This window comes from Zeus faber (assembly GCF_960531495.2).
Source record: "Zeus faber genome assembly, chromosome: 8".
Taxonomy (NCBI): Eukaryota; Metazoa; Chordata; class Actinopteri; order Zeiformes; family Zeidae; genus Zeus; species Zeus faber.
Window position 1 is genome coordinate 11,175,822 of NC_137195.1, and position 66,844 is coordinate 11,242,665.

Here is a 66,844-nt window from a genome sequence, read left to right on the forward strand (position 1 = left end):
GCCCGGTCTCACCGTTGAGGCTAACGCCGTGCTGTCCTGCAGCGGTGATTGCAGACGGTAAATACGACTCTTCCCGATGACAGGTGTTTGTAAAAACGACGGCTGTACTTGAACGCATTACAAAACAACAGAATGTGGACGCTTGCTTTCACCTCAGTCCCTTCTTACCTAATACAAAACCCTCATGAAACAAATGTTCATTAGTGGTGAGATAGGCGTGCTCCAGCGGTGACTTCACTCTGACTCACCTTGGAGACCAGGTGTTGTCAGTCTGACTCAGAGACAACAGGCACTATAGGCAAGTCTGGAGTTATTACACTTTCATAATTGATCCTCTCTCTCTTCAGTTTTGTAGCCCTCGAGGCAGGAGAACCAGCGCTAAATGACACCACTGCTATATAGACTTCAGCCTTTCCTTGGACGTGCCGAGCGAGCAGTTCCTAAACAAAGGACTTTTCATGTTTTTCTCCCCCTTCTTCTGTGTTTGCAGAAGTGTGTGCCAAGATTGATGTAAAATGTTGGTTAAATATCTATGTATGAAATGTAGCCCTTCCATAAATAGGTGCTGGACAGTTAGGCATCACTTGTATCTGTATCGGAATAGCATTTTTAGTCTTTTTAAATGGTCTCTGGGCTCACGCATTGGCCTGCTGTGTCCTCCGACAGTAGTCTTTCCGGGCTTAACCTCCATTGTCTTAAAACAGTCAATGCATTTCCTGTGTGACTGTGCGGCCACGCTTGTGTTTGCCGCGTGCTTCTGAAATTCTTTGTTTTCAGAGGAAGTGGCAAATGTAGAGCAAAGCCTCGTCTGCATTGTGCCGTGAGAAGGAATGTTTAGAATTCAACATTTAACACCACTTAAAGCCATCGATGACAAAAAAGTGCACAGGTTGTTGTGTTGAAGCTGGGAGTTAAAGATGAAATCAAACATAGATAACACACTTCAGATGGGATGTTTGTTTGACGGTTGAGCGTTTGTGTCACATCATGGGTAATTCTATCCCTATAAGCTGGAGGTTTTTTTTCTTCCTGAGAGCAGTGTGAGTCAGTGCAGGTTAGGTCTTGTGTTTCTGAAGTGAATAGACCCTACATTGACACAGGTATAAAGCCTTTTTCCTTCCCAGTGGCTGTCAAGGTTCACAAAGGAACCTTTTGTAAATCAGGCAACCCATCGGGGACCAGCACAGCCCCCAAGCGCCTAAGAGACTGGAAGGCCATCTCGCTGTAGGATGCTGGGATCCCTCTGGTCAGTGACAGGATCCTTTGTGACTTCATGGCCAGTCTAAACGGCTCCAACTTTTCATTGTGGGAAACCTGCTTTACAGCTTTGCAATCCCTGAAATACAATGCTTGCCGAGGTAATCTCACTGCACAACAGCCATGTGATTGACTACTGTAGAGATCTCATACAGACACCATATATTGGTGGTTTATATGTACTGTACCATTCACCCATCTGTATTTGTCTGGGGCAATGTTTTAGAGATTAAAATAAACTTTGTTATACTTAAAATCCAATCTAAATACCAGGAAGGGGTTGTGCCTCACAAAACAGCACGATTCCCTGGATGGCACTTCACATTACTGCTTTCCTGATCTACCATGTATGAACCAACACAAAGCCAAACGGAATGGCAGCAGAAAATAACACAGGTTGGTTTTCAAACCACACCTTGGTTGGATTAAAGTCCTGTTTCCAGGGTAGGGCCATACCTGTCACCAGAACATGCCAAACAACACATTTCGTGGGCCTTGAAATCCAATCTGTCACCAATGACAGCATAGTCAATTGAAAATTACAGGCCTCTACAAAGGGACTTCTTTAACCGGCTTCTTTGATCATGCTGCCTGTGGTGATTTCACACAGAAGACCAGATCACTGTTCTGAAACCGGAACAATTTTGTCTGCTGATAGAATCAGATTCAGAAATAGCCTGAAACTATTAAACAAACAATTACATTTTCACTGTCACAGTACCATTCCATAACTACTATGTAGGTTCCTTAGTTACATGTAAATATCTGTACATTTTGACATTGTAGTAGCAAGAGGTTCAATAATAGCAGATGCAGTATGAACATACCAGGCTCATCTTTGCTACTTCTCCTTTCAGAACCAGGAAAAGCAGCCTCCAGGTCCAGCTTGCCGAAGCGGAGCGCATAACCGTTCATCAACTTCTTGGGGGAAATGCTTGTGGACCCCCCTGAAGAGGAACGCTCACGGTGACCTTTAACCTGGCCGGCCTTGTTAGTCCTCTCCAGTGACTTGGAACGTCTTTCTGCCCGTCTCTCGGCACTCCGCAGCCCCCTCTGAAGGTAAAGCAGGGGTGTGCTCGGCCAGGAGTCATCTCCGCTTAGCCAGCCCCTTGTGCCCATTCTCCGGGCGACGTGTTCACTCTGTGAGGTGCGGGTGTCAGGGCTGCTGCCGGGGGTCACCATATTCTCCCTATAGCTAGTGCCTGCACTGTGCTCTGGACCCTCCTCCAGAATGGACTCAGAACTAGAGCCAAGGTTCATTGGGTTTTGCAGGGCCTCCATATAGGACTTCCTGAACAGTCTTCTGCTTTCAAAGGTGACAGAGTCCCTTGGGAGGCGGCGGCGAGGGCTAGGGTTGCTGAGGTCTGTGCTGAAGGACAGTGTCCTGGACCCTGGCCCTCTCTCTCTCCCACAGTCCTTTTCATTACCTTGTCCCATCCCATTCTCTTGAATAAGTCCTTCTGGCTTAGTGCTGTGTATAGTGGTCTTGATTGCAATAAGGCTATGGTGGCTCTCCGCTGAGTGGAGAGCAGAGTCCTGAGGTGTCTTATCGCTGCTTAGATCCATGTGGGTCCTGTTTGGGGTGGTGGGCTCAGAAAAGATTGAATCCGCTCCCTGAGAATGCAGGGACTCTCTGGAGCTGCGGTGGCTGTCCAGAGTCCCAGTGGATCCACTGGTGCTGCAGGCACTAAGATGGCCACGGAAGCCACTTCCCGTGTGACGTGATTGCTTTATGGCGTCCGCTGTGCTGCTGATAAACAGAGGATTGACCACGTTCTTCCACGGCGTCCTGTACACAGCTGTGCCAGTGGTGAGCAGACAGTTCTGTAGAGGGTGCAGGTTTCGGTCGTGTGTTACATTCTGCAAGAACTCAGTGGTGAAAACACTGCCATACATGCTCTCTGTGATAGGGATTTCTGCAATGGCCTGCCCACTGGCTGACAGGCATTTTATCACCAGTTTGGCACTCTTGTGGCCGAGAGGAACAATCTGAAGGTAGAAATCTCCTTGTTTTAAGCGCACTTTGTGTAGAGGGGCAAGCTGCAGAACCACCTTCTCATGGATACAAAGGGGCCACCCCTCATGATAGAACAACAGGCCTCGAAACCGCACCTAAAAAAGACAAGAACACGCTGTCAAAAACAGGATAACATGTCATATGTTCAACAAGGACCTATAATGCTCCTTTTCAACAAGTTAATATAAGTCTCTGAGGTCCCCAAAACATGTCTTTTAAGTTTGCTGCTGAAAATACCATTCAGATTATGCATTCTAGCCATTCTAACATGCCTCTATAACCCTCTCATTCAAAAACTGGCTGTTTTTTGTGAGTGGAGCCATCCTCTGAGGCCCAGAGTTTTGTGAGCCAATGGAGTTTGAGCACAAGTTCTGGGTTCTGTGAGCCAATGGCATTTGAGCATGGCTTCCGGGTTACATTGCATTTACACCGTCACTTTCATTGATTTTAACTTATCAGTCCACCCCAAAATCTGTTTCTGAACAAATTTGAGGGGAGAAATAAGCAATCCAGTTGCTGAATCGTCACTCATATTAGATCTACAAGGCCTCATTTAAAAGATTGTTCAGACTATCGTTGCCGTGCTAAAGGTGCTCCAAGCTTGTGAGACATGGACAGTGTACCGGGACACCGCACGCTGGGATCTTTTTTTTCATGTAAACGTCGGAAAATAGAATAAAATAAATAAAAACATCTACAATAAAAACAACATTTTTATTGATTTTGTTTGGAGAAAAGCACAGCAGATGGGATGGAACAGATGACCATATAAAGAAACCTGTGATGAGCTGACGTCAGCTCGTGCGGAGAGTAGTAAAAAACATGGGAAACCAACGATTTGTCATTAGTTTACCTCATTGTTTGACACTTTGACCACATCTAATATGAACATCAGACATTGTAACAATATATATATATGACAGAAAATAAGGAAAAGCATTATAGGTCCGCTTTAATCTGTAGAATGGCTTGCATCATTCATCTTACATCTGCACAACTGTGTTCAAACACATGTTTAACTTTAATGAAGAGGAAAGATGTTTCCATGAGACCCCATTGGATGAATCATTGTGCACCTTCTCTCAACGGGAGGAAAACCTGTCTGATCAAGCCTGGATTCTTAGCAACCAACAAATCTTCACTGTGACACTTAACAAAAACATACCGTAACGGCTAAAATACAGCGCTTGAGGGTTGGTTGTTTTTTTCCATTGAAATGAAAGTGAATGCAAGCACTGATAAGAGAGATTCTGCTGGGGTTTCTCATATTGCTTGTAATACAAAGACACTCATGCACAGCAAAGTCTTCTCATGGGATTAGTTGAAACTATGGCTGTATTGCAATCGTCACAGTGTAATCACATCGGACATGATTACAGAGGAATACAGTTTCACAGCTTTGGACATGAAGCCGACCCTAGGTACTGCAATCAAAGCTTGTGGGAATGAATAGTGAATTTCAGTTTGGACCGTGGCAACCTCTCCCATAGACCAAGGTTTCCCTTATTTTCTTATTCTGAGAAGGATAGTTACTTTTCAGATTGTTTTCTAATCAATAATACATTTTATCTCAGCCTGATACTCCCCATTCCCAAATATAAATACTATTACAAATTAATATTTGGAAATATTGGAAATGTTTTGCCTCACCACTATAAGGCCTAATCAATTTTAGACTTATTATTCCAGATCAAGAATGTTTGGGGAAGTACTGTGAATGTCTTGATGACCCCTGCTTTTTTCCCTCACTGTCTAAGAATTCTTTCCTTTGCCCTCAAATAGTATGGTACAGTATGTTGTCAAGACACTTACGCAGGTTTCTTGCTGAATAATTTGTAGGATCCTCTTGGCCGGAAGTAGAAAGTCGATTAAGCAGCGGAGTCCGTCCCCGCGGTACTGCCGTTCAACCACACTGAAGAGCTGCCACAGCACAGTGGCGGCTGTGGCGGTGAAAGGCGGGTACAGGGCCGACAGTGTGCTCTGGATACAGTTGTCTAGAGACTCAGAGTCCTAAGGGAGAGGCAGAGTGAAGATTGGTGTACAAGATTTATTTAAATTAGGACCTAGGCCATAGTCCTGTATATATAAGACTGTTGTTTCCCCCCCCAAAAATCGGAACAGTAACACCAATGCAAAGTCATCAGTAAATGTTGGCGGTTATGATATTGCCGTGTCGTGAGGATTACAATCGCAATAATGTTTGCAAGTTATAATATATAATAATATATGCTAATAATATAATAATGCAGAGAACATCCAAGAGAACAACACCGCCAACAACAGCAGCAAGGAGCTGCAGTGCTATCATGCATAATGCAATCACAAAGTTGGGAAAGTTGAATATGACAGGAAACGCTGGGGCATGATAGCCTTTCCATGAGGGAGGGGAAACACCTGGTATGAATGGCGTCACTGCGAGCGGACACAAACAACAGAAGTGGAAAGTCCAGAAGGGGCCAAAGTCGTGCTCCCTTGTGCCAGGACGTTGGATCCCTACTCCATAAAAACACACAGTGTCACTGTCGACTATCATCTGGCCCTTATTTGACACGCATTGTGATATACTAGTGTCAGACAGAATACTGTACATGACCTGTGCGACACTGTCACAGGGGACAGTTAAACCTGTCCATGAGACAACTGAAAACCGACGTCTGGGACTTGATTGTGGGTGAGTAGGACCAAGTCTTGCAGTCATCTACACAGTACAGGCTGTGGCCTTCACCATGGCTTAAGACCTCGCTGCCGTCTGCCTTTACCGAATGGAACATAACATTGGAAAAGAGACATCTTTCTCGAAAGATAACTGCACAAAGAGATAGCACTGCCAGGGGGAATTCCAACACAGAGACAAGAATGTACCCAAATGGGTAAAGTGGGAGTAGAGGATGCAGTGTTTTGTTGTTCTCTCTAATGGCAAAGCCAAATAATTGTTTACAATTGAAATATCTGTAGGAAGGACGGACTGACAAGGCCCGGTTCGAGGCTGAGGACGTTAAATATTGCCAGTCAGATGTCTCAGACATGGTGAGATCTATCTTGTTGTTCTGTCCTTTTCTGCACCATCAATTAGAGGAGAGTGACTGAAGTGCACTGTATTGGTTCACATGCCACAGCGCTACTACAAGGCACCTATTGTGCACTCCGCCTCTCTAAATGCTATGTACTGTACACTGTTGGTGCCTTGAAAGAAAACGCCCACCTCCATTAGCAGTCAGCCTCTTAGTGAAACAAGAATGTCTCTGGGCATTAGTCACTGTTGCGCCAGGGAGGCAAAGAATAACAGGGGATTTTATTGGAGGAAAGCTAACAATAGGAGGAAAGCCCATCACTTCATGGTTTTTGGACAGCCCAAAGAGTCTTTCCTCGGGTTCCCAAGGCAGAGAGCACAGTGGTCGCGACAAAGTAAAAAAAAAAAAGACTTAATCTGCATAGCGGAGACTTTAAATCAACTGCTTATTCAAATTGTCTCACCGGGGAGTCCTGTCCCAAATTGGGACATTAAAAAAGCTAATAATGCCCTGCTTAAGCAATGAAAACATTCAAAGTAGTAGCCATTTATTTGTGTAATAATAGCCTAAAGGCAAGGTAAAACCTAAGGTTAGAAAACCTTTGCTGTGGACCGTTTGAACCTATTCAGGAAGGTGTGTGACCCGGCAGGTGGTAGACATACCTGCATGTCTCAGCAAACCTGCTTGAGCCGAGCTTTCCATCCATTTCAAGCCCGGAAGGAATGCATAGCATGGTGTGTGTCTGTCTACCCTCAACCAGGACAGTAGTACGCTGGGACGTCCTACGCTAGCTGATGCCAGGTATTTATAACCGGCTGTCTGTGTGAGGTTGTGGCAGAGACCTGGCTTCTAATTAATAGCTTGGAGAGCCGGTTGGGACAGCAAAGACACTGTTGTCTTTGCTGTCAGTAAAACAGCTGTGCCGGCTAGGAAGGACAATACAACTGTAGCAGCTGGGTCAAATAAGAGAATATTCCACCAAGAGGTGGATGAAAGGCATGCACTAACTCACATTTAAGTTGAAATAGCTTATTTCTAATATACTGAAAACTGGTGGAAAACACGGATTTGGGGATATCCAACTGTTCGATGAAATATGCTAATAAAGTTGTCTGATAGATCAAATTGATAGTACATTACAGATGTGTAATATATATTACGTACTCCAAGTGTACTCAGATTTACTCTACAACAGCTCCTCCAAAATACACTTTTTTTTAAATTGCATCTTCTAAATATGGGTGTCAGAAGGCACAGTGGTAAAAACCAATGGGAGAAGCTGAAAGAGTGGGTGTCACTGAGGAAAAAAGAAAGCGAGACAGAGCGAGAGAGAGATGGTCAGAGACACATTTTGTGGGTCAGAGACACAAAAGGAGCTGCCTGCCAGGCCTCCAGTGGAGCATGAAGCCACCAGGGGAGTGTAACAGGAGAGCCCAGGAGCCCCATGCAGCCAGCTCACAGAGCAGCCTCCTTCCTGCCAACCCTCCAGCACCACAGCCCCACAAAGGCCACAGGTTGCTCAGACCCGAAACGCCGCCAGGTGCCAACAGGCAAACAAAGCCTGGCGAGTCTTACCCTCAAACCTGTTGTTTGATTCTGCTTTTGATCTAGACCCATAGAAATCTGATCGTATGAGAAGAGGCTTGGCTAAGATAGGCAACAGCAGAGCGAGGCAGTGTTTTGGCCAAACAATGTGGGAGGTCTATGGGGCTGAGAACACTAAATGGCAAAGTTAAAGGAAATAAAGCAAAATGCCTCAACATACATCAGCCAAAATTGTGATAGCAGTTGGGGAAGTCACTTCAATAACACACTATTACTACCTCATTAACTTAACTAAGGGTGAACGACTTCAACAGACACCACAAACACTTGTAGCCGGCTACTGCATGATGGAGTGTGGTTCAAAAAGATGCCGTTATCAAGGTTATCTCAGCTGATAAACTAAAGGCGTATAAGGCAGTTCCATTTTTGCTAGCAACCCAATTAGACCAGATAGAAGTTGGCTGACAGAAAGAAATGAACAATGATGGATGATTAACATCCCGTAAATGACAATATTTATCCCACTTATCCCATGCTCACAATAAATATGATGGTCTCCAAACATTTTGTGCAGATTCCCACGTCGGTTCTCAGAGTGACTTCCTGTCATCACCAGGCGACTAATGACCTTGTACAAAAGGATGCAAACAACATTGGACAGGACATTGTTTCAGAGCAGCCATTGGGAAACCCTGCTGACCCAAGATGGAAAGTTACGTCATGGTGCATTGTGTACATACACCAACACACCACACCAGAGCACATGTATAAACACACAAACCCACACTCCATGGGGCGTGCAGAGAATACCAAGGGGTAAAATAAGTGAATGGCGCTGTTAACTTCTCTGGGCAGAGATGGGAAGCTACAGACCGACGAGAAGCAATGGTGTCTTTGCACGCAGGTCACCCTATGGTTTACTCAAACAAGAAGGTGATAAGTTTGGTCAGAAGGAAAATAAAGACCCAAACAAAGTGTACTGCGGTGGCCTCTCATTGTTTTGTTGAGGGGTATTCATTTCCAACAAATAAACACACTCTGTAGCATTCACAGTACAAGAGACACAGATAAGATAGTTAACAAAACAAGTTGGAGCAAAGATTGTCAAAGTGTAACAATGAAAAGGCACATGGGCCATATCAAATTGTACAAATACAGAGAAAAAATAAAAATAAATAAAATGATACATTTTAGCAGGCAAAAGTTCCATGTCAGTTTGACAGTGTTTTTCCAGATCCTTCTGCATAAATCTAGCTCCATGCATTGTTTGGGCTCCATGGCCAGACATAATATCAGGACTGCTGGGAAGAGAAGGACACCTACGTATCCCAGAAAACACCACACGGTGCAAACACCACCCAAAGATAATTCAAAAAGTAAAAGTACCTCTTTTTAACATGACTCAAATAAAAACCGGAATAAAAATATAAATCTGAAAATGAAAAAAAATAAAGAATGAATATAAACACCTGCATACACACGCCAACAACAAATCGTTCCACAAAATCAGAGCACATCTATATGTTACTGTTAAATAAGGTCACAGGTTAGGTGTCAAAGAAGTAAACAATCCAACGCTTACCTTAATGCTCAGGTAGTTGTCGCAACTCCGGGATTTGGCTCTGGAGTGCATTTTGCCCAGAGAGAACATTTAGCTGGTTTGCCAGAAAAAAAGTCCCTAAAGCTTCATAAATAGATCAGCAACATCACAACCCCCACAGATGTTAAATCCGCCGTGAAATCCACTCTGTACGTGCTGTGTGTCATTGCTGTGGCATCAAACATGTGTGGTGGAGTCCAGTCCCTGGCTGGCTCTCTCTCTCTCAGTCTCTCTCTCTCTCTCTCTCTCTCTCTCTCTGTGTCCTGGAGTGCAGGGAAGCTGGAGCAGACAAACTAGCACTGGAGCGTGAGAGAGGCAGCGCTCTGGGTTCCCCGTCCACCCCCCTGCCCCCTCCACCCCTCCACCCCCAACAACAAAACCTCCCCCGCTCCGCCGCCCTGCAACTGAAGCCTCTCCCAGCTGGATAATGCATACTGATGCAACTTCCCCGAGCCATTCAGAAACCACACACACTACCTGACCCGCGCACGCACAATAACACCCGTCCTAACCCCCATTCCAATCCACTCCACCCAGCAAGGGGTAGGACCCCGCTCCACCTCCACTCCCCCAATGACCCTTTGCACCCCCACCCACCCCCCTCCTCATCCCTCAATGGTCTTTCTTTTGTCCCGACAATACAAATGGACTAGGGTTTCAGCTTATTCTGCTGCTTTTTTAAAAGGAAAAGCTTGAAAAAAAAAAAGAGAAAAGAAGACATCAGCACAGGATTGGTTGGTTGGTTGGGGTCAGCCGCCACAATGGTGCCCCCTTAAAAATTCTCAGGGGAATACCCAATCAGAGCACTGACAATATGTAGGACGTCTTATTGTTAAGGAAGACAGATGTGACGTGTTTAAAAAAAATAGGTTGGATTTATCAAGAAAGACAAGAAAGTCATGTCACCTATGTATGGGGGTGGATGACTTCAAATATCTCACCGACATTCCTCGAGAACCACATCAATAGACGTCATGGGGCATGTTGTGAATTCTGGATCAACACCAGAAAACAAAAACTCTCTGGAGTGTCAAAAAACATCGTCGGGGCATGTTTTTACACTTCAATTTGACAGGTGGCAGATTTTTGTTTCAGAGGTGCACATTAGGCCTGTCCTCGGAACCGGTCATTGAAAGAACGAATGCATTGCAAGAATAGTGTGAAAAGGTGAAGATCATGTTAGCCGCTGCAGACAGAGAAGGCAGTGATCCTTCATAATTAGGTTGGGTTAAATATAGGGAGAGAGCCACTGCACTCTTCTTGTACGGCGATAGTCCCAGATAGCCCATTGACCTCACGCAGACCCAAAAAACAGAAGGCTTATCCTTGACAAGAGCAGTTATCTGTCACACACATATAACCCATGGGCTGTTATTACCTATAGACTCCACAAACACTCCGCACGCACTCCCCAGCTGGGAGAATTTGAATGTTAAAACTGTCTAGTCTACAGTACAATGTTTTTGGAAACTTATTTTTGTAATTTAGGATGGCGGGGTGCGGTTGATATTTTTGTCGTATTTTCAATGCAAAAACACAAATGTTCTCATTTTGTCATTAAATCTCTCAATGATATCTCTACTGTATGATTTGTGGGGTTAGGAATAAGAGCGCCGAGTCCTTTCCCCTGGTAAAGAACTCCCATGTGGGACTCCAGGCTCCCGTGTCACTGGAGGAGGCATCCGTCTGTATTTAGATTTTTGCTGATTTAGATCAGTGCTATGACCCACTGTATGGGAAGATGCACAAAACTGCACAAGGTTTTATTTTTTTATCAATATTTAAGATATTCCCTCTAACAAAATACAGCCTGCGTGTTATAAATTGACTTTTGCAGCATTGTTTTAAATACCAAACCAAAATACACCCTCAAAATCTTTGTAATTAACGAAGGAAGGGGAAATGTTCTGGACAGTATGGTTCTGGCTGATCTACAGAACGCAGCCTTTTTTTTTTTGGCACAAAGTATTAAACTTTTCCGGTTGTTTTTCCACAAGCTGTCCAAGGGTTTAAAATAGCCCCCATTTGCGCAGGCTTCTGGTAAACAATATTTATGTGATCTGAGAAAACAGATACGCCGTCCCAGCGGGGGGGGGGGGGGGCACTTGCAATCTGACAAGCCTATCAAGGGTATAAATTAGGCAGATGACACAAGGGCTGCAGTTTCATCATTTTTATAATCATAACTTACACGATTAAACAGATGGAAACATCACACAACTGAGACGACGAATGGAAAAATCTTTCAACTTTGATTTTTTTTTATGGACACATGCACGCACACACACACAGTAAAGGATACATTTAAAAGACAGAAATAGCCACTGCATTAAACGGTTGCTTGAAAGTGTGTATTTGATTTGAGCAAACCTAAATTATCCAGAATGTCCGTGTAAGTATACATTACTGGGTGGTCAGTTGTCATGCACTGACACCACCGACATACACATACACACACACACACACACACACACACACACACCAAACTGTGGAATGTGACACCTCGGTCCCACCTCAGTCAGTACCAGCCTCACAGTGCCACACAGGCCACCCAGCCGCCATTGTTTTCAAGAACTCCACTTTCAACCTCACCCCTTTCTTTTTCCAAGGGGAGCGGGTTCCTTCAAGCTGTTGAACTTACCAAAGTAAATCCAGTAGTAATGTGTGTACTGATGCCTATGCAAGTGCCTTTTAACAGCGCAACGGAACATTTGGTATGCTTTGTCACTTTTTACCACAGTATCTACATTGGATAGATTTCACCGTTGTGTTTTCAAATTCCAAATAACGCAACACGACAAATGGTATATACTTTATCTGAGGTTTTCCACAAGACACGGCAAAGGAAATTACTCAGCAGACCGACAAGAAGCATGAGTAGTCACATCTTGATAACAAAAAAAAACAGCACATAGAACAAATTAAATGAGTAAGGGTAAAGTGATGACTAATATCTCATATCGTACTCATATTGTGTACTTACAATTGAAGTTTGGCAATATAGATCCTTAGGGAAGAAAAACTCCCAATACAACACAATGGTTGAATGAGTTATCACGGCACCACTCCCACTGTGGAATCGCTTCACGTGGACTCGAGAACACACCTTGCACCATCATCCAAACCAGCGACAGAACGGTAGTCCTGAATTTCCCCACGGCCATTAATAGTCTTATCTTATCTAATCTTAACCTTCCCATCCCTAAAGAAAGACCTCCGGTGCAGTGGCTCTATTTCGGATTGTGCAGCTTGTGGCTCTGGGATCTCCAGGTTGATGAGTGCGTACACAGCTATACAAACACAAACAGCTATACACACACACAAACACACAAACACCCCCGAACCCCCACCAACTCACAGCCTCCAAACCCTGAGACATGTACAGTATACTGTATGTGCAGACATGTAGATTCAAATGTTAGAAATGTTTTTTATCTTGCTTTGACCATACAGTATATGTACAGTTTTTATTTTATATATGGATATATGACAATTTGCATTTTTTTAAATTGTTATTGTATATTGTCAATTTTAGGACTATTGCCAATGTATTTTTGTTTTCATTCTATTACTTTATTATCATTGTCTATTGTTTTGATATATGTCTGTCTGTCTGTCTGTCTATCTATCTATCTATCTATCTATCTATCTATCTATCTATCTATCTATCTATCTATCTATCTATCTATCTATCTATCTAAAGCTCAAATATATTTAAAACAATTATTTTTTTAAATGTATGCACCCATATCATTCTACGTTTTTCCGTCAACTCTGTTCGGAAGGACTTAACTCGACCGTCAGCACCCGTGACTCCTCCAGCCAGTCAGGGCGATAGAAAGCAGCTGCTCAACAAACAGCCGCGCCATAGCCGTACGCTGTAATGTGGGGAAGCACCGGCTGAGCGTGCCACCTGTCACGACCCCCACCCCCGTGCACCTAGGCCCCCCGCCGGGTGGACGTCTCACTCCGACACAAAAGAAACTGTCTTCCCATCGCGGGCCAGCACAGGTGGCTGGAGGAGGCAAGGTCAGGTTACAGAAACAACCGCTCCCCCTCAGAGTCAAGGAGAGGACACTCACAGGCCCAGATTTGGGTGATTAGTATAAAATGAGAAAATATGTGTCTGTCTGTGTGTGTGTGTGTGTGTGTGTGTGTGTGTGTGTGTGTCCTTGCTGAAGACCATCCTGACCCGAGGACATGAAACGTCTCGCTTATCGAATCTGATAAAAACAATTACACTGAGCAGAATAACTAGAAAATAAACCAGCCTCATATTAAACAAACTGACATGTATATTCAATTTGCCATCTTTGTACAGACTTGCCTGGGTTCTAACGCACGACCAAATCTATTTCAAGAGGAATTTCATAAATGATATCGATAATGGGCATAATGTGACGAAGCATCCAAGCAGCTCTTCCTGCACCATGATCGAATCTGTTTTTTTTGTAGAAATCAAACATAACTGTCTTCTGTGTTACTTAAACATATTTGTTTTCTACTTCAAATACTTAAAATCCTTGCTTTTGGGGTTGTTTAATAAGTAATGCCATGTCTCAACACCTGCTTCACTCTTGAATTCAACAGCTGCGATTAATGGTCCGTTCATTCTCAACACAAACGCACAGACAGACCTCAGAGTGCCGACACCAGGAATGAACCTCACTGACAAATCAGACTCAACTCAACCAAAAAAATACATTTTCTTAGTCAACGCAATTTAACCAAAGCAGCTCAAATAAAAAAAACTTTTTTTTTTTTTTTTTTCTGAATCATCACTTACCTTGCACTGCTATGTGGCTTTGATGTCTCGTCCTAAAACAATATATCGGGGGAGCCATTAGCTCCCTGGTCTCCAGTGACCTGACAGCTGTCTAACCAGGGAGGACCGGCCCCAAAACGTCCCACAGAAAGCTGACATGTTTCATCAGACACTCAGCTCTGTTGACTGAGGAGAATCACAATATTAAGCCCGGCCAGGCAAAAGAGAAGTTTCCCAGCCCCTCCAGGCATCCCAATTCCTCGGCGGGGCGTAACCCAACCGTCTTATCTGCACCCATCTCCCCCTGTGTGTACACTGCGAGGGGAGCCCGGAGCCGTGCATCACCGCAAAGTCCACACCACTGCACTTTGACTTTTCTCTGGATCCTGTGTAAAGTTGGATTGAACGAACGCATTCCTTTTGAATCTGCACATGCTTGGCGACCTGCAATTAAAAGCCATTATGCTGTTGTTGTTGTTGTCCCCCCCACCCCGGCACCAATTACCGATCGCGGAACAGCTTAAAGTAACATGCCTGGCGAATGTCACAATGTGATCAATCGCATGGAAACATAAAAGACATCCTCATCTTAATCTGCAGAGACAATGCGGAGCCTGTCAGAATGCAAACTGCCCCGAGTACTTTTGATTGCACCAGATGTCAGCTAGCATTGTTATGTGGATTACTTGAGCCACTCGGCAAACACCTCCAGGTGTGCATTCCACACCAGGCAGGGGAAGGTGGAAGCCCCTCCTCTGAATCAATAAAAAGTCTCTCTCCTTCAACCCCAATAGGAAATATTGGTAAAAAAAAATGTAATTGGTACTGGATTATGTGTGGTTTTCTGACTGTCAATGGAGAGTTAAGATCGGAAAAACCCAACTGCCAACGACTTTTACAGCTTGACAGGGGCAGAATATGGGGCAGGATGGCAGGTGAGGCCCTTTATGGAAGCCTGAGATTTAGGGGGCCCGGGACAAGCGTCAGATCTCTGGGCTGAGCTGTACACCTGGTCTCGGCAGGCTCTCTAATCTTGGGAGGAAGGACCAGAAATTAGAGGTCGTCGCTCAGATCGCTCACGCTGGAGTGACTAGTACAGGGTGTGCAAACACTTGAGCAGAGGGCAGCAGAAGGGCAAGGTGAGCTTGATCTTGGAAGCCAAGGTTCACGGATCTCACATGAAATGAGACAGACTAACAGTTGGAAATGAGCACAGGTTTGCCACTTTCTAGTTAACAATTTTATTATCTGAGGTTCATCTCTTTATTTAAGGGTGTGATGGCAGGAATTTAGACTTAAGAGTAGTTTAGAGTGGCATTTAGAGTTGCTTCCTATCAAGAAGGGGAGATTCTGCAAGCTAAAGCACACTAAAAGTCCAGTGCATATTTAGAAAAGTGTCTTTCGGGGCAGTGTAATTCAAGTCAGAAAATGATGAACTGATATAAAAAAAAGTAAACCCAAGTAAACAGACGATTACAATTAAAGAAAAAAATAATAATTAGTCCACCTTCTCCCTCCTCATTTCCAATAAAGCCAAAACGCGGCCCAGGAGAGCGGCTCCCCAGGGCCCATTAGAGACACTGAGGAGACTAGAAATGAAATGATGGGGAGCACTGGGGCTGAGAGAACAAGGAAGAAGCGAGAGAAAGAGAGCAAAGACAGATAGAGGGAGGGAGGTTCGGGCAATGGGTGAGGGGAAAAGATAGCGAGGGCGAGGTGTTTCCTGTTTTCATGTCTCTAATTATACCCCTCTCTCTGCTGAGGACGGGGGCAGAGATCACCACCTTCACCATAAACGCTCAGGTTCTGCGTTTGATCGTATCCACGTCCACACAGCTCGCTTGTACCTGGATCATCACATAAACCCCGAAAAACCAAAAATGTTGTTTTATTGTTTTGCTTTTATGCGTCCGACGAGAATGGGACGCGACGCTCCGCGCGTGTCGCTGTTTGTCCTTATCTTATTTATCAGAGTGACGAGTGAAGTTCAATGGGTTTAAACGCTTCACACTTGGCTGCTTAAATGACAACACTTAGTCTAATTAATAATGATAAAACACTATGAGTCATATGAGAAGTCTAAAAATAACAACGCTATATTCGCAATTTATATTTGACCGTTGCATGATATTTAATACCTCAGTAGTGAATGCATGACACTTGTTTTCAAATTTAAGAGCGTCTGGTCCGCTGTAAACGAAACGATTTGTCAGGACAATAATTCCTTCCTGTTTACAGATGCAGAGGAGATAATATTCCTGGAATTATTTGGGTCTTTCAGAGATTGAGGCAAGGCTCCCCGGTGTATTCTTCAAAACATTTACAAGAAAATGTGACGTCCTCTGCAGCTGCCACCTGATGCAGGTCTAAGATTACATTGGGAATCACTAAGAATCGCGATTATTTGTTTTCCAGTTCCTCTCTCTGTTGTTTGAAGAAATATTTGAACTTGTTGTTGTTCAACAAATTAAATAAAAAATCATATCTATTCATTATCACATTTATTATAACTTTTTTTTAAATTTTGCTTTGTTGTTTGTTTTGTATTTAGTTGTTTCTTTGTACATGTTTCTTCCCTATTTGATGCTGAACTGAACTGTAACTTGTAATATAATTTAATTTCTTCTTATTAACTATCTTTGACAAAGGTTGTAATCTCACAAGCCCTAAGGTGTTTTTTTTCAATGGCCGATGCATATTGGACACATTTTTAGTAATTATGCTCCATCCATCATTTTATATATTTGTTTTGCACAAACAAATTAAAATAAACGAAACTGAAATCACCTCTGTTGATTATATGTCAGTATTGCAATAGTGTAATAAAGTAAAGTAATATCAGTATTGCATCTCATTTTGTTGTATTGTATCTTAATGTACATTGACCTGTTTCTGAAGTGATAACAACTGGCAATGGCAGTAAATGCATTATTAAATATACAGTATGTAGACACTAGTTTCTTGCCACCCCTGTCTCACACAAGTAGAAACACAGCTTGACATTTTGGGAGCCTGATAAGACAGGGGAAGGCCTTCCTCTAGTGGCCAACCCAGGAATCTAAGAACAATATAGTATATATATATAAAATATTTCCACCAACAACAAATAACACAATTACATTTATTTCAAAGTAACTGAATCGCTCCAGGAAACACTCAAAAGAGGCATATCGGTGCATTGTTAAGATGCAAATTATAAATAAATAAATAAAGGACATAATAAACTCCGAGACAGTTCCCAGACTTTGGACCCAGTGGGTATCTTGAAGTACAGGATATTAATAATCGTTTTGACAACCTTGGTTTGTAATCAGCTTTTAGTGCCGCCATTAGTATGCAGGGAAAGACAGGCACGCTGGGACGGGAGGCGGGGGGTGGAGGACGGAGGCTTGGACGGGAAGGAGCCATCTCTCCTACTAAGCATCCTTCATCAATGAGCGCACGTTGCCGTGGCAACCGCACTACCAGCCACACCACCAGCCACATGCACAGTGGCCTGGCGATTGTTTACGGTACACATCCCACTTTGTACACTCAGATAAACTACCAATTCATGGCAAATACAGGGAAAGAAAGAAAAAAAAAAAAGGTAGAACGTGGAATGCGTCTTCCGTGGCAGCGTTTGGGGTGAGTTCATCTGTGATAGAGATTTGAAACGTAAAACATAACAAGGGTCACAAAGGTCACAAAGCTCCACTTGAATGGGAGTTGCGGACGCTTTGTAGTCTCCTGTAACTCCCCCGTCATAAACAACATAGGTGGCATTCGCACCAAGCACCAAGCAAATTGTGTTCACTTCTAAATAAAAAATAATCGTCCATTAATCCTTATTGTTTCGGCACAAGTGCTGCCAAGCTCAGATCTATAGGACCTCTAACCTCGATCTCATGGGGATAATGGCAAACTTTGGTCGCTATTTATTGGTAAGAAAATAGTAAAGAAGCCCTTGTTGACTGTTATTACCTATATCGGAGGCCGCTCTTCATTTGTTGATGCGAGAATGCGCCATAAGCAGCCTCCGCCGCCTGAGATGCACCTCTAGGACAGATGCTCGTCTGCCCCCCTCGGAATAATCAATCGGGACCGGGATACGCGAGTTAAAAGCGCACAACAGGCCCCGGCGGCACTGTTCCCACTCGCTCTCCCTCGCTCCTATAAAACCGGCACGTCCGTCGGTCCGCCGGGGGGAACCAACTTCACCCAGCGGCCGGCAAGGAGAAGAAGTCCGATTTTTTTTAAATTTTTTTTTGCGAGAGGGAGTCTTGGAATTAGTGAACCATTTTCCCTCCAGATTGTGTTCTAAAGCTCGGGGCTTAATCAAGTGGAAATTGGGAATAGGGGTGTGGGGGTGGCCACGGGTCAGGGTATAGGGTAGAATGGACCAATTGTTCAGATAAAGGCCTCATGTTGAGCGAGCTTTGATGTCCCTCGGAGGGGGGATAATGTTGTGCTGGGGTTTTACAGTACCATTTCACCACAAAATACTCGGCGTTCGCTCTCCGGAGGCGACATTTTTGGGGGAATGTGTAGAATCTGGCTGCTAAAGGAAGGAGGTGCTCCACATGGAATGCAGATCTAAAGAGTGCATTTAGAAATAAGTGGTAAACAAATAAGGCATTTTAGACGCAGCAACAACAAATCAAACTCTTATCAGTGGGCGATTTGTCATTTTAGATTTTATTTATTTTATTCCATGTCCTCTATCGCTCTGGTGAAACAGTCTTTGGGAGGAGATTGAAGTGAAATTCCTCCTGTTTTGGACCCTCTCTCCCTCCCACGGCAGCAGACCGAGCTAAGCCCCCACTGCTCCATTGTGCTGCGGGGCCTTTCTCATGCATCATGTCCGCAGGGAGGCTGGACTAGCGCTGAAGTCCGAGCACTAGCACGTTTATGCCAAATCTGGCTCAAACAGCAACTTAATTAGACGGAAAGGTGTCTCGAAGCGACATAGAAGCTCGGATATGGGTGTTTAATGGAAGTTAAAGTTGTTGTTGTTGCTGGTTAAAAGATAGGTCAATACATAATAGATTACCCAGAAAAACAGATTGTTGTAAAGAGTACAGATACATGTATTTAACTTTTAGCTTGTACTTGATATATCTATATCTCTATGTGTGTGTGTGTGTGTGTGTGTGTGTGTGTGTATATATATATATATATATATATATATATATACATATATATATTTGTGTGTGTGTGTAGAGAGAGAGAGAGACAGTATATTGAGTATTTTCTGACCAGATTACTTGGTTCTGTTGTCGTTGTTGTTGTTTAAAAGATAGGCCCATACATGTAAATAACCCAGAAACACAGATTGTTGTAAAGACTGCGTACACACGTATTTAACTTTTAGCTTGTACTTAATATATCTTTTTATATACATACAGTATTTGGAGTCCTTTCTTACCGGGTTCCTTGGTGGTGCAGCAGGTGCACACTGTGTGATGCTACTTGTTGTCACCACTTGTCACAGCGCGACGAGCAAACTTTAAAAGTTGACTTTAACTCTCCGACTTTTTTTTTTTAAAGCAACTCGCCCCCCGAACACGGAGACGTGCGAGGCCGTAAGGCGTCCTCGAAAACCCTCTATATCGCCCACTTTCTGGGACACCGCTTGTTGTCAGTGTGGGTGTGTGTGGAGCGGAGGAGGCTCGGGGCTCCCACGGCGGGTGTTTGCGTTAACCCTTCCCTCCCCTCGCTCCGCGGAGCGGCCATTGTTCGTCCCAGTGGGACCCTGCTCCCAAATCCCTGTTGGGAATGTGTTGGACACAAATTCAAATACACTCAAGTCACTTTTATGTAAGCATTCACATGGGATATTCAATACATTAATCAAATATTTCACAGTAAATAATAATAATAACCAATTGATTATTATTATTATTATTATTATTATTATTATTATTATTATTATTATTATTATTATTGTTATTATTATTATTGTTGTTGTTGTTATTATTATAATTATATTATTATTATTATTCTTGTTGTTGTTGTTGTTGTTGTTTCAAAACAATGGAAATGAATCAATTCAAAATAATTAATGATAAAAATAACAATTAATAACTCTTTACTGAAGTAAATGTACAACTACCCTGAAACAAAATACTGTAAACACTTTTCATAGACATTTTTTTTCCTGCAGATCAGTGTTCATGCAGATCCTAATTAAGAAGACTATATTTACTTGGATATACTTTGCCGTAGTTACTTATATACTTTTTATAAATAAGTGTAAATCCTGTTTTTGTTTTTTTACTTAAGTAGAGATATTTGCTATTTGTTCATTTCATTACTGCTGACAATATAACATAGCCAACTAACTTTGCTTGGATGAGTATTCACATACGATATTATATATATATAAATCAAATATTAAGAACATTACTTTTCATTTCAGCAAGTATTATGACAACCGGAATGTTGTCACACCATAGTAATTCAGATTTTGTACATTCAAAATGTAACCAGGTCGATTACAAATAAGGTTTTAAAATGGGAGTAAAAATACATAAATAATTAATAATAATAAATACATGTGTTTATAGTTATTTATTTTGTGAACAAAAACATTTGTTGAAATGAATTTAGTTGAAAGATTTCCTTTGTTTGATTTCAGAGATCCTTATAGGAACAATACAAAAAAGTCAGGCAGTGCAACTGTAAATAAATAGTTATTAATATACTCAAATACTCATACCGCTATACTAAAGACTTGTATGTGTTTTCACTGTTGTGTCTAAAACACATTCACCCAAAAAGATTGATTTAAATGAATCTAGTTAATAACATTTTTCATTACTTATATAGAAATGCATGTACTCGTACTCCTGACATGTGTGTGACAATGTTATAGTCTCCGAGGTAGAATAACAAAAGAAAATGCCATGGGCAATTATGTGAATGAACTATATAATGTTTATTAAAATATATAAAAGACAAAATACATATATGCATAATTATACCCATGATGAAATATGCATATACAGTTTAATAATTATACAGTAAAATGTGTTTACATATATAGATTTTTATACATATAACAAGTTATTTTTGCATTTAAACTGGCAGTGGTGATTTCATTTTTCTCCCCGGACAGGAAACCCCTAAATCCACAGCAGGGCACCCGGAGGAAGAAACTTTTTGAAAAGCTTAAGAACAGCAGCACCTTAACACCTGAGATCCACGGTTTATAAAGGTCTCACACGTAGTAACACCCCCCATTTGGACACATAGCTTTTAAGGACAAGGACATGGAGGTAATGTAATGACCTCCCATCCTTATTGGCCCTTTATTACAAAAGTAATGTGCAGAGCAGTCCAGAAAAATAAACTATTAAGAACTTCCATAACAGACCTTTGAAGAAACATCCTACAATCCAATAATCCTCAGCAGCCACACTATATAATTCCTCAGTATGAAATCATTTCAGCATATTACTGGATAGCTTGCAAAAGGAGGAGATTCTGGACAGAAGTGTAGACATTCCATTTAAAGGTGAGTCTCTTTCAGACTGGCTTGGTGGTTGGTCCTTTGCGGCTCCAGCGTGCGGTCTCCGGACGTGGTCATGTCTGATGGTAATGGTGGTAGTGGTGGTGGTGGTGGTGTTCATGGTGATGGTGGTGTTCATGGCGCTGGACCAGAGGAACCACAAACCCAGGGCTGCCAGGCGGGCCAGACACCTGCTCCCTCTCCAGGACCGAGGGCACCTGGGGCTGATGCTGCTGCTGCTGCTGCTGCTGCTGCTGCTGGGCGTAGGAGGCAGGGGACAGGGGGGTCTTGGTGGGGGAAAGGGCCTCTCTGGCCTTGGCCCTCAGACGTTTGCTGTGGCTGTACTGCAAGGGGTGCTGGTGGTGGCCCGAGGCCTGGACCTGGGCCTGGTGCGGGAGGTGATACACATCCTGGCCGCCGTGGCCCGACAAGTTGCCTCCGTGCAGCATGGCGTGGTAGCCGTGGCATTTACTGGATTTACCGCCTCCGCCTCCCTTATATGTTCCTTTGGGCGACTTGAGGAACTGGGCGCCCTTGCCTCGGGATTCTGTGGGGTTGTAGCTATCGCCGATGACCTGCGAGCGGCGCTGGTGGGCCATGTGGGCTTCCGGTTCATGGGAGCGTGAGCGGCTCTGGGACTGGGAGCTCCGGCCCTGAGCCTCTGGAGGCGGAACGGGAGTCGTGGTGCCTGGAGGACAGGAGAGAGAGACACTCGGTTACGCCCCCCCCTGCTGGCCAACAACACTCGCGCATGAAAAACACAACCCGATGGCGACACCAAAATGATGAGGTGTAGCGCTCACCATCGAATCGTGAGGTGTAGTTCTCGATCCCGGCCAGGTCCAGGTAGTGATTCCGTCTCTCGGTGTTCTCATCAACACAGTAATGCTGGCCCTCCGTCGCCGGCGCCTCAGCGCTCTGCCCTCTGCAAATAATAATGAAACAAAAGATTGCACGGTGAAAATAAAGAGAGCCGAAGAGCCATCGAGTCTTGAGGCATGGTAACTTTGAGTTGGTGAGCACTCACTTTATGTGAGTGGAGTGCCGTTTGTCGGCCGAGCGACCCTCTTCCTGGTGATAGCGACCTGGCTCTCGGTCTGAGGGGGCAGCAGGGGCAAGAGCTCAATGGGCCAGTTGGGAAACGCGCGACAACGTCTAAAAATAGTGATTCGTTCTTTTTACCTGTTACTGTGTTTCTCCTATGTGACCGGGGCTCCGGGGTAACAGTCAGCCTGACACGTAACGTCTTGCTCTTATTGTGGCACTGAGAGTGATTCACAGACGCATCCACCACATCGTAGATGGTGTGCATCAGGCTGGACATGTCCTGAAATGATGAGGGTACAAAATGGGGTCGACGAGACTTGTTTTTAGGTGAGACGTTTTGTAATAAGAGCTCAATGTGTTTTGGATTGTGAAGCGAAGATATCAAATACAGGACTCAAGTACCTCCTTTGTCACTTTTCCGCTGTTGTCAAAGTCGTAGAGCGTGAAGATCCACTCTTGTCGGTTGTCGTCCTCCACCGACACATCACATTCCAAGTCCTGATATTACATGAAAGTTTTTTTTATAGTTCATACAAGGTGCTCTAACTGCAAAACAAGCCATGGCATAACTGCTCCTGCGAGAGAAAGGTGCAGCACACACAAGACCACTCGGGGCAGCAAAGGGCAGCAAATTCCTTCACCGAACTGCCGTCAAGGTAATTTCAAGTCACTACTATCTCACTTTACTGCATCCATTACTACATTTGGTTTCTTCAGCACCTTAGAATCGTGACGGTCTACAGGTTCCTTCTGCTCATGTCGCATAATTTTCCACTTTTTACATTTTTCTAGGAATCATAGTTCTCTGTCACAACTCTCTGGCACAACCAGTACAATATGGATGTATCTAGTAACATGACTGCAAGTGACAAAATAAATGAATTTACTAGGTAGGTGGAAAAGCTGATAATCTATAATTTCACCATCTGATGCCATTGTAACTGAAGGAATTGGGATGGGATGGGCGTGATGGGTCTCTTACATCCAGACTGATGCGCTTCTTTCCCGGAGCTTTGCTCGCATCCCGGAGAACATCCCGCTGCCCCTCCTCTGAGTGCAGGTACTGCAGATAGCTCTCACAGCCCTCCGCCTTCTCTGGAGGGAGCACCACTGTGAGATGAACAACACAGGTCAGTCAGCTGCACACACGTGACTTCAAAAGCCACTTGGAATGATAAATGTATACAGCTGAAACGTATGTGATACATTCCAATTAATCATATCTATGTAGATAGATAGATAGATAGATAGATAGATAGATAGATAGATAGATAGATAGATAGATAGATAGATAGAGATAGATGGATAGATACTACGGACAAACAGACAGACAGATGGACAGAAAGACAGATGGATAGATAGATAGACAGACAGACAGACAGACACTAATGTAATAAAGTAATTAAAAAATATTTTAAAAAGGGAAATAATTTCTCCCCATAAAAAAAATAAAATGTAAAAATGATGTCACAATTTCTAAGTCTAAAATAGAAAAAAGAAATGCAATATCAAATACACAAAAGCCTAAAACTGAAAAAACAATGGCGGGATATAGGATAAGCACTCTGCAATAGTTTCAAACCCACCCTCTAGGGGACAGTGATGGTCTACGAAGCGGCCGTCCTTCAGTCCGCCGCTTGGAAACTCCTGGGACAGGGAGAGGGGGATAGAGGAAAGGAGGGTGGGAGGGTAAGTAGACCTTCGGCTCCACGACCACAGACGCAGAGAAAACAAACAGTGTGAGCCGTAGCATTTCCTACTGCGATGAGAGGACGACGGCCGACGGCTCCATCGCAGCCAAACACTTTGAACATCTGCACGCTCATCCCGTTTCAAGCCCTCGGGCCGCTCCAACCCCCTCACATCCATCACAAAAGAATTTGTTACTAACGCATGACTTATGGACACCACAATGAGCTCCTAGCAACACGCGTGCATTTATTTTGAATGGAGTAGAAATTGCCTGATGGAAAAATTCTGGAGGGACCGTTTGGAGCTGAAAGAGGGAGGTGGAAAGGGTTGAGGAAACCAAGGGAAAAATGTGAAAGAACTGCTGTCACATGTAAATAATTTTCATCCTGCATAAAACAAACCACAATGAATTCATAAATTCCTCCTTTTAAAGCACACACAGGCACACACACGCAGACACGCACACACACACACACACACACACAGAACAAACACGCACCCACACACATGCAGACAGGCACACACACACAGACACACACGCACACACACACAGACAAACACACACGCACACACACGCACCCACACACATGCAGACAGGCACACACACACAGACACACACGCACACACACACACACACACACACGCATGCACGCACACACACACACACGCGCACACACAAGCACACACTCACACGCACACACACATGCAGGGGCAGAAACACACAGATAAGACTTGCACGTGGACAAACGCACTTAAAACCGTTCCCTAATTACAATTGCATTGTGGAAACAATGAAAATTAGGTGCAGAGCAGACCCTCAAACCACAACTATTCAAACAACAAATGATTCATCTCATTTACGTCATTCCCGCGCCACTTCGCCGCGGCGCTCCCTTTGAAATAAAATCTCTCCGGATTGAATTAAGGAAGCGTATGGAAATGAGACAAATAAAAAGCAGATAGAGTCGAGGAAAACAAAAGAACTCCATGTACCTTCAACGGGGGCCGGGATTCAACTGGAATCCGCACATCTGTATGCATTTATGTGAATGACCCCCCCCAGCCCCCCCTTCCCCCCTCCCCTCCACAGTGTAATGACAGCGCCAGGGCCTTTGGTGCTATTTAACAATCTCTGAGCCTGTGACTATTCCTCACTTCAGAGGATGATACCTCGGCCTGTAATCTGCCCCTGACCTTCGCCGGGGTTCGGGTGGAGTTGGGGGCGGGGTGCCTGTCGGTCAGGGTCAAGGCCCGGACACCCGGCAAATCGGCCGACGGAGACGCCGAGGAAAGACGGGGAAAGTACGCGCGCCATAGGAGGAGAGGGAGGGAGGGGGTGAGGGGATAGCAAAAGCCAGAAGGGAAGGGGAAGGGGAGAGAGAGACAGGAAGGACAATTAAGGAGAAGGACAGAGGGTCCACAACCAGGATAAATAGATAGAGAGGGGTGAAGTTGGGAGAACAGAGGGGCCGGAGAGATAAGAGCGCGGCGGAGGAGACAGATTGTCGGCGGCGGGAGATAGCGCCTATCGCCCGCCGCTTCCAGTCCCCGAGTGCTCGGGCGGGAGAGGTGGAGGTGGAGGTTTCTAACCGACTCTGGGAGAGGTGGAGGCAAAGCGTACCTCTCCCTGGGCCCCAAACAAGCAGCTGTCTTTAATCAGGACTCACATGCACACACACACACACACATACCGACACACACACACACATACACACACACACACACACACACACACACACACACACACATATATATATATACACAATCACATGAAGAGAAAAAAAAAAACACAATTTCACACACGCTCAAGCTTACTGGCATGTGTGGGCACATCTAAACACACACACACACACACACACACACACCCACACACACACATACACACACACACACACACACACACACACACACACACACACACACACACACACACACATACATACACACACGCACACGCTCAAGCTTACTGGCATGTGTGGGCGCATCTAAACACAGACACACACTCATAAACACACACACACACACACACACACACACACACACACACACACACACACACACACACACACACACAGTTTCCATCTCTTTATGGTTTTTGCAGCAGAGTTGTTGTTTCCTCTCGGCGCTGGGCGCTTTTATCCCCGCTCTTTGTAGCGCAGTCCCCTAATGAAGGGCAGCGTGGAAGGGAGAGGCAGTTCACACAGACACGCTGTTCTGCCGCTCAGAGAAACATCAGAGGAAAAAAAACATTGATTCCCCCCAGCCCTCCATTCCACAGGGGGGGGGGGGGGGGGGGGGGGCGGGGGAATCAGCGAGACAGCACCGCGCTGAGAGACAGGATTCACAATTGGAACCAACGAAAAGCCATCGATCACGGCGACGGCAGCGGTCAAGCCCGGGCTCTAATTAAGATTCGGTTAACACGGGGACGTCGCGTCTCGTGGGAGCAGAGGGGAAAATGCCCCCCCCCCCCTCTTTGAAAACACGTGTGAATCAAGTCAGCCCCCCCCCCCGTGCGCTCATTACGTCTGAGAGTTGCGCTAATGAGAGAGCGGGCCGGGTCCGACCGCAGTCTGTAGTTTAATGTCTAAACACATGGCATCTCCATCCCCATCACCCACGGTGTCAGGGCCCAATCCGCACGCCACATGTGGAGTGAGCTGCTCGCGGCTCTCGTTCCTCTACGTGCGGACGGGGCCACGGCGTCGTCCGAGCCTTGTGGACTCGCACGGTTCCTGTCACGTTCAATTAAAATTCAGGGTGTAAAAAAAACAAAACACCGCATACCTCGTCACCACCGCCTCCGCGGCGATTTCGGGAGGCGAACGGAGCGACGCGGGGGTGGTGAGGGGGGTGGGGTGGGGCGGGGGACGGGGCAAAGAGGGATCGCGTTTCCGCCGGTCCGTCTTCAACCGCGCGCGGGGCTCGAACGGGATGACGGCGCCGGCGGTGAACCCAATCCGCTCTCGGAGACACCTCTGCATAATAGGCAGACGGAGAGGAGAGGCGCTGGGTGTTTGTTCCCGTCCTGACGCGGCGGCTCTGCCAAGCCTCCCCGCAGCCCCGGCGCTGCTGCCAGACCTTTATGTGGGATAGAGTAACGCGGCTAAGCTTTCATAGCTCCCTACCAGGTGACATCAGACGTCCCTCAGCAGTCTCTGCGCCTGCCTGCCTACCACCCATCCTCCCACTGGAAAACACTGCATACCTTTGTTCTCATAACCCCCCCTCCAACACACACACACGCACACACACACACACACGCACACACACACGCACACACAAACGCACACACACCGAACGGCACCCCCCAACCCTCTTACACAAACCCTAAATTTAAGTGTGCGCCGTTTTATTGCGCAGTCTACCCTTCGAACCGTATCACGCACAACTTGTTTAAAAAAAATATATATTTTTTTTATATACACTAAATATAAATGGGGGAAAGCCTAACATATAGTTTGTAGACACAGTTTCCCCCCCGAGCCTCTGGATATAAAATATGGCAACTTGATCAGATGACTGGATGTGTGTCCAAGTCCAAACATGTGCTGGAGAAAATAAGAAATCAGGAGGCTTTTTGGATGCGTAGTCATATAATTTAAAATCTATGTGGGTTTTTGACTTAGTGGATAGCTTATTTTTACAAAAAAAATATATAATTAGTTTAGAAACAACGACTTGAGTGGGCACAGCTACATTAAATATCCATTTGGACCTGTTTTTCAAACCTGACCACTTTATATTACCCGTTGCCTTTCCCCAAACTGCAGCGTACTGCAATTCTCAGCTATTTTCTATCAGTACAGTGGGCCGAGAGTGGGAGTTCTCCCACAAGAAAATAGTTCGACAAAGTCACCGTACTGATACTGATGCAGGGAAGCCTTTATCTCCATCCATTTTATTTACGGTTTATTAAGCCAAGAAGGTCCCGCTGAGATACAGTATCTAGTTTTTCAGGGAGTCTCAGCCACGGTGGCACGAGAGAAAAAAAAAACAAAAACGCAAAAGCAAAAGCGCCCACCTCAAGTCCAAACCAGGTCAGCGCCGCGTGAGCCGCGAGCGGACCGTTCAAAAAACTATCGCCGCTCGACACAAGACGAGGGATCGCGCGGGGAGTAGTATTATTATAATGAACGGAACGTCACTCCGTAAACAAACTGCGTACTCATTAACACGGGATGAAACCGGAGAGGGAGCGGGGGTCATTGAGAAATAAAAGACCCCTCCCCATTCCAGAAGAAACCGACCTGGCCTTGACTCAAAACCAGATGTGGGCTGTGCTATTGAAGCCGGGGGAAAGGGGAGTGAGGAGGAGGGGAGGAGGAATAGAAATAGGGGAAAGGGGGCTTGCGGCTGAAATTATAGGGGGCAAGAAGCCAGTTGCACAACTCCTGTCTCTTCTGTTGCGCGAGAGAAAGACCACAACAGTGTCGTGGTCGTCTGGTAAGAAGGGCCGCCGTCCCCCCCAGTGATCGGTGGACCCGGCCGGGGCCAAGACTTAGGACGGCGCTGGGGACCGCCGCACCGCGACGCGACCAACAATGCGTTGTTATATAAAAAGAAAAACAATACAGTGCATACCCCCAAAAACATTTACTCAAGACACCACCACAGCCCAAGCCTACGTGCGCGCAAAATGTTTCCACATTTCCGGCGAAAGAATTGCCCTTGGAAGCCCGCACCACGTGTAATACACTGCACCCGCACTCATTTTAAGACCCTCTTTGTCGTGCGATTGTCATTTAGTAGAAACAATAATCAAACTAAGCGTGATTATCATTTGGTTACGGTAACATCGCAGGGCCCGGCCTCTGGGATCCTAATCTCACCTCTTTGGATTCTCAACGTCGCCGGACAGCTGGGAATTTGGCTTCGTCCGTGAACTGAGCTCATCCATCTATCTGCAGCGCCGCTGCTCGGTGACATTTCCCTCTGTGAACGGCAACGAGATAAGAGCAAAATGCCACCGTGGACGCAGGCGGCCTCCAGCGCCGCCCCTTCCAGAGTCTCCAGACCCCCCCCCCCCCCCCCGAGGTCAAGGGAAAGCGGGAGGGAGGATCTCTCTCTGTTGGCGGGACATGAAGCGTCCGCGCCGAGCCTCGTCCCACAGCTGCGGTCGGAGATAAGCGAGCTGGTCCGCCCGCCCTGGAGAAAGCCCACCAGCCACTGGAAGTGACCCGTGCCCCTTTCAATCAGGAGAGAACGCGTCGTGTGGGCTTCAGCGCTGCCCTCCCAATCCCAAAACGACTCCTTGCCCTCTTCTCTGATCTCGCTCGCTTTGATTATGACCTGATGGATGTTATAAACAAAAGATTAGTATCGCCCGCTGACCACCCGCCATCTGTCGTCAGCGCCGCAATTAGCTCGGCTTCATTAAGTCCGACGGAGGGGTTTTTTTGCCCTCCGCTCAGCTGTCGCACGGGAGCCGTTTGGCACGTTGTATTTTTGGTTTTTTTTTTCCAAGATGGTATATTTTCTAAAATGTTTGATACACTTTATCACGGGTCCAAAATACACACGGTGACGAAGCTTGAATTTCTGGCCGCGAGAATAAAATAACAGTCTGAGCTGCCGGTGGAGTAAGGGTCTCCAGTACAGCGGTGCGGGTGTTTTGCAAGGAGCATTATAACCTAATTCAGTGGTTTCAGGTGATTCTCTCTGGGCAGACTGGGTGTGGCCTTGCCTTGCAGAGTGGATGCTAATATGTGCAAAGTAATACCCCCAGATGATGTCTTCATCTGGTATGCATCCAACTTCTGCTTTCACCTTTTAATGGACGGTTGGAAGATGATCAAATCTCCTTCCTCTCAGCTTCATTTTAAATTTTCTTGGGCACAGAGAAGAATCGCACGCACGCACGGACACACGCACACACGGTGAACAAGGAGGGTGTGGTATTAAAAGTAATGGGGTTTTCTTTCTGCCGTCGCTCACTTCTTCACCTCCACCACATGAAAAGCTCTTCTTAAAAGGCCCCATTGAATGTTTAATTACCATGTACAAAATCCTGATGAACTGCTCCTCGAACATGAAAGTCTTATCAGACCTTGTGCGGGTGCGCACATGCACGCGCGCGCGCACACACACACACACACACACACACACACACACACACACACACACACACACACACACACCGCTCATACACACCCTGGTGAATGAGAGCCAAGAGACAGCAGTGAGCGTTGGCATATCAAAGCCTTTGTGGGACAGGCGGTTAGACTCAAACAGGATGTTCCTCTGTTTCTGGCCTCCATGCGAAATTCTGTAAGCTCCCGCGCAGAACGCCGGCTCAAAGCTCGGCCAATAGGGAGAGCGCCCAGGGCCAATAAAGCTGAGGGGGATTTGTTCCACATTCCACAGGCATTTTAAACAACACAGTGGATCCCAGAATGCAGGGCTGTGGGTCAGGTGCTCAGAACACCGATGCCATTATGGTCCGGGGACAACTCCGCCGCCCTTACAGTGAGGGCGATATGCTGCCTGTGAGTCGTGTTGGTCGACTTCATGTTTTGCGTAAAGTTTGCTTAATTCGGGTGTAGTATTATATGTTTACTAAGACTCGAACGAGGTACAATGGGCTTTCCTCCTTGCTTCAATTCTAGAGTTGGGTTCCTGTTTGGCGAGCACTATTTAAAAACACAGCGCCTATCCTTAATAGGTCTGTGTAATGACTGCTTGTTTTGTCAATTGTCTGTTTGAAGTATCATCTACCATCACATGGGACAACTACTGTACCACCGGTGCAACTGATCAAACCCGTCTTTTTTTCTTTTTTTCTTTTGCACAAACAGACCGAGGTCGCAGCTTCCCGCGGTTGATAGCTCACAGTTGCTAGACTCTGCGGTCGGGGGCCGGTGGAGCTCTGGCCGTTACAGAGCTCCTGCGGGTGACTGAGAAATGTAAACAAACGATGTGGGGAAGGAGGGCCGTGCAGCAGCGCCAGCACGGAAGATTAGCAGCATGCCTCCAGCCGCACATGTTACGGCACACACGCAGGACGTTGTCTCTCTAATCCTCGCCCCCTTTCATATGTCCACATCTAAATCTGTGGCATGCCCACTGTTCCAAGGCCACGGCACGGGCTTGTTGGAGGGGCTGCCTGTTGGCAGCAGGCATGAGCCCCGACCGAACCCTGAAGTCAAGGTCCGACTGTTTTCCCAGTCCGATCCAGCGCTGCTGCTCCCTGTGGGTCACTAAGACCGTAGAGAAGCAGTAGATCCACATGACCGCCGACGATAAGGGCCGCTTTTGCAGCCGTGACCAATCAGCCGGTAATGTAGCGTGAACTCCCCACACATCCATCTGGTATATTGGCCCAAAAGAGAAGTACGAGTTCTTGTGCTTTACTAATATAGCATTCAATGCCCAAGAGGCATCGCAGTGGCCGGGCAAATTCAAAAGCGGAATACAGAACAGTAGGTCACAATGACGATCCAAGGCAGGCAAGAATGCACATTACCACAGCATTCCTTCTTTCTATATTTGGTACGTATACATACATACATACGAAAATACATACATAAATACATACAGTACATAAATACATACATACATACATACTGTACATACATACATACATACATACATACTGTACATACATACATACATACATACATACATACATACATACATACATACATACATACATACTGTACATACACACACACACACACACACACACACACACACACACACACACACACACACACACACACACACACACACACACACACCTGACTCAATCATGCCAAGTATGTAAAATAATGAAAATATTGTTCAGCTCGACGACAGTCCCGATTGTCTTCATGAGCGTCTCCTCTATCTTCCCTGGGTTTCGATCCACAATCAAATCGCTCAAGATGCAAGTCAATACAACGTGTGAAGACGGCTATAGGGTGGAATACTTAAAATACGAGTTTAGTTTCAGACACATCAATCTTCCTCTCCCCGCGTCCCCCTCTCTGTCTCGCCGGGGCCTGCAGGTACCGCCAGCCTCGGAGACCGCGGGAATTCTTGACACCAGTGCAAGAACAGGCTTAATTCCAAGCTGTGAAGTTCCTCACGGGCCCGGAGCTGGACAGGGGGTCGTCCCAGGGTCAACACCAAGTGTTTTCCCGAGGATTCCTTAGAATACATTCCTGCTGGGCAGAGGAAGCCGGGGAGACTCCAGACTCCTCCAGACGACTTGACCGTGGAGCCTGGATGCACCAAATGGAGCGGTGCCAGCGGGACGTCGGCGGTAACGCCGCGGCGTCCGTTGCGCAACTTCCCCTGATATCAAGTGGCAGCGTGAAGACGCGGAGGGGGGGGGGGGGGGTAAACGAGCTCTGTGGATCATTGTTCGGACAATTATTCTGAGAGGCGCTCGAAACGGGGAGGGGTAAAAAGTAAAGTAAATGAATCACACGTTTCGATCCCAGCTACAAGAATTCCAAACCCCCCTGATGTAAAACATGAAACAGAATCGTTCCTTTCTTTCTTTTAACAACTGTGGTTTGGTCTCACTGAAACCGCAGTCTGCGATGCTAGTGTTGCCTTTACTCCTCTGGTTCCTCCTGCGTTTTGGACCCTTTTTTTTTTTTTTTTTTTTTTTTTTTTTTCGGAATACCACGTGTGCGCCCCGCTGACCTGAGAGACTACCTGTGTGTGTTCCACACACTGTTACCCAGTGTGAAATTCTGTAACGTAATTCATCCATGGCACAAGCGGAGATCAAAAAGCCCCCCCACCCCCCTCACCCCACAGCTTGGGGTATTTGCTGTCGAGCGTGCACACACACACACACACACACACACAAAGTGCTGCAGCTTTCACCACCATAATTACTGGAAACACGGTCTTTGAAAGAGTCCGCACTTAAATCATTGGCTGCAGTCCATTAAGAGTGCTCACTTCCACTATATTAGCAAACGTCTTCCCAAACATGTATACTTTATCTTATCTCAGGGAAACGAAGGTTCAAGCCCTCGTGGCAACAGAGCTTCTCCGCGCATCACAGCGTGGAATGAGGGTTGAGGTTAAGTCTGAGGGAATGGGCCCTCTTGAAAGCACTTAGTGTGACACTCCACGTTTGATAAAAAGGGTTTTGAAAGCGGGGTGGGGGCTGTGCTTGACAAAGTGGAGGGTGCTGATGGCGTAACAGCGCCGTGAAACCTGAGAGATAATCCAGTGTCGTCAGCACGGAGCGGCTCTAAAAAAGCCGAGAGCGCATGACGGCGAGGGGTAAAAGTTCAGATGTTGTGATACACTGGCGTTCTGGAGCTGATAGGATCGGTCAGGCCCGTATCAACACGGAGGGGAAGGTAAGGCTCCTGCTGAGGACGACTGAATGACAACATTTTGGGGTTTTTTTTTGTGTGTGTGTGTGTGTGTGTCTGGATTACAGACCCAGCCCCATTCATGGCTCAGCTGCAAAGTTGGACAAAGTGGTCAACTCTTAATGCAGTTCACTCGCAATACAACTGATCAACTGCACAAATTGACTTTGTACAGCCGACTTCTTTTTTATAACTTTCTTAACTCTCTTAATGTCAATTTGATAACCCTGCAAAACCACTCCGTTAATGATACATGAACTGTGTTATGGTATCCGAAAATAAAAGTACGATTCAAGAAAAAACGTTTTTCTCTTGAAAGTGACTCATACACACACACACACACACACACACACACACGCACACACACACGAGACACAGCCAGCGTCTCTCTGAAAGGCCCTCAGTAGCAGGGTGAAGGCATCTTGGGGAGAGCTGCTGTTTATTTGAAATAAGCTTTTAGGTAAACATGTTCCATGGCACACAGGGCCAGGTCAGCTTTTGAAGTGGACCAAGTCAGGAAAGAACTGGGCGGGTGGAGGGGGAGGAGGCCGCCTTCAGAGGAAATGAGAACAGTGGCCTCTTTCAGCACTTTTCAAAGCTCTCGCTCCTTTTTTTGTCACATAGAGAAAAAAGTACAAAAGACATATGACGAATATGTCCACGCCGAATGGAGGAAGCTGAACAGATTATTCCGCCGAAAGAATGGACAGATTTGATGTGACCAAGACGGAGCCACCGGCACCAAGACCTGTGATTCTGTAGAACAGAATCACAGGTCTTCCGTTGGTTGGTAGGTTGTCAACTGAAATTCCAACCGAAGTAACGCCTGAAGAAATGAAACAAACTGCTTTTTCTTTCTTCGGAGCCGTCTCCCGTCTTAATGAGAGCAGCAGGTTTGTGTAACAAAAAGGAGTTAGCAGCCATTCCCCATCAGGGAGGAATGTGATGTGCAGAAGGAGGGCCAGGCCTTAACTGTCTGCAGAGCCCGGGCCCGGAGCTTTGAAGCTGCTTGTGTGTTTCAGCAGCTAACCACTTTCAGATGGGACTATGGCGTTTTACGAGCTGAATAATAGCGATACCTGCACATGTGCAGACATGGGGTCCAGAAGAGGGGAAAGTCTACACTGCAGGCAGGGGGGAAGGATGCTTAATTCTGCTTAGGCCGGGGCTTCGATTTGTTCAATAAATCCCAGGCTCCTAAAGCCTTTAAATGAAACTCGAGTAAAGTTTCAGGTTCACGGTGCTGCAGGGGAACATCACTAAAGCTCTTTGGCAACACACTTGCTCTTTTTTTTTTAGGTTATCTCCATGATCAAATTATCTTTGGAAACACGGATCAAGGTATTGGTTCTTTTAGGGGAAATCGAGAATCCACAATTAACACGTGACCTCTGAAACTCAAAGGGCTTGCGGCCCCTTTATCAATGAGGAAAAGTGTTTTGTCGAGAGGTGTAAAATTTCATCCCCCCCCCGGGGCCGCCCGTTTCCAAAAGTGCTCTAAAGCAGCACTGCTTCAAAAAAAAAAAAAAAAAAAGGCCAAACAGCTTCATGTGTCCTCAACCGGGCCATTGAACCTGTGTTTTCTGAGCGTAGGGGAAGCCAAAAAGTTTGGGTGAGTGAGTGGGGCTTTTACTCTCCAGCTCCACGACCGAGCAGGGTGTCGGGGTTTGGAATGTGGAGCGGGGATGAGGTTTCTAGAGCGCTCGGCAGTAACTCTGGAACCTTTTCAAACAAGATCAACACAGCGACTGGTGGTAAGACAGTATAAGGAGGGATGCCTATTACTGGAGCCAGAATATCCCACGGTGTTGCAGAGCAGCATGACAACACATACTTGAACCATCAACTTAAACATAAATATACCAGGACGGCGTTTCCCCAGCGCGCTCCGCAGGGATGCCCGGTCCGTCACGCCCGGCCTGCATGCTCCCGGTCCTCCCAGATGCTCCATGTTTTAGCTCCAACTCTGCTCCCGGGTGATTCAATTAAGGGCGACGAGACGCATGGCCCAAAATTGGATCAGCTATGCAAGAGCCCGGTTGGAGCAAAAACACGGGAGTTATTCACAGGAAACACTGGATTAGGATGTTTAGTCTGTATGTGCTGTCACAAGTTTTCCCCAGTTCGGTCGTGGATTATGAATCAAGTCAGCTCCCACAGGCCTCACCGGTACGGAGACTCTCAAGTTTCGATCCAGACTAAATTAAAACAAATCGTGCGTCGTGTCACGCGCTCTTGCTCCTAAAATCTGCTTATGTGCAGGACAAAACGTACGACGTATAGGTGCCGTTGGAGATAAACACGTGAGGTGGTTTACTCCATCGTGGCTGAGCTCATCCCATGCGCCAACCACGCCGACACCCTGATCAAAACACGGTATTCGATTAACAGCGGTCCACAAAGACGGCCCATCACAACCGCAACCGAAAAAAACCCATAATATTCCCCTGGCCGCGCTAAGGCTTGCGAAACAAAGTCCGCTTGGAAACCAACTAAAGTTTTCTCAGAGAGAACAGGGGTTTATGTGGAAACATACCTTACACACTAAAATGTAGTAACCTTTGAGTCCCCCAGTGTTTTACTTGGCCGGGAGAAGCACGAGATCAAACGGCGTCTTGGACAGAGCGGACTCCGCCAAAAATGTCAGCGCTAAGCACCGTGCGCCAGCTCCGGGTGTTTTCTTTCCTCTGGCAAGGGGGGAGTGGGGCCGCGGGGGGGCGGGGTGAGACAGACCAGCTACCCCTCCCCCGGGGTGAACCCCGCCACCAGAACGCTGCTCCACGCACCACCTGGAGGAAATGAGGTCTCCCCGCTCGGCGACCGCTCGCGTGTCTGGGTGGGCGACACTTTTATCCGAGTCCGGCCGAGGGGAAAAAGGGGAGATTGAGTCTTTCTGTGCGACTTGGGCGCCCCGGGCCGCCCCAGCGGCGACCACGGTACCGTGAACGGAGAGCGTACACAATTTCTTTTGGGCACGTCTCTTTAAAGGGAGGATGGCGAGGAGAGCCCGAGGTCGCTCCGGCAGATGAGGAGGCTTCGTCAACCCGGCGGCTCCAGATCTGAACAGACTTTAACGGAAGCCGGGAGACGCTAGTTTGCTTTTGTCTTCACTGACATGATCCTCTCTTAAGTTGTTTTTTTTTATTCTATGGGGCTTCTTTTTTTAAGGAATCGTCGTGAATCATTTTTTCCCCTCGATAGCGTTTTCAACCCAGGAAAGATCTGCAGAGTCAATAGTAAATTCCGTTCAAATGTCAAAGAGAGCAAAATGTCTGGAGTTTTCATTTCCAAATCTAGCTGGGCGGTATATTACAGGTTTTGTTTATATGTACTGTATGCATCATGCTATAAATAAATTGTTGCATCCCGTCCAACTAAGGATAGCGGATAATGGATCGCTCATTGGTTCCTTCCTTGCGTCTTCTCACTCACACAGTCAGGCTCGGTGGCCTGGTTCATGGTCGCGGCAGCCGTCGTGTCGTTGAGTGCGGGCGCCGTAAATGAGGTCATAGCGGCGCTCGCACCTCCCAATTGTTTTTGAGCTCATGGTAATTCAAGGGGGACGTCGTCCGAAGGAAGGTTCTGCGAAGAGGTCCGCAGGTACAGTCTGTACCATCCATCTGTGCACGACCACAAAAATAACCAGATGGCGTTGAACTTATGGAAGGAGATAGCGCCGTCTGTCCAAAGATTTGGACTATTTTAGCACCCCGGGACTTTTTCCTAATGTTTACACCGACAATTTGCACAAACTCACAAACCTGCACCGACTACAAAAAACATACATTTAACACTTTGTATTTTAATTTCACTGCTCTTCTCAATTTTTATGATCCTTCCCTCAGGACTTGTTTGTAATGTTTACAGCAGTTCTTTCCACTTTCTCCCCAGCGGTTTGCTCACAGCGCCCCCTGTCTTACAGGAGAATATCGCCACGGCAACGCGCAACTACGTACCGTACGCGCGGGCTCTCAGGCAGTACGCGCGCCATGAGCCGCCCGTCTCGCATTCGGCGACTCTAACAGAGCCTTTAAAGTGTGCGAGCGGCTTCAAAGCGCCTAAGACATTATAAATATCCGCGGATAAATAAACGCTCCATCTGCCAGCAGCATTCTAATGGCTTTTTTTTCCTTTTTCCACAAAACATAGCTCAGACAAGAATCACTTTCACTTTTGCCATTCATCATCTGGGGAGGGAGGGAGGGAGGGAGAGGGAGAGAGAGAGAGAGAGAGAGAGGGAGAGAGAGAGAGAGAGAGAGAGAGAGGGAGGAGGCCCCGCCCTCTGACCCGCAGGTTGTACAATGAGGGGATGGACACCTCTTGGTAAAGGAAGCGTCCACATCACACTCGTGACAAGTGTCTCCGCGAACCGGACCAGGTGGCGATTTTTGAAAAGCCAGTGTTTGCTTTGGACAAATGGCAGCCGAGACGCTCAAACAAGCTCCCGCTGGAGCCGTGTGACTTGTTTAGAGGCTGTTAAGAGTCAACAGCGAGGGCACACACATCAATGCTTCCACAAACAATGCCGTAGAAGGGAAGAGGGGCGGAAGCCGCTCTCTCTCCCCTATTTCCCTTCCCCCTTCGACCCTCAGAACCCCCTCAATATCTCCCCAGGAAAAAGAAACACCCCCGACCCCTCGTCCCCCCGACCCCTCGTCCCCCCTCCCCGCCGCTCCTCCTTGTCCTCCACCTCCTCGCGCCGATCCCCCCCCTTTCCCCCTTTCCCACCACAGCCCCTCTCCCCCGCTCCAGGATTTTTGCTGTACAAACCAGGAACAGATGTCTGCCGGGGCTGTGCTGAAAGACCCCGCTGTTCTGGACGCCAGCCACATGCTTTTCATTCAGAGATGAAGGCTCACAGTTTGCCTTCTTCTGAAGCCAATTTTAAAAAAGAGGAGGAGGAGGAAAAAACCCCCCGAAAAACTCTCCAAATGTCTTCAAGTCCCTTCAAAACCCAATACATATACAAGCACACCTCCTTCTCCTTCTTCTTCTTTTTCTTCTTCTTCTTCTTCGTCTCCTCTCTGCCTCCGCCGGTTTAAAGGGCTCAGGGTTTACACCTGAGAAGGTGACGTGAAAAGCCACGGGATGCGACGGACACTGTGCACAGCCCTCCCAATGCAACGGCTCGGTCATTCACCCTTGGAAGAAAACCCAAATCGAATACTGCTGGCTCCAAATCGAAACGTCGGGCACAAGGTGCAATCACGGTTCGAAGGCAAATTGGTTTCGAACGAGGCAAGAAATCGTCCTTTTGGAGGAAAAGACCCTTGTTTTGTTTATGTAAAGAACACCTTCATCCACGCAGATCATTTTAAAATGACTGTAAATACAGTCTGAGTGTCCTCAGACCTCGGCCCTCCAAACCTCATTCTCTGCTGAATAGTTAAAGCTTCATAGCTCTCTGCAAAGTCAAAATATAATTATCCCTTTAAGCTCTTTGCACATCTCGACATTCGAATGAATCCCTGGCCGGGGCCTTCCTGTAAGTGTGATATTATCAGCTTTTCAAAGCAAGTAATAATGGCCTTTGTTGTGGGCTTCAAAATGTTGACACACCACCTCGTTACTGGCTCCAACTCTGGGATGTTTTGAGACAAAGACGGCGTTGAAAGGTTGTATTAGCCTGTCATTATATGGGCACCCGAGCGTGTGTGTGTGTGTGTGTGTGTGTGTGTGTGTGTGTGTGTGTGTGTGTGCGTGTGTGTGTGTGTAATGGCAAAATGCACTGAGGTGAAGCAGAGTCAGAACCCCACACACAGGAGTGTATAACCACAGGGTCAAAAAGAGTTCCGTGTTCTGTTTTCATCATGGACACACACACACACACACACACACACACACACACACACACACACACACACACACACACACACACACACACACACACACACACGCACACACACACACGCACACACACACACACACACACACACAGATTTGACACCTCAAATTTGGCCGTCACCTTGATCCTGCCTCTCCTGCATGGCACCAGGTGCTCAAACAGGTACGGCTTGTCTTCCACACCTACGCCTAGGTGTCAAAATGTCACTGACTTTTCACAAGTCGGGGCCGGGTCATCTCGCTGAATCACTCTTTTTTTTTTCCCCAAAAATCCCCAAAAGGTCCCAAGGAGTCTCCCCGAGTCGATTTTGTGGGAGGCATTCCAGCTCCAAGTTATTCAATCTTAACTTAATGTCAAGAATTTCAACCTCATTCAACATTCATGAACGTGATGGGCTTGCAACCCTTTGGCCCGTGATGCTAAACATCCCATTTGTTGGTGATATTGTCGGGTGAAAGAAAAAAAAAGGCCTCCGCTGTTCATTCCCTCCTGCAGCCCTCCCCCTCCCCCCACCAGGACAGGGGCGATGGAGGGCCGAGGGTTTGGAGCCTCCGCTGATATCAGAGCCCTTTTATAACTCCCAGCTCCGCTCTTTGAAGTCCCGGCCAGACGGCTCAGGAATCCCACTCAACTGTTTTACAATGAGGAGGGGGATGGTGCCGGCACATCTCCGCCCGATATGAAATCATACGCACATTTAACTGTCCCGGCGTCTTTGGCGGGACCTAAAATAGGGAAATGAGCATGTGGCGAGCGCTATGAAATAAACAAACCCGTTTGTCGGGAGATAACGGAGCGGCGCGTAGGGCGGCACACTTTTAATTGAAACGGAATTGGACAGGACAATGGAACTCTGTCCAAATCCGACGCTCGTAATTGTATAATGAAACACTACATGCTTACAAATCCATTATACCCTTTTTATTTTAGGAGGAGAAAATCACGGGACATCTAAATCATAATTACTCCTTTAAGTGGGTTATGGCGTGATAAATGTATTCCGATGAAAGACAACCCGAGGGGTCTCGTGTAGTTTCCCTGTCACAGCAGGTACATCCCAAACTGCGTGGAGAACGCGGTTTTTCAGTCCGCTTATCTATTACGGCATTAAATCATAGGAAGAGGGCCGATGCCGTTGGATGTTTTGAACTTCAACATTAATTGGAGTTATTACAGCAAGGTAGCATCTGGAACACGTCGCGTGGATTCTACGCATTCTACAGTGTTCCTCCTGTGAGTTTGACCCGTTCATTAAATATCATTGTTGATCTGTTATTTTGTATTTCAGCCCCTCAATTTAATCCAATTTAAGCATTAGTGTTTAATTCCAAAAGGATCGCGGCCTCCACTGGCAACGGACTGACAGGAAATCCATCTGGCAAAGTTTTGCAAACCATGTAATAATCTAATTATGTAAAATGGAAAATATGATTGAACCGGATTCATCGGAAACGTTACGAGGGGATGTGATATTAACGGCTAACAGCCCCGACTTTAATTTGCCCCCCTCCGGCAATACTTAAACTTATATACAAGTTATTTGACATGTCGTTTTCGAAGTGAGGCAGAAGACGGACACTAAATGGTCTGGTCTGGAGTGTGAATAAACCACTAATATTCCTACTAATGATGCATAATAAATCATCGGGGAGGGGAGCTGGGTCGATCTGACAGTGGGAGCCACCTACTCATAAAACCCCCGTGAGCTTGGGTCCGTGTCGGCTTCCCCTCGGAGGGAAGAAGGGAAGGGGGGGGGGGTGTGATCTCCAACTCCCCTCTGGAGTCAGCGGGTAAGTTACGACACCGCGCCGACACCTCGGTGTTAACTTTTCGGAGTTCCTGCGCGGTGTGGGGGGCGCGGCGCTCGAGTGGAAGTGATGTCACGTTGTGATGCCGGGGGAGAGATGAGCCCACCGGGAGCCCGGGAGAACCGGCATCGCGGACCAGCGTTCCCCCGTCCCACGGTCTGAGCAGCAGCTGCCTCTCCGTTCCTCCATTCTTTCGTCCATCCTTCCATCCATCAAACCTTCCATCCATCAATTCATACATTCATACATTCACCCATCCATCATTCCATTTGTCCGTTTATCCGTCCTTCCGTCCATCCTTTCATCTATCCTCCCTTCCTTCCTTTTATCCATCCATCCTTCCATCCATCCCCTGTCCATCCATCCGTCCCTCCGTCCATCCATCAACCTATCCTCCCTGCCTCCCTTTTGTCCACCCATCCATCCATCCACCCATGCCCTATCCATCCTTCTGTCTAATCCATCAACCTATCCTCCCTGCCTTCCACCCATCCATCCAGCCTTGGGAAGTAAGAAAGTCTACTGTATGTGTGTGTGTGTGTGTGTGTGTGTGTGTGTGTGTGTGTGTGTGTGTGTGTGTGTGTGTGTGTGTGTGTGTGTGTGTGTGTGTGTGAGAGTGCGTGCGCGCCCGCTTGCTTGTGTGCGTAAGAGAGAGAGCGAGCGCAAGAGAGAGAGAGCGCGACTCTTTAACTCCTCATGGGTCATGGCTGTCATAATCCATCCAGTGAGCAGGCGAGGGGGGAATAACCGCCACGCCGCCGCGCGACTGCCAGGAACGACAGAAAGAGCAACAACAACAACCCACGACTTGGCTCACACTCCGGGCAGGTCTCTGGTGAATTCCATTTGTTTGTTTTTATCCCCGAATGTAAAGCGTAGTCGGCACCGTCTCATCTTTCAGACAAACATTCAAGTGCTTGACACAACTCCTAGGTCCTATAATAGAATGGAAACACCAACCCCGCCCCCCAACTCCGCCTGGAGTTGTTGTTTTTGTAGTTTTTCTATAAGGTATTTTGTTGCTGCATTACGAAACAGACTGTTAGTAAACACTAACACACACACACACACACACACATTACAAAACAGACAGTTAGTAAACACTAACACACACACGCGCACACACGAGCACTAGAATGATCCCATGATCCCAGAGCACTAGAATGACCGGGAAGTTATAATTAAAACCATATAACTCTGATTACTGTTCAAAGTCTTTCTTTACACACATTAACCAGGACGTCACGTCCTTTCAAGTCCTTTCCTTGTGACTTTATATGTCTCAAGAATGCTTTGTGTTTAGAATATCTCAGTTTCTGATGCGACTCTCAACTATCAGTAAACTGTCAACATGAAGCCATACTATCCAGAAGTGACCAGGAAGAAAGAAACCAGAGAGTAAACCAATATTAATATGAATAATGAAGATGAATCCTACCTGGATGTTTTTCGGCTTGTGATCCGACGCACTGTACCTCTCACACTCCTCCACCCCTCTCCTGAGGAAGGCATTCACTACAAAACTGTCTCCTAGGAATTGGAGGTTAAAAACCAAAGCAAAAATAAAAACAATCAAATAATGATCAATGAAAAGAAGAGAAAGGCGTGTTACACGTTTTGAAAGCGTAATGAGCAGAAACCATCAGCTTTCTACACCTCGGATCATTCTCACCTTCGGGGTTCTCTCTGCGTTTACACACTAGATCCCAGTGACACATGGACGGCGGCGACGGGGGCGAACGGACGGAGAAGACACGGGCGTTATTCTCAACATCAGCCTTAAAATCACAACGAAATAATCCCCTCTTTATATATATATATATATATATATATATATATATATATATATATATATATATATATATATATATAATAACTCCAGTTCGTTTACCCGCTTACCGTGTTTGGACTGAAGTTTCCCCATCCCGATTGATCCGACCTCCCTTTATCGATACAGGTTCCTCTCACAGCCGCGCACTTCACGCCGTCACATCGTGGTTGTTGTTGTTGTTGTTGTTGTTGTTGCTGCTGCTGCTGTTGCTGTTGTTTTGCGATAAAACTCCAACTTCATCCAGGGGCAGACCATCAAATCGGGCGGTCATTGAACAAAACAATACATATAAAAACACAAAAAATAAAATAAAAATAAAAATTGAAACGAACAGGTGTTACATGCAGAGGCCGGGCGATCGCTTCGCGGACGCCGCGTCGGTGGAAGGGGGAGACCGCGGGCGCTGCACCTCTCTCCCCGGGCTCCGAGCCGGACTGAACCCGCCCGGTGGAGGCTGCGGATGCGGGCTGCGGTGCGCTCCGACGGTGCGCCCCCCGTCGGTCGGGTTCGGAGCCGCAGCGCGCACGGGACGAGGCTCCTCCTGGAACGACCTGACAGGGCCGGCAAGAGGAAAGTAACGGAGTACAAGTACTTAAGGGAGCGTCCCTGAGCAGATTGGGGTTTTTTTTTCAAGTATCCCCTACTTCAGTTCTGAAAGCTATCGTTTTTTTAAGCTCTTTCACAGTCAGTGAAACTTAATAACTGAACTTACTTTATCGTTAAAATAAATCAAGTTTGAAAAAAAGTTGATCAAAAGTTTATAAGTAACTACATCTAAGAATATGTTATTATGTATGTATGTATGAATATGTTATAATATCGTTTTTTTAAATCAGGATATACATAAGCACTAATCTGCAGGATAAAAAGGGGACAGTAGCACTTTATGGTGAATTTTAGGCTTTGTTGTACCAGGGCACTGGATATGACAAGTACTTTTACTTTTAGCGCTTAATACTTAAATACTTTTAATACGTATTTGTACTTTTAGAAAAGGGTAAAGGTTCCACATCAATCAATATAATCAATATAATACAATAAAATAAAAAAATACAATTATATTATTATATATTTATATATATATTAAATAAATAATTAAATAATTTGAAATAAATATGAAGTAAATGTATATTATGTATATATACATATATCTAAATTTAATTTCGTTTGTGATTAGTCATGAACTCTTAATATAGAAAGAAAAGCAGGAAGAGCATTACACTCTTTACAATACACAAGAGCAGCTCTTTGAAGCTCAACTGTTTATTTTAGAAAGGTGTAAAAAGGCCAGCTGCTGCATATAGGACAAATGGTAATCTTGTAAAAATGTACCCACAGCTGTAAGAGTCTGTTTTGGAAAAAAGGGCGCTATAAATGTTATGTTTCAAAAAATATGTCTCCTTTGTGTCTGACGCCATGATGTACAGGCTCATATACACAAACAAATCTGATTAAATGTTACCTGACTCACTTGACCTTCTCATCGCCCTTCTGTGCGATCCCCATTTACATAAGTGGTGGTAAAAGAAGTAGCCTACTTGATCTTTTACTTAAGAATAAGGGCACAAGAGAGTGACTGAGAAAGTATCCCCCTGATGCACCGGGCTTGTTGTTGTTGTTGTTGTTGTTGTTGTTCATTTCATTTTATTAGGAAACGGACAAAAAATAAATACATCAACCATAGTTCATTCAATTGTAAATTCTTCACTAAAATGCTGCAAGAAATTGAAATGCGTATGACGTTTTGTTCTCTATCAAGACATGCAAAAACTGGTACAACTATCGCTCATGTTGTCCATTAATTCTTGAGCCTCCTGCGGTTTTGATGAGTTCTTAAACCGTCAAACCTCAAATTATTTCACAATCTTTAGCGAATAAAAATATATATAATATACATCAGGGTTCCATGTTTTTTAGTTTGGAAGTGGGACCATAAATAAATAGCTTGTGTTTGTCTGCTGACTTGTGATCCTAGTGAGTGCTTTTCATTTTCTGCTGCCCTCCTCAACAAAGTAGTAGCTTTGTGTTTTTCCCATTCACTCCACTCAGAAAAGAAAAGTGTAAGACAATGTGGAACAAAGGAATCCTTTCACTCCCCCCGTCCAATTTAAAGCCATTTGTCTCAAGTGCTCCTCTGCACAACAAGCCTCCTCCAATCACAATATCTCGTCTTGAAGACCGATAAAGACGTGGGATACAGTGGACTGATTCAATCTACACAAGTGTGATGGTTTGGACGAGACTGAAAAGCATGTGCAGATAATAAAAAATACACTCTGAGGGAGCAATGTCTTTTTGTCCACAAGTCATCCACCTTAGTAATTTCATTCAGAAAAACCGATGAACCGGTAAATAGTGGAAAGTGTTTTATTACACCTAGGCCACTTATCTATTAGGTAGCCTTTATTACGGTGGGTACAAAGTGGATCTCCAGAGACAGACCTGACTTGATGACAGCATGCTTAGCCCTCTGGCAGTACATTGCACAGTTGACTGCTTTAACTATAAAATGACCCATTTTTAACTGCATCTATTTATGGCAACAAGACACTGCACCGTGGGGACATTTCGGCCATTCTCGAGAAGGAGGATCAGCCAGTAGACAACGCACATTTTTTTTTTCACTCCGGCGGTTCACACTTAGTTTGGCAGATGGTCTTGGCCACGTACAGCCAGACGACAACAATGTTAACAAAGTGATGCGGTGGTGTGCTGAACTGAAGCCTACGACCCCATCCAGCCCCGGTGGTAAGTGGGCATGCACAGATCCCATCTGCTTTCCGTCCACAGCAGTGCACTGGCGAGGCAGCTGCTCCGGAATTCAACACCGTCGGCCAATCAGACTGAAGCTGCACAACGACCAAAAGCTTCGTAAGTGGGCTCCCCCTCCTGCTGGCAGCACCCCGTCTCACATACATGGATTCCACTCAAGCTGCTTCCATGTTCTGCCCCAAGCTGACTCGACTCAGAGAAAACATCCCATCAACATTCTGACCCTTGTTATTGGTGTAAACACAATGTTTTCATCACCCCCAGCTTCCACCACCACCACCACCATCACCACCACCTCCACTCTGAGGCAAATACCAACATTTTGCCAAACACCGCACTATAGAAAGAGTAAGCATACTGTACATAAGCCACACAGGTTTATGTTCTCCACACCGATTAAAGCAGCCAAATAGAGGAACAAGGCAGCTTCAAGAAAGCTCAGTGCTATTCATACGTTGTTACTGTTATTGTTTATTGCTGCACCCACCGCAGATGATGCTCATGCAAATCCTGATTACAATTTACAATAAAAAATAATATATATATGGTGATGACGTAGCAATTAATTAACAAATATAAATCTTGTTTAATAACTCAAGTTACACATGTTAGAAATGAAGTTGAGTAAAAAGTATAGATATTTGCATTGAAATGTGAAGTAAGAGTCAAAAGTCTTACATTTCTTTGAATAAGTATACTCACTGAGTACTTTATTAGGAACACTGTAATATTACTGGGTAGGGCCTCCCTTTGCACTATAAACAGCCTCAATTCTTTTTGGCATGAATTCCTCAAGACGTTGGAAATATTCCTTTGAGATTGTTCCATGTTGACATGATTGCATCACGCAGTTCCTGCCGATTTGTCAGCTGTGTTCCATCCCATCCCAAAGGTGTTCTGTGGGATTCAGATCCAGTGACTGGGAAGGAAACCGAAGAAGAGTGAACTCATGGTCATGTTCATGAAACCACTTTGAGACGACTTTTTCTTCGCGACATGGTGCATTATCATGCTGGAAGGGGCCATTAGGAGGTGTGTAAACTGTGGCCATGAAGGGATGCAGATGGTCAGCAACAATACTCAGATAGGCTGTGGCATTCAAGCGATTATTGATTGGTATTAATGGCCCAAAGTGTGCAAAGAAAAAACTCCCCACACCACGTCACCAGCCTGAACTGTTGACACGAGGCAGGCTGGGTCCATGGATTCATGCTGTTGGTGCCTAATTCTGACCCTACCATCTGTGTGCCTCAGCAGAAATGGAGATTCATCGGACCAGGCTACGTTTTTCCAGTCTTCAACAGTCCAGTTTTGGTGAGCCTGTGCCCATTGCAGCCTCAGCTTTCTGTTCTTGTCTGACGAAGTGGAACCCGATGTGGTCTCCTACTGTTGTAGTCCATCCGTCTCAATGATCCACGTGTTGTTTCATTCTGAGATGTTTTTCTGCTCACCACACTTGTACAGAGTGGTTATCTGAGTGTACCGTTCTGTATCTACCGTAGCCGTTCTGTCAGCTCCAACCAGTCTGGCCATTCTCCGTTCACCTCTCTCATCAATAAGACGTTTCCGTTCGAGGCACTGCCGCTCACTGGATGTTTTTTGCACCCTTCTTCTGAGTGAACTCTAGAGACTGTTGTGCATGATATTCCCAGGAGATCAACAGCTACAGAAATACTCAAACCAGTCCGTCTGGCACCAACGATGATGCCACGGTCGAAAACACTGAGATGACATATCTTCCCCCATTCTGACGGCTGATGTGAACATTGACTGAAGCTACTGACCCGTATCTGCATGATGCTATGCATTGCACTGCTGTCACACGATTGTCTGATTAGATAACTGCACAAATAAGAAGGTGCACAGGTATTCCTAATAAAGTACGCAGGGGGTTTATTCCCAGTCATGACTCACAATGTGTCTGTATGCATATTTGACAAACAAAGCTCCTTTTTGTTTAACCCATCAAAGGATAGTTTTCCATATGGAACAGGTAGGACATGATTGCCTTTGGGTAATGGAACCTCTCATACAGGCAGATTACATTTCTACACGTGGGACTGAAAATGTAGAACGCAGAAAGATTTCCCTGTCAATTTGTCTGTCATTTTACAACCCCTCCTCCCTCGTTCTCTCCCTCGGATGTCTCTGGTTGACAGGAGCACATTTGCATAGCTCATTGATGGCAGTCTTCTTTGATCCTACTTGCTGTGCCTAATTATCAGCATGTCTTTATGCAGCCTGGATCCAGGCTCCTCTCGAGGTGTCTCTGCTCTCATGCTGTCTCCCACTCACATCAAACACCACCAACACTTTCAATGGTTGAAAAACAGAACATAAGCGCAAAAAAAAAAAAGAACTGTTCCTACATCTTTCGTGGGTGGCTAAAAATAATGCAGTTGTCTTTTCAAATGTGCATTTTTCATAAGTCAAGGTTTTTTTCAAATCCAAAGTTGTAGATTTAAAATAAATGACAAAACCAAGTATACAGTAATTTGTTTTGAGGTTGAAGACTAAATTGATGTACTTTTCTTCTATGCTTCAAGACTCATCAAGAATACTTATGCTTATTTCTCAGTAAGAAAACATAATAGAAACTAAGATCAGGATCTCAGAAGTGCCATGAGATTATGAGAGCTGCATCGTCATAAGAATCCAAAATATTAAAACAAACAGAAATCAAGCTTGATGCAAAAACTATTGCGCAATATCACGCATTCCCATTTCCCGGCAGCAAAGACTTTATTTGTTTGAATTTCAAAGATGTTTAACATGTTGTTCATTAAATACTGTAGGTGACAGCCATGGTGAAATAAGAGTTTAATGAGAATAAAAATGAACAATATTTACTATCATTCCACACCCAAACATAAAAAGCTAGCGGCTTGCACCTTTGAAGTGGAGTGTGAAAGCTGCTGGCCAACTCCAAACAAAGACCACATTGTCTGCAGTCAACATGCCAAGAAGTGCAGGATTCACAGAACACAAACATGTTCATAGGAGGAACATCCCTATTGTTCCGAGAATGTAAACATTTATAATACCAACATTACAAAAAAAAACAGAAAAAAAAAACAACCCAAAACAAACAAACAAATAACACCAAAAACATAACTTTTGATGTGCAACTTGCTGTAGAATATGGTCTGAATTATGGTAAAATATGCACTGTTGAATTCTCACAGAACAACTTTTTTTCCCGTTGGCTTAAAGATGTTTTGCTGCATTGTTTCTGCACCTCAAAGCAGAAATATGAAACAGGATGTAATCAGAAGGTAAAACGCAAATCTCTTAACTATTTCAAGCATGTTGCTTCATCTCGTCAGAGGAGTGCACCCCTGCACCACCAAGTGGCCGCCACACGCCCTGGAATTCGAGAGGCATCTGCTTTGCAGCAATGTTAAGCACAGAACAGACACAAAATAAACAGAAGAATCTTGAGAGTTTCAAGAGACATCCTACAGGTATAAATATGCATCTTTCAAAATAGTAAACAAATGGATGAACTGACATTTAGGTTTCGGTTTCTCTCAAACCAGAGTCAAAGAGAAACTCAACAAAGTAAAGAAAAGAGATGTACATGTTAAAACTCGTGAATCAAAGGAGGAAAAACAAGTTAGGGATTATTTTTTGTTTGTTTGTTTGTTTGTTTTTTAAGAGAAAAAACATTTTCAGAGTTTTGAATCTTGAAGAAACAGGTGAGATTATTATGCATGTGACCGACCTAGAAACCAAATGCTGCACACTGGCACTTTGGGGCTTGGTCTTGGAAGGTGGTGACTGAACAAGAGCCACCAGACCGCCGGTTCCACATACAATATAACTGTTTGAAATTATAAGAATTGATAAAAGATGGTCAGGGCGGAGTTTTCATAAACCACAAACCCACACGCCATTGAAAATGCAAATAAACATTTGCGTTGGCCTCAGGGATAGCAGTATCAACAACTGTTATCGAGGCAAGCTTTCTCCTTCTTCACTTTGGCGACTGCTTGGCCCAAAGCATCCAGGAAGATACTGAGAGTCACCGTGGGGGTCTACAGACAGAAAAACAAAAAAATCCTTTAATGAATATAAATACCAATCCATTCCCCGATTTTTAATTATGTAAAAATAAACTTTAAATTTTACCTTTACAAATAGTGCATGGGCCAAAAATGGTAACTTTCTAAGAGTTCTTCCGCTCAAGCCTTTGCTATTTCTAAGAATACGGGGGGAACACATTACCTCATTAAAATCCCAACTTTTTCTGTTATGAATGAAGCTTACGGAATTTTTGAAACTTTGAATTTTAAGAATGACATTTACATACAGAGCAATGTTCCTCAGAATCAGACTGTGCTGTGACACTTCACTCTCTGCAAAGCCCATGGTCTCCAGCTCAAACATGTCAAAGAGCTGACAGCGGGGGTAGATGATCTGGCACTGCAGTGTGTACACAAGTCACAAGTCAATGCATAAGCAATGGAACTTTAAAAACACACACACACACCACACACACACACACACACACACTTTAAATGTTATGAACTGCAGCTCTTGTGCTCCCACCTTCATGAGCTCCTCCAGGCAAGAGAGGTAGATGTTGTAGATGCCTTTCTCAGACGGTGGACCAATGTACTGCTTAATGTCCGCTCTGTCCACGAACGCCAGGTCGATTTTTTCCGTCACATTGGAGGTCGTCAGGATGACCACGTTGGAATGTCTAAAAAGGTGAGCACCAAATACAGCACACGTAAAAATGTGGATCACCGTAGAATGACAAAGTGAAAGGCTTGAGGCGCTTCTTAATATTTAGCTTTTATACAAAAGGTATCTTTCTGACCGCTTGATCTGGTCCAGTTGTGTGAGGACAGAGTTCACCACTCGGATGGCGTCGGAGGGCTCCGTCCCGGCCTGGCAGGCGTTCCTTGCAGCCGTGAGACTCTCAACCTGTAACACAAGACATCCGGCTTTGCGGTTGCTGAATAATCCAGGCCCCGCGTGGGCTCAAAACCCTCAAATCAGAGACAGTATTAGGATAGCAGAGAAATGCCAAATCTGATGACCATGAATAAGTTTGAACTGTTCTAATACAGTTGTACAATTGTTCCAATAAAGGGAGGGACCAACTCTTTCCAACGCCTCGCTCCTTTGCCATTCGCCTCTTGAAATTAACATTAATTATCATCATTAAATGTTAATCTTGTCCATTATAATTAACCATCCACCCACAGAGGTTTAATTTCATTCAGCACCATGACCAACTGATTATTTAATGGTGTGAATGTCAATTAAAAAGCCAATTTGAGCTAGTTAAACTCAAAAGGGGAGACAACATATAACATTTAATATCCATGTACACAGCCCCCCCAACATTTAAGAAAAAAAAAAAAAAAAAGATTTATGTATTTACCTCATCAATTAGAACAAATACAATAGCGTCTTTGTCATCGATCAGTTGCTGGATCTTCTGGAACATTTTGGTAACCAACTTCCCGCTCTGTGTTAAAGAGGCACAGATATGGGGCATGAAAATAACACTAAACATAATCATAATAATAATAATAAACTCCTCAAAATCGTTCCTGAAAAGAGCAGAAGACGCCAGATGTACCTCTGAGAACCACTTGGAGAACAAGCTGTGGCTGTTTATCTCAACAAATTGCCCGTAGGAATATCTGCAGGGAGAGGAGCGTGTGCTAGAAATGAAAAAGGAGCAGGATCAGACTTACTGAAACTGGTTTAATCTGACTGGAGCATCACTCACCGGTTTGAGAGTCTGATTGACAACTTCTGGGCGAGTGCTTTGCACAGAGACGTCTTCCCTGTCCCCGGGGGTCCTGAATGTGCACCAATCAGTTTAATTCAGAGTCATCAATTTGATTGCTCTAGGTAATTATATTATCTCAGACACATGACATCTTTAGCACATTACCGTGAAGCAGCACAACGCGGTTCCATGCAATTAAGTTGCTGTCAACGTTTTTGTCTGAGAAGTAAATTGTTGTCGTTACATAATCCAAAAGCTGGAGGGAGGAGGGGTAAACAATTAGAATAAGTTTAGTGAGATTGAATGGTGGCACGCAGCTATTCACCAACCAGTGTTCCCTTACCTGAGTTTTGACTCCATCCTCATATACCAGACTCTCCCAAATCCCATGAAATTCAGCTGTTAAAAGAAAACACGTCAATACATACAGTCTACACGTGATTTGCGGCCTTCCATTTAGTTACAGCACGGATAGATAGAGTTTGCATGCTTATGCAAGGCTTCTCCTGGTTTGAAATAAATATAGTATATTATTGTTCTTCTCCCATATTGTGTCATATCCACAAACTTGTCAGTGTCTTACCCGCAGGCAGGAGCCAGTGATTGGCTGCCGAGAGCTCCTCATCCTCTTCCAGGCTGAGTGTGCTTGGCCCGTCGTGGTTGAGAATAAACACGTGGATGGAGAGAGCACAGCTCTTCAGGTCAGTGAGCTGGATGGAAAAAAACATTTAAATTATTCAGCGGGTCTTCTTTTAAATGCCTCGAGGATACACCTTATTACAAAATATAGTGTGCCTCACCGTTTTTTCTGTATCCACAAGGGCAACAGATTGCACATTTTTCTTGAGGAAGTCTTCGTCAAACTCTGTCCATGTGAAGTTTCCAAAAACTGTGCTGTGACGGTTCAGTAGAGCCAGAACGTGCTTGTGAACCTCGGACCGTTTTGCTGTGCTGGGTTTGGCAGACATAAAAAAGAGGCGACATATTATGCCTAGTATAGACCAAAGAACTTGAGCTTGGATTTTTGAGCGGCAGACAGATTTTCAAGAGAATCACAAGGGTTGTTAAGAGCACGCATCCATCGCTGGCAGTCGTTCGATCTGGGATGGTCAGAACCTGTTCCTCAAAACTCTCTGAAGTCTTAAGCCTTGGCTCCTGTGTGAGCTAAAATCCCAAGATGCTTGACGCCCTGTGATCACCGTCCTTGCTAAATCCTACAGTGTGTGCACTAACGATATGTAAAAACTGTCGACTAGTCTAAATAAACCCTGACTACGATCTAGATTTACCACACACAAATGTAAACACAAACCATCCAACTCGCCCACCTGTGGGATTTGACATGCACCTCCACATTGATGGCTTGGCTCTGGTTACAAACCTCCATTCGGCTGCCCTCCATCTCTGTAGAAATGACCAGAATTATTACCCTTAAACAACATTCTGCTTGAAAATATCCAAATGGATCAGACATCGACTAAACGTAATATCACTGTGAGTGAAGCTAAACCAGCAACACCATGTCCAGTTGCTAACGGTGTTGATGATAGCTTTCCCAGACCCGTTTACTCGCTAACTAGCTAGTTAAGCCAGCGCACTTTGAACACCGTACCACCACCACCTTTTCACCTGTATCGCCACGTTTCCGACTCTTTCCTTCTTCCCGCCCGACGATGTGTTACAGCAGCCAAATCACACCTGGTTAGCCCGTCCGGTCATTCGAAATCAAATCTACGCGCGTCTGCATTTTGCTCAACCGGAGGTGCTTGGTTTGTTATTGGGGGATTACTTCCGGTTCACGGCTTTCTTCACTTGTGTTCCTCCTCCAATGCTGGGAGCTAGCTAGATCATTTAAATAAAACACAACCTGCTGGATATTAAATACACGACGAAATGGGGAAAAAGCACAAGAAACATAAACCGGAGTGGAGAACAGTTGATGGTAGAAGACTGGTTGTCACACCGGCTTTTTGTTACATTTTTTTCTTTAGCATGTTTAGGTTTAGGTTTAGCATTAGCATCAGCCTCAGACTAGCTGACTCGGACCAGATAGCCATTATTAGTAAACACTCAATTCAAGCATGATGGTTGTACTATGAACACTTATAATCGTTTAATAAAATAGGTCAACTCTGTCTAAGTAATTTAAGAGCATTTCATGTTCCATTTTAGGTGGAAATAGATGCTTTACCACACCCATTAGTATATTATTTCATTGTAACTTGAAGTCAAGTCCTGCATGAGCACTCATCTGCAGAAAAAAAAAACCGATTCACTTTATGCCGTGTTATAGGTTCTGTTGTATTAGGGCACTGATTGTGGCTAGCCCTTTTAATTTTAACACTTAAAATACATTTAGGCGAGTACATAGATAGATAGACAGATAGAAATGTTTGTTTTTCATGTGCACTGTAAAATACAATGTACATTAAAATGCACAGTAAACACAATAGATACAGTAAAAAAAGAAATAAACACAGTAAAAACAATACTGAAAACAACAAAGGTGGACAACTCCACAGCCATCTAGTTATTGTACATGCGTGCTACTCTTTAAAAGTCTTAACTGCCTGCGGGAAGAAACTGTCCCTGTAGCAGCTGGTACGAATACAATTTGCGACTAACGACACAACAATGAACACACAGAGAGAGGCTCATAGCGTGTCGGCATCTTACTAGACTACTATATTTTGAGTACTTGTGTGTCAGGCCATTTGTACTGAGGTAAACGTTCTGAATACTTATTCTACCACTGCTCAAGGAATTATAATTGAGTCTAAATCACTTCCATCAGGGAAATACAATTGTGGTTTCACCAGCGACTTTGTGTCTCGATTATTTTCTGTCCATAGACTACGAGGACAAGCCTCTGGAGAAACCTTTAAAGCTTGTGCTCAAAGTTGGCGGGAGCGAGGTGACGGAGCTCTCCGGATCGGGGCACGACTCCAGTTACTATGACGACCGATCAGACCATGAACGGGAACGTCATAAAGACAAAAAGAAGAAGAAGAAGAAAAAGTCTGAGAAAGATAAAGACAAACATGTAGATGACGACGAGAGGAGACGACGTAAGGTAAGTGTCTGTTTAGAAATAATTAAATGTGTAGTTATCCAAAAGATGGATGGCCAGATTCTCTTTAAAGTTCAAGTTCACGTTCAAGAGATTATTTGTCACATACATATACATACGGTCATACATATACTGTATGCAGTGAAATGTCATGACACCCAGTGACTACAAATCAAACTAATGCAATTTTTTTACTTGACCTCTTTGACCCAGGAGGAGAAGAGAAAGAGGAGAGAACGAGAGCAGAATGAGTCAGAGGCGGCGACGGCGGCAGCAGCTGCTGCTTCAGCTTCTGCTTCTGCTTCTGCTTCCACTTCGAGTGCTGGTGTCGCTGTCGAACCCTTCACTTTGCCAAAACCGATAAGTATCAGCCTGGAGGTGAGCGCTTATTGTTATAGCCTTCACCATAGCAAGGGTTGGTGATCATTCTGACGATGGATTTTGATCATTGAGTGTGTATTCCAACAGCCAGAGGAGAAGAAGAGAAAGAAGGAGAGGTTTGATATAGATGCTGAGGTAGAGGACTTTCACCCGAACCTGAGCCTGAACCTGAATCTGAACCTGAAGATGGACCCGGATCAGGCTGGAGACCGACCAGTGAGAGCATGCAGGACACAACAAGGTGACAGAGTCTGTCCATTCACACTCGATCCGTCAAACATTGGTTGGGACTCAAATGCGGAGCCAGCATTTTAATAAGGACTCTTGCCTTATTAAAATGTTGGTTCCCACCATTTATTATTATTATTATTATTATTATTATTATTATTAATAATACTTTTTATTCTTTTTTTTCTTTAGGGATTCAAGCCTATAGGGCTGAAACCCTACTGTTCTTGTTATTATTTTTATTACCATTATTACTAATATCATCATGAGTACCATTAGTTGTTATTATTAGGAATTCTGTTATTATTGAAATGCTACATTTTTTCCACTGTTTTACAGCTATCTGACTATACTATAGATAAATATACTTATACAATATGGCTTTACACATATTAACTGTACCAGCTTATTACCACTATCATTGCATATTGCTAAACACACTGCTGCTATTACTACTTAGGATCAGTAGTTAACATAGTGCTTCTCCCTGTTAACTTCTGTTTATGGATGTGTGTGTGTGTGTGTGTGTGTGTGTGTGTGTGTGTGTGTGTGTGTGTGTGTGTGTGTGTGTGTATATATATAACTTTTTTTTAAACTTTATTAATTTTATTTAAAATGTCAATCTTAACACAGAGAGTGAATCCACTCCTCGTCAGCAACTCCTGGAACACTTTCTGCGCCAGCTCCAGAGGTGAGGAATGTTGACCAAATTGAATAAATTCAGACTTCTTTCCAACTGTAAAACCACACTATTGATTGTGTCACCGAAAGTCTTATGATGATACATTGATAGAAAGGCCCAATGAATAAAACGTGTTATCTTTGTCGTACCAGGAAAGATCCACATGGGTTCTTTGCCTTTCCAGTGACTGATGCGATCGCCCCCGGATACTCAGTGATCATCAAACACCCGATGGACTTTAGCACCATGAAAGACAAGATCACAACCAACGAGTACAACACTGTCACCGAGTTCAAAGTAAGGATGCTGTTCATCATCCTGAGTGTATCATGCTGTGTCAGAAAGCATTGCATCCAACCCTCTTCGGATGTAACAACTTACTTCCCATTTGACTCATGCTGATGTTCTTCTTCCAATAGGCCGACTTTAAACTGATGTGCGACAACGCCATGGTGTACAACCGCCCAGAGACGGTCTACTACAAGGCTGCCAAGAAGCTGCTCCACACAGGCTTCAAGATGATGAGCAAAGTAATTTACCTATACAGAGGGCATTCGTAGATTTTAGACTTTAAGGAGCATTACAGTATTTTATTCAGTCAATCCCAGTGCTTTGCATCAGTCTTTTAGAATCTATAGCAGTCGGTGGAAGCTGTTCCATCAATACTGGATCAATTAAAAATATTCAGATCAATTAAAAAGAGAACATACATCTTAGGTTAAAAAAAGACCAGAGTTTTCCTTTCATCAAATTTTCCTTGAAGTCTGGCATTCTTATTTTCTCTATTAAACCTTATTCTCTTTCGTATTGAGCTCAGTCTGCCCTCACTGAACTTTGATATTAAGCATTTTATTTACACAGCTGTGGTAGCAGCGAAATCCCTTTTTGTTTTAGCTTTTGATCTTTCAACAGTTTGTTTTTCCATCGAAATGTAACTATCTTTATGCAGTTTGGCCATATCTCGATGAATTAAAGTTCCGCCATGTTTGATTATCTTTGCTCTGTTTGCAGGAGCGCCTGTTGGCTCTGAAACGCAGCATGTCTTTCATGCAAGAAATGGATTTCACTCAGCAGGCGGCCATTTTGGGAGACGAGGACGTGGCGGCTGAATTACCTTTGCCAGAGATAATCCCCCTTCCCGTGGAATCTGCCAAGAAGTCTAAAAAACAGCCTGCCAAAGACACAGAAGTTATAAAGTACATCCCTTTGTTTTCAGTGTATTTTCAGGAATAAACTCAGTAACATTTCAAAGAAAATGTTAAATTGATTTCTAAAGGCAGACAGAAAGGTTGTGACCCTCGCTTAGGATTGGATGTGATAATGCTGTGTTCTGTGCTCTCAGCTTCCTGTACGAACCAGAGGGAAACGCCTGCAGTTTGACGGACAGCACGGCAGAGGAGCATGTCCTGGCCTTGGTAGAACACGCTGCCGATGAAGCCCGCGACCGCATCAACCGCTACATGCCTCACTCCAAGGTTCCCCACGTTTCTTATTTCACGTTAGGTTTGCATTTGGGAAAACCAGTTGTAGAAATTTGCCGCTCTAGTCCATTGCCTTGTTGTAAACAAAGTCGCTCTACGGAGAAATCCTGTTTCACTGGATTTCACTTGAATCCCTGAGTTCATTTCAAACAAGCTTAACTTCTAAACGCTAACAACTTCTAACAACTTTTGATAGAAGTTTCTGATCCTTCATTTTGACTATGTTATCTACCTTTGTGTTTGAGTTGCTGTAGGCGGTCTTTGTTACGTTCTATCTCTGTCTCTTTTTCCAGATGGGTCACTTGCGCAAAGAGACAGACGGCTCTTTACTGTACACAGTTGTGAACCAGCTTGACCCTGATGCAGAAGGTTTGGCATGACTTTTTCATTTTATTTCAAACGCTTTTACAATACGTTCAGTCTGCTGCGCTGTTTATATTCCCAATATATATACCAGATCCATTGCTCTGTTCCATTGCATCATGGATACTATGTCCTGCTCTGCAGATGAGGAGACCCACGCTGTCGACCTCAGCTCCCTCTCAAACAAGCTGCTGCCTGGATTGACAACGTTAGGTTTTAAAGATGACAGAAGACACAAGGGTATGCCATTTCATTTGTACGGCAAAGTGTCCTCGCTATCGTAATTGAGTTATTTGATGAAATTACGTCAATTACCCATAGCTATAAATAGACAAGTGTGTTTGATATGGATTATGCGCCGTTCTTTCCCCGTGTAGTGACCTTTCTGACCAGTGCCTACAACACTCAAAGCCTTCAACAAAACTCCATCTTTCCGGACCTTCTCCCAGACGAGATGGACACGCTGTACTCTGCCTACGGAGACGACACGGGAGTGCAATGTGCTCTGAGGTGAGGGGCTTTCCCTTTCGGAGACAAAGGTGTTCATGAAGTAAACGCGCACTGCAACCAGTCACACAACTGAAGTGGTTAGAAACTCACGCCCCTCATTTATTTATTTATTTTTCCTGTCTCTTTTGATTCTCAGTCTACAAGAGTTTGTCAAGGGCTGTGGAAGTGTCACCAAGCGCTTGGTGGACGGGCTTCTCGATAAGATGACCGCAGGGGACCACACGAAAGCAGTTGGTCAGATCCGACAGGTGCTTACCATGCCCTTATACATCACCTACAGCTACATTATGTGCATTAGCTCTCTAAAAAAAAAAAAAATCAGACTTAGCGTGGTGTTCAAGGCTTCTTAGACCATTTCTATCAATGTTCAAACGTTTGTGGTTATTGCGTATTAATGCTTATTTATTTGTACAGAAAAGGAATATGGCCCTAAAACCTGACGAAACCAAGGCCAACATTTGTGACATGCAGGTATGGTATTGTATTGCTAGTGAAACACAACACAGATCTTGAAAGGTTTCATCCATATTTTTCTGATCCCCGAACGTGTGTGTGTGTGTGTGTGTGTGTGTGTGTGTGTGTGTGTGTGTGTGTGTGTGTGTGTGTGTGTGTGTGTGTGTGTGTGTGTGTGTGTGTGCGTGCGTGCGTGCGTGCGTGCGTGCGTGCGTGCGTGCGTGCGTGCGTGCGCGCGCGCGCGCGCGCATGTTCAGATTGCAGACGGAACCAGTTTGGGAGAGAGTGGCTCAGTGCTGGACTTCATGTCCATGAAAAGCTACCCGGATATGTCTCTAGATATATCCATGCTCAACTCATTAGGTGAACCTTTTCGCAGTGCTCTGGGATCACCATTTCTGGCTTTAGTATTTCCGCGACCGTTCCAGGTGTGTTCATGGCCGGCCTTTTTCCTCGTCAGGTAAAACTGTGAAGAAGGAGCCGGGCCACGAGGAGGGCCAGCAGCACTTTGACGAGGCAGACAAGCTGCTGCAGGAGTTCCAGGAAGGTCAGGTAGACCGAGTCGGTTCCAGACCTTCTTCTAACTTGTCCTCGCTCTCCAACGCCTCCGAAAGGGACCAGCAACACCTTGGTAAAACCTCATGTATTTCCTTTTATGTCGCTCCATTTCCTCACTATGCCAATAGGTACCAATGCATATATATATAGCGCAGATGATTGGTGTCTCTGATCATATTTGAACAAACAGTTGACATATAGATAATTATATATTTATAAATTGGGTTTTTTTGTTTGTTTTTTTGTAATGAAAGCAGTAGAAACATGGTTCTATCTAAAAAGGTGGTGTTTTTGTTGTCCTCAGGGAGTCCGTCACACCTAGGTGTTGGTGACCAGTCTGAGATGGTTCATGATCCCTACGAGTTCCTGCAGTCGCCAGAGCCAGGCTCCACAGCCAACAGCTGATCTCACACACACACACACACACACACACACACTTTTCACTTAAATATTAGTGTGAATGACAATTCTGGCATTGTGCTGGCTTCTGTTTAAGTGCTTTGGAGAGAGTGGGAACTTCTGTGCTGTTTTCACAGCTGATAGTCATTGTACAGACTGTATTTGATGTTACTACTTTGTTATTACTGTTGTTTTTTAATGTGAGCAGTTGCTAAAAAAATAAATGGTGGCTGTTTTTTTTTTTTTTTGTAAATGTCTCGCCGTGCTTGCTTCATTCAGTGTAGCCCTAAATAAGCATTCACATGGAGTTGGTCAAAAGAATGTCAGCTACAACAGGCTTGAGTCCCACTATCTATTATAAAACTTGTCCTGCGTTTATTGGCCACCTTAGGAGAGACAATAAAAAGAGCAAGCATAGAGGATAAAGATGGCTGCACATAATTTCATTACATCTTACATATGCTTTGCAAATGCAAAGTTGTGTGAACATGTGAGGCTATTTTGTCAAGATTGACAGTATACAATGATAATGAATCGTGGAACTAGATAATTGGCTGCAGAATTATTTTTTTAATTTCATTTAACAGATTCAACTAAAGACCAAAAATAAAGATGAAAGCAGTTTTTTTTTAAGATGAATATTAGTCTGAAGTAGGTGCAAAATATATATTTTCATAAGTGTTGTTCAAGGGTCAACGTCTATCCGCCCGATTGCATCAACCTGATGCTTGGTTTGGACTGTGACGCTATTACAGCGCCGGCTCTGTGACCGAGTGGGTTCGGTCGGAGCGGACACACGGAGCGGATCGTGGAGCGCATTCTCCCTCGCGAGCATACCTGGACGCGACGCGACGCGACGCGGCCACGGCAACGGCGCCTCCGCCTTCGACCGCTTCTGACGCCGTCGCGCTTGCGGGTTTTTTTTTTTTCTGGTTTCGAACGTCGTCCGCAACGCCGAGAGGCCGCTCCGGCCCGGGATCCGGTCCGACCGACACCCCCCCCCTCGACCCCCCCCCCCCAGGTGAGCGTCCAGTCCAGCCGTCGCTCCCACCCCCCCTCCACTCCGCGAGGCTCACGGGACGCGGGCGCAGACGCGCGGCGACCCACAGCGAAAATTGCGCCGCTATAAGTTGTAAGACGATCGACTTCAGAGATCCATGTCGGAATAAAAGTTTGATCGCCTGTAAATGATGCTGCAGGTGTTTGCTGAACGCTTTGCACGGCACAGGTAATACGAACGTTTGTATTCACGGATGGAGAGATGTTTATTTTTGGGTTTAATTTCGGGGGTGTGTTTTTTACGTGTTGATTCATATTTTGTATATTTGTATCTGTATTTATTGTGTTTTTATATATATATATATATATATATATATATATATATATATTGGTGTATTGTGACAAATTTCATTTCACAGAAATGAAACATCCGTTTTATTGTAATATACTAGTAAACAGTGTTTATCGAGGACACCCGTTGCCCAACCTCCGTTTACAAGCACCGGACTCCAGAACCTCCAAGGTAAGGGATTTATTTATTTTTCGCTCATCATTCCCAATCATTGTTTTTGTTTATCGGGAGACGGAGCAGCGTGAAGGCTTCGTTAACGAGGCGGTGCCGGCTCGTTACGGGTCACTATGGCTACGTTATTTGTTAAGCAAAAAAAAAAAGAAAAAGCGAGGAGGTCGCAGAGGCGTCTGTCAGGAGGGTCGAGGGTGGAGGGCGGGGAGGTGTCACTCTCCACCCACTGATCCACGCAGTCTTAACCGACCTCAACGCCTCATCGTCCTCTAAAACAGCCTCTTCAGGCCGGGGGAGGAACCGGTCTGTGTGCAACATGCAAACAAACAAACAAACAAACAATGTGTGATGTCTGGTTTAAGCTGCATTTCAACAGTAGGGAATTTCAATGTTTTGTCAATTTTCCCCCGTAGGAAAACTGAAACAAATGTCATTGCCGTCATTATCGTTGAGAATGTGTTGCCAACCATGACAGAACTGCACTTTTTGGTTAGTAACGTCAAGGGACCTGGCATTCTGAGGCAAGTTCTTTTGAAGCCACCTGGTGGTGTACACGCACGACACACATTAAAACTCACATTTCATATTTCGATATTCATGAAATGATATTCGAGTTAGTTTGCTGCCGACATCCATTACAAATGTTCAAATATTCTTTCCATCATCTTCTGAAAATAATAATAATAATAGCTGGAACCTTCTCTGCAGATGAGATACAGTGACCACTAGCATTACAGTGCCATGTAGATTGCATTAGTTTGATATACCACATGTTTTAAAAACTTGGGTCTTTTTGTCATTAAAATACAAAGGGAAAGATCAAAACTCTGGCCTTGGGACAAGGCCAAAATAGTGAATCTAAGGGATAAAAAGATTTTCCCAATGGACTGAATTCTAAATTGATATATATACAATGTTATATCTTGATATTGACATATCTATTTTAGTTAGCACATTTATTATTAATAATATATTGTAAATAATTAATAACACATTGATAGAAGGCAGTCTAATAGCAGTAATAAAAAGCAAACAAGCGATTGTGTTGCATAGTAATATGTAATGTATGCAAAATTTCAGTTTTATCTATATTCTAGTCAATATCATATCGATTGAAGTTAAACTACACTACACTGGAGGAGCTAATCTTATAGAATTATGTATGGGTCATTAACAGTCAAATAACAGTGTATTGTTTGTTGGGTGTGTGTCCTCCAGATGAAATGCTTTGGACAGGGGCTGAGGCAGACGGTTCCTGTGCCCATCAGCAGTGCTATGGAGCTGGCTGTCTCCAAGCCCCCCAAGGTGAACGGATGGTGCTGGCCTCCTAAAGCCCACCAGGTGCTCTGCTGGCTGGGGGTCGGCTTCCTGGCCGTGGTGGGCTTTGGTATTTATATACCGCTCCTGCCTCCACCCTGGATTTACGCCGCTTACTCTGTATCCTTCCCCTCGACAATAGATCCCGGGGGTAGATTAGGGCGTCTTCTTTAAACATCATCCTTCTGTGCAGCTTGGGTTTGGTTGTTGTAAAGGACTTAAGAACCGAACAAGTGATTTGTTGTTTGCTGGCTCTCTGTATTGGCTGTAGCCACGGCACACATGACACGTCTTTGTCCCGAGCCCCGTTCTCTTCCTGGAGCCCACAGGAGGCTATGACTGTCCTGCTTGTCACGAGTTCTGTGCTGGATGACATCAGCAGGGCTTGAGCCCAGCTGAGTCAGGCTACTCGCGAGAATAAGCGTTTATTCCCACGCGCTACGTTTATTCCCCTCTCCCTTCTGATATGTGCGTGCGTGCGCTTTGTTCATTCGTTTATCCGATGATGTGCCGTGCGATATCCCCCTTCCCAGCACACGCGCCATATTAGTCCTTGACCCCCGCCGTGTTCAGCTGACCGGGATACACTTTGTGATACACATTGTTACACACATCGCTACGGTGACGTTAGACCCAGCGCACGCCGTTGCCAGGCGGAAATACAACTTCTACCAGCCGAAACCTGCTTTTGACAGGACAAAGCAAGCGCATGTCATCCAAAACCTGCACTGCAACGTGTGCGACATCGAAGTGTATGTATCCTACTTCCTCTGCGTCCTCCAGCGTGAATCTGATTCATGATTTATTTCTTGTAATGTCACATGTTTTTTGTTTGTTTTTTTCGTTTTTGAATGTGTTCATGCAACCCCCGACCTCTGTGCAGCGGCCCCAAAGTAAAGCACTGTCGCCTTTGCAACAAATGCGTGGACAACTTTGACCACCATTGCATTTGGCTGAACAACTGCGTGGGCGGCAGGAATTACTGGTGAGAGGAAGTGTGGATGGGGCTCAGTACATTTTTTTTAAATTATATGTAGTTATGTTCCATTACGATGTGACTTCACGTCTCCTTGGTTTCTCTCTTGCGTACCAGGTACTTCTTCGCATCCCTGTTATCCGCTCTGCTGGGCGTCGTCCTGCTCCTTGCCACCATCTTGTTTGTATTCATTCAGCACTACCTGGATCCGAGCAGCCTACGGACGGCGCCGCAGTTTAACGGTGAAAACCCCACGCCATCGGATTTTATTTCGGCGGCGGCCCGGATCACTCCGGCCTTTTCTGATGGCGTGTCTCTCACCGCCCCCCTGCTCTTGTCGATTGCAGTCTCCCTCGACAACGCCACCTGGCTGATGTTCCTCCCGCTGGCGCCCGTGCAGAGCACCGCCAACAGCCTGCAGGTGTTGGCCTTCATCAGCTCCATGGTCTGCCTCTGCTGCCTGCTGCTGTTTGGACACCTACTCAGCTTCCACTTGTACCTCTGTGAGTTCCAACGTGTGCAGTCCCATCAAAGCGCCTGAACTGGGCGGGTGTTATGTTCACACATTTCTTTCTCGTTTTTTTTGTTTTTTTTTCAGTCTATAAAGGCCTCAGCACATACGAATATATCAAAATGAAAAGAGAGAGAGAGAGTCGAGACAGTGAATCAGCGAACACCCAGGTGAGAGCAGCGTTCTGTGCCGGTTTCACCCCGGTGTGCACTTCAACCAGAATGGTGTTTTTTTTATTAATTTTTTCCTCTTTTAATCTTAAAGAACTCCAGGAGATCAATGGACTGTAAGCCAGTGTTACCGCGCAGCCCAAGGTGAAAGAATCTATTGTTCGCCGCGACTTACGACCTGTTGGGTTTAAAACATTTGGACGACTCTCGACATGTTTTCTTTTGCAGCGCTTGCAAAGCTGTTGGCAACAAGTCGAAGCTGACCAGTGTGCTTTCAGATTCCATTTGCACTATGGTTCGTGAGCCTCTTTATCTTTGGTCTTTTGGACAAGATGACTGATGTTGCGTCTTTAGAAAATGTTGTGTTTTGTGTTTAGATGAAGAAGAAGAAGAAGCCGTTGAATAATGGCAGTGGTTTACATAATGACACAGATATACCAGGTAAGTTGGGAGATTACTTTAAATGACTAGTTTCTGTGTTACAAACTGCTTTATAATTTGAAAATTGATTGGGAATTGATTAGAGTCCACTTTTAAGACTGATATTCACTGCTATTATACAATAAAATAATAAATGTACTATATAAGGACAATTGACAGTAATAATAACGTGTTAATATAGGTGCTATATATAATGTACGTGTTAATAAAGATTCAGCTTTAAAATATATATATTTTTTATCTGATAGCTGTAATTGCCGTCAATGACACCACAAGTTACAAGCACGAAGGAGAAGAGTCACAGAACACCGAGAGGGTGGCAAGTGTCAAGTTTGCTGAAAACATTCATGGAGTCCAAACCAACCTGGGGAGTCCCACCATGTCCCCAGACCACACTCCTGACTAACCCATACCTGACAAGATGAGATGACACCTTACCAACCCTCCTGGGTGGGGGGCAAGGTGTCCAGTTAGGGATTGAGTGTCTTGCTCAAGGGCACGCGGACCTGCGGCCAGGAGCCGGGGATCGAACCAGCAATGATGCAATGATCCCTCCAGCACGATTATTTAAAAAAGTTGTATTATTGGTCTGTCGCTATTCCTACAGGGGTCACTTTCGTTAGTTCAATGTGGTTCAATATACAATATAATTTTTTTTAAATATATTTCATAGAACAATTGAATTGAATTGTGTTTTGTTTTTGCTTTAATGTTTGGTTCACGTTTTGGGGGCTGATTTGGTGCCCATCAAGATGAATGACCTTGCTACCTGACCACACGGTGGCACTGTTCTGGCAGACTAAGCCTCAGATTTAGGAAGCGGAGGTCTGGGAGAGGTCCTGCACACTGTGGCACCTTTTATGTCGTGTATGTTTACACTCACACCATCTATTTAAGCAAACGTGTTTTTTTGGATCCAGCACCTACCGACCCTGATACAGGACTCCTGACACCACCCTCGGATGGCAGACGCTGCCCGGATGATGTCAGCAGAGTTCTGTTCTCCACCTAGAAGGGTTTAGATGTGTATGACCACCCTTTCTCATTCCAAACTTTAAGAAATTTCAGGGTAGTGGCGAAATCATTTGTTGGTTTTTGCTGGTGCCCAATTCGTGCATCATCTTTTTTTTTTTTTTGCCTTGTATACTGTTTTATGAAGTCTGCCAGTGTTACATAATGGCTGTCGGTGTGCAGTCATTACCACTGGTTGTTTAATACTTACAAATGGTTCCTGCACTGGACACACAGGGGGGCCTAATGCAGCTGTGAAAGCTCTGCTGATGAAATATCTCAAAATAAAGGAAAGCATAATAGTCCCCCTCACGTCGACATGACAATGGTGAGTAGAATAGATTTGAGGATTTGAAAGGCGTTTGTGGGGCAGCAACGTGTTGTATTACATATTGAGGTTGTCTATGAGCATGAAATGTAGGCTATACCAGGGGGTTGCCAAACTTTTTTAATGGCAAGGCCCCTTTGCCAGTTTAGGCTCTGACTAAAAAGGACCCCGACCCCCAAAAGAAAGTTGCATATAGTTGATTTGCCTATAAACTGCCGTGTGATTTAACATAAAACATTTGACCAAAAGCAGACTCAATCTCTGGAATGTTCACAGAAAAAAAGAACATGTAAAACAATGAAATAAAAATATATAAAATACGTTTTTTTCCTGCCGACACCCTGAAACTCCCCCACGGACCCCTCGGGGGCCGCGAAACCCTAGTTTTGGAACCCTGAGCTTAATTCGAGCCATACAAATAAAATAAAACAAAAACATTTATCTCCGCTTCACCGAACACAACATTCGTCAACCACCCCGAAAATAAACCACCGTAAAACAAGGTAACAAGTGTATTTATTCAGAGGAAAACGCGGCGCGCTCCGCAGCCAATCAGCTGCGTGCGCTCCAGCATCCCCCGCCGAGGAGCGAGCCCTCGGCCGCAGTCGCGCCAGACCGCGGGAGGAGAACCACGGCTCCGCCACCGGCAGGTGTGGTGGTGTGGATCTGACAAGGAGGATCCGCTC

The 66,844-nt window shown here is 45.0% G+C and overlaps 5 protein-coding genes across 7 annotated transcripts in view; 2 read left to right on the forward strand and 3 right to left on the reverse strand.

The window, feature by feature from the left end:
* The window catches only part of plekhg4b (pleckstrin homology domain containing, family G (with RhoGef domain) member 4B), a gene marked incomplete at its 5' end in the record, with an annotated part of 24,255 nt that extends 14,774 nt beyond the window's left edge, over positions 1–9,481 (reverse strand). The window contains 4 exons of the mRNA XM_080006124.1: positions 1–36; positions 2,085–3,369; positions 5,087–5,284; positions 9,413–9,481. The exon at positions 1–36 is cut by the window's left edge and continues 162 nt beyond it. Of these exons, the coding sequence (XP_079862250.1) occupies positions 1–36; positions 2,085–3,369; positions 5,087–5,284; positions 9,413–9,481 (1,588 nt within the window). The remainder of the gene's footprint in view (positions 37–2,084; positions 3,370–5,086; positions 5,285–9,412) is intronic.
* An 11,620-nt stretch (positions 9,482–21,101) lies between these two features.
* nkd2b (NKD inhibitor of WNT signaling pathway 2b) lies at positions 21,102–43,653 on the reverse strand. Of its 3 annotated transcripts, none has more exons than XM_080005965.1 (10): positions 43,302–43,653; positions 43,075–43,101; positions 42,841–42,932; positions 24,321–24,381; positions 23,717–23,844; positions 23,137–23,232; positions 22,870–23,014; positions 22,715–22,784; positions 22,491–22,612; positions 21,102–22,375 (listed from the first exon to the last, which is right to left on the reverse strand). In XM_080005965.1, exons 1-10 carry the CDS (start codon positions 43,324–43,326, stop codon positions 21,762–21,764), a joined length of 1,380 nt encoding a protein of 459 aa, XP_079862091.1. In that variant the 5' UTR covers positions 43,327–43,653; the 3' UTR covers positions 21,102–21,761. The 3 variants fall into 3 exon arrangements, with proteins under 3 accessions (XP_079862091.1, XP_079862092.1, XP_079862093.1); XM_080005966.1 differs by having other exon boundaries at positions 43,075–43,180; XM_080005967.1 differs by having other exon boundaries at positions 43,059–43,101; positions 43,302–43,331.
* A 6,266-nt stretch (positions 43,654–49,919) lies between these two features.
* Positions 49,920–53,465, reverse strand: trip13 (thyroid hormone receptor interactor 13). Its single transcript, XM_080005904.1, has 14 exons — positions 53,387–53,465; positions 53,086–53,161; positions 52,558–52,708; positions 52,341–52,467; positions 52,101–52,156; positions 51,923–52,013; positions 51,755–51,827; positions 51,602–51,665; positions 51,401–51,487; positions 50,831–50,937; positions 50,557–50,710; positions 50,318–50,430; positions 50,137–50,206; positions 49,920–50,042 (listed from the first exon to the last, which is right to left on the reverse strand). The coding sequence occupies exons 2-14, from the start codon at positions 53,157–53,159 to the stop codon at positions 49,947–49,949; spliced, it is 1,263 nt and encodes a 420-aa protein (XP_079862030.1). The 5' UTR covers positions 53,160–53,161; positions 53,387–53,465; the 3' UTR covers positions 49,920–49,946.
* A 128-nt stretch (positions 53,466–53,593) lies between these two features.
* On the forward strand, positions 53,594–59,999 carry brd9 (bromodomain containing 9). Its single transcript, XM_080005132.1, has 17 exons — positions 53,594–53,699; positions 54,610–54,830; positions 55,041–55,205; positions 55,296–55,449; positions 56,070–56,127; positions 56,271–56,415; positions 56,538–56,648; positions 57,130–57,314; positions 57,461–57,593; positions 57,893–57,968; positions 58,107–58,202; positions 58,340–58,472; positions 58,609–58,720; positions 58,887–58,943; positions 59,183–59,288; positions 59,386–59,556; positions 59,788–59,999. Exons 1-17 carry the CDS (start codon positions 53,651–53,653, stop codon positions 59,886–59,888), a joined length of 2,073 nt encoding a protein of 690 aa, XP_079861258.1. The 5' UTR covers positions 53,594–53,650; the 3' UTR covers positions 59,889–59,999.
* A 6,794-nt stretch (positions 60,000–66,793) lies between these two features.
* The window catches only part of tppp (tubulin polymerization promoting protein), a 13,656-nt gene continuing 13,605 nt past the window's right edge, over positions 66,794–66,844 (forward strand). Inside the window, exon 1 of the mRNA XM_080005453.1 lies at positions 66,794–66,844. This exon is cut by the window's right edge and continues 5 nt beyond it. The gene's annotated coding sequence lies outside the window, so the exon portion shown is untranslated.

Coding starts and splice junctions, on each gene's coding strand:
- brd9 (XM_080005132.1), top strand. CDS start 53,651: ATGGGGAAAAAGCACAAGAAACATAAACCGGAGTGGAGAACAGTTGAT. Junction 56,416..56,537: donor ACACTGTCACCGAGTTCAAA/GTAAGGATGCTG, acceptor TTCTTCCAATAG/GCCGACTTTAAACTGATGTG. Junction 59,289..59,385: donor ATCCATGCTCAACTCATTAG/GTGAACCTTTTC, acceptor TTTCCTCGTCAG/GTAAAACTGTGAAGAAGGAG.
- trip13 (XM_080005904.1), bottom strand. CDS start 53,159: ATGGAGGGCAGCCGAATGGAGGTTTGTAACCAGAGCCAAGCCATCAAT. Junction 52,709..53,085: donor GTGCATGTCAAATCCCACAG/GTGGGCGAGTTG, acceptor TGCCAAACCCAG/CACAGCAAAACGGTCCGAGG. Junction 52,157..52,340: donor TCACTGGCTCCTGCCTGCGG/GTAAGACACTGA, acceptor TTCTTTTAACAG/CTGAATTTCATGGGATTTGG.
- nkd2b (XM_080005965.1), bottom strand. CDS start 43,326: ATGGGGAAACTTCAGTCCAAACACG. Junction 42,933..43,074: donor ACGCAGAGAGAACCCCGAAG/GTGAGAATGATC, acceptor TCCAATTCCTAG/GAGACAGTTTTGTAGTGAAT. Junction 22,785..22,869: donor TAGGAGAAACACAGTAACAG/GTAAAAAGAACG, acceptor CTGCCCCCTCAG/ACCGAGAGCCAGGTCGCTAT.